The sequence below is a fragment of the Pygocentrus nattereri genome, chromosome 9 (assembly GCF_015220715.1).
Source record: "Pygocentrus nattereri isolate fPygNat1 chromosome 9, fPygNat1.pri, whole genome shotgun sequence".
Taxonomy (NCBI): Eukaryota; Metazoa; Chordata; class Actinopteri; order Characiformes; family Serrasalmidae; genus Pygocentrus; species Pygocentrus nattereri.
Genome location: NC_051219.1, coordinates 16,773,465 through 16,845,553, shown reverse-complemented (window position 1 = coordinate 16,845,553; position 72,089 = coordinate 16,773,465). Strand labels below are relative to the sequence as shown.

The 72,089-nt window shown below is 39.2% G+C and overlaps 4 protein-coding genes across 7 annotated transcripts in view; 1 reads left to right on the top strand and 3 right to left on the bottom strand.

Annotated features, from left to right (window-relative positions):
* Window positions 1–2,660, bottom strand: part of si:dkey-21c19.3 (sentrin-specific protease 1) — a 15,237-nt gene extending 12,577 nt beyond the window's left edge. The window contains exons 1-4 of the mRNA XM_017694305.2: window positions 1,931–2,660; window positions 932–987; window positions 632–825; window positions 1–47 (exon numbers count right to left, since the gene is read on the bottom strand). The exon at window positions 1–47 is cut by the window's left edge and continues 38 nt beyond it. Of these exons, the coding sequence (XP_017549794.1) occupies window positions 1–47; window positions 632–825; window positions 932–987; window positions 1,931–2,067 (434 nt within the window). The 5' untranslated portion in view covers window positions 2,068–2,660. The remainder of the gene's footprint in view (window positions 48–631; window positions 826–931; window positions 988–1,930) is intronic.
* Window positions 2,661–9,645: 6,985 nt separating this feature from the next.
* Window positions 9,646–22,491, bottom strand: LOC108425572 (protein lifeguard 2-like). 2 transcript variants are annotated; one of them, XM_017694306.2, is made up of 13 exons: window positions 22,249–22,491; window positions 20,932–20,992; window positions 20,634–20,734; window positions 20,476–20,540; window positions 19,600–19,653; window positions 18,615–18,665; window positions 15,867–15,906; window positions 15,655–15,692; window positions 15,533–15,571; window positions 14,313–14,400; window positions 13,385–13,480; window positions 13,238–13,291; window positions 9,646–11,108 (listed from the first exon to the last, which is right to left on the bottom strand). In XM_017694306.2, the coding sequence occupies exons 1-13, from the start codon at window positions 22,258–22,260 to the stop codon at window positions 10,959–10,961; spliced, it is 849 nt and encodes a 282-aa protein (XP_017549795.1). In that variant the 5' UTR covers window positions 22,261–22,491; the 3' UTR covers window positions 9,646–10,958. The 2 variants fall into 2 exon arrangements, with proteins under 2 accessions (XP_017549795.1, XP_017549796.1); XM_017694307.2 differs by lacking the exon at window positions 15,533–15,571.
* A 1,680-nt stretch (window positions 22,492–24,171) lies between these two features.
* Window positions 24,172–27,878, bottom strand: fitm2 (fat storage inducing transmembrane protein 2). Its single transcript, XM_017694176.2, has 2 exons — window positions 27,612–27,878; window positions 24,172–25,504 (listed from the first exon to the last, which is right to left on the bottom strand). Exons 1-2 carry the CDS (start codon window positions 27,788–27,790, stop codon window positions 24,916–24,918), a joined length of 768 nt encoding a protein of 255 aa, XP_017549665.2. The 5' UTR covers window positions 27,791–27,878; the 3' UTR covers window positions 24,172–24,915.
* A 17,575-nt stretch (window positions 27,879–45,453) lies between these two features.
* Window positions 45,454–51,930, top strand: r3hdml (R3H domain containing-like). Of its 3 annotated transcripts, none has more exons than XM_017694177.2 (6): window positions 45,454–45,519; window positions 47,824–48,111; window positions 48,800–48,918; window positions 50,504–50,606; window positions 51,095–51,210; window positions 51,350–51,930. In XM_017694177.2, the coding sequence occupies exons 2-6, from the start codon at window positions 47,845–47,847 to the stop codon at window positions 51,474–51,476; spliced, it is 732 nt and encodes a 243-aa protein (XP_017549666.1). In that variant the 5' UTR covers window positions 45,454–45,519; window positions 47,824–47,844; the 3' UTR covers window positions 51,477–51,930. The 3 variants fall into 3 exon arrangements, with proteins under 3 accessions (XP_017549666.1, XP_037397506.1, XP_037397505.1); XM_037541609.1 differs by having other exon boundaries at window positions 45,465–45,528; XM_037541608.1 differs by having other exon boundaries at window positions 45,510–45,592.
* The last annotated feature ends 20,159 nt before the right edge of the window (window positions 51,931–72,089 follow it).

The window sequence follows — 72,089 nt, the reverse complement described above, 5'->3', positions numbered from 1 at the left end:
GGAGCCACAAATGTGTCCTCAAGAGTTTCAGTTGTTTTTTCAGTAAACTGAAAGCAAAACAAATATACCTGAGGGCCAACAACAATTGTGCAAACTTCTGAAGCACATCTATGTTCTAATCTTCTGCTTTATATGGACATAGTGATTTATTTAGATTTGGGAAATTTTACATATTAAATACATCTTAAATCTCCAGAGCTCTAATTATGCACTAGACAGATATAGCCAACACATATTTTAAATGAAAATCTGAAAAATTGCATGTTCTTATGCAAAATACAGATCATACAGTCCAACTGAGTAATTAATATTACAAAAACCTGGATGGTTATATACTTCCCAAAAGTGAATTATCAACATTTAATTGTCATAAAAATACAATTATATGTGCAAAAACTATGCTGAATCTGACACTGAAGTATTAACTGTAAATTACTTCATTGTACTGACAAGTGACATACTGACCATACATTTTTAAGCTTTGTTGTTACTTATGCTCATTTTCTGACACTACACTGAAATTGCTACACCCTTGGTTAAGGTTAAAAATTTCAGCAGTCCTTTAAAATGTCCTGTGAAAAGGTTACACATTGAATCCATAACTCAATCTCTCCTATTACGAGTGAAATACCTTATTTTCAGTCCATGCAGACCCCGGTGCACTGACTGGAGGTAAAGATGTCCGTTTTGTCCGAGTTGAGCCAGGAGAGGCAGGCAGCATGTTCCTTAATGTCGGACTAACACTGTTGCAAACCCACGACGCAACACTCGAGCCATGGGTCTTCATCCCCTCGGCTGCAGTCTTCATCGAGTCCATAAAATCTCCTAACACACATGAACCATAGGGTTACTGTTTTATACACTGAAATGCAGTCAAACATTATTTTCACTGCCCCATATAACAAAGATGAATAGCATCAAAGTGTCTTACCCATCCTATACCTCTTCACTGCTCTGTCTTCTTCAATGCCATCCACATCCTCCAGACTGTCAAGATGAGAAGACATGTGATGCATAACATATTAGTTACCTGATAACCAAAACTTATATTTTGATGATATATTTTGGACAGTGACACACTTATAAGGCACACTCAAGCAGAGAACACATACGTTTAAATGGGAGTGTCACTGTTTTTCTGTATTCCTGAACAATGTAATTGAGATGTAAACAAACTCATTTCGAGTGCCTGGTCTGAAATGGTGCATTGTAGTGAAACTTACAAAATGATGGTGATGGGAAGCCAGAGTATGGCATCTACAACACAATTATAGCAATTCTGCTTACAATCCAAAATGACCAGTGAACCCTACAGGTCATCTCTTATTTCTATATGTTATGCTGACAGTAAAATAGTGATGGACCTGAAAAATATGTAATTAAAGATGCGTTTTAATCTGTCCAAAAGCTGATCTTAAAACAACATAAAACAACAACAGGCATCAGTAACAATATTGTTTCCGTAACACTTTAATGTAACAGCTTACTAATGTAATAACTGTGAGGGAGCTTTCAGAGACACTAACTTGGCCAGCTAAGTTAAATACTTCAGAGGTCTGGTTCATATCACACTGCTGTGACCACTTCTAGTTTTGTAAGCAAACTAAGTTTCTCTAGAGCAGAGCATTTCACATCAAACCACTCTGACTCTGTTTAACTACGTCTTAGCGGGTGAGCTATGCAGTTTTTTTTCCAAATCGATGGAATTCCCCTTTCAAGAAGTGATTTCTTTTTGCCGCGCGCTTCTACCGGCTTCTGTTACCACAGCTAACTTACCGTCAGCAGCTCGCGCTTTAATATCATGCACTAAAAATACTCCTAAACGCACTTATATCCTCAGTATTTCTCATTTTAAATTTAGACCAGCCAGAATAAAACATGCAAGGTTAGCTTACATAAACTGTTGTTAATCGTCTTCTGATAAACTCACCAGTCTATGGGTCTTTTTCTCTGCGGAGAACCGTCCTGCTGAGCTCTGTCGGTACCGAGGTGATCCCCGCCGGGCGGTACTCCGTTGCGAAGGTTCGCTATTCCAGTTCCGAGCCATTGGTACAGTTTGTTAAACATTTTAGCTAAAAGGAAACGGGACCCGGACCACGCAGCTTAAATTATTCTTTGCCGTGGTTCTTATTAATTCGCCTGACAGTGCAGAGTCCCCGCTCAGCTCGCTCTCACCCGTCATTCACATACTAGCAGGCAGCTCGGATCTCCGCAGTCGAGTCTCCACCGCCAGCTGAGGCTTTGTTAGCCGGTCAGAGTGAGCCGCATTTTCAGGTTAATTACTGTTCACCGTGACCCGGTTAGCGGAGCGGAGCGCAGCCGCCGTTAGCTACCACGCTAGCTAAGTTAGCCAGCTAGCTAGCACGCGATGCTAGCAGCGGCTAGAAGAGGCAAGGAGCGCAGTCTCAACGGCCGTTAAACAGAACGAGGCTCCCACGCGCACCGGTACCAGCGGTTATTTTTTAACAGGACCCGAGATTCTATGGTACCGTTATTAAAGGTTTGAGTGGAAAACCAGAGTGTGTGAAACTTGCTCCCTCGACAGCCTTCTCCCGCTTCTTCCTCATTTAAAACCGCGACATGGCCGAAGCTCGGGTGCCTCCGTGAAGCGCTCTCATTGGCTGCGCAGCGGTGACGCACGGGGCCCGCGTGCAGTGTTCTGGAAGGCGAGTGGAGGGAGAACGAGCCTCGTTTCAACGAGGTCGGAGCCACGAGCTGTTCGAATCAGCTTTGCCGAATCGGTTCTAATGAACTGTCCTGCTCAATGAATCGAAAGCCGGATTCAACGATTCACTGGTCCGCGTTCCTGCGTTTTGGTTTTGCCCCTTTCTGGATGTGTTGGCATGGACTGCCATCGCTCCACACAGCTAGCAGATCAGGCAAAATCAAAAAAGAGCTAATAAGAAATAAAGTTTCATTCAACTCGTCGGACGCAGCCTTCATCTCCATCTCCATTGTCATTGAATTAGTACAATGTGACATAGTGTACATATTAAATGTTGTGATTTTATTCAATTAAATTGTGGATGATTATTAGAATTTTGTTAGAGGTCTTCAACCTGTGGCGCGAACGTTTTAACGAGTGGATGCTTCAAAAATGTTTGATTCAGCTATGAATCGGTTCAACAGAGAGATTCATTCACGAGTCAGACCGTTGTTTGTGTGTTTTAAATGGCTGCGTCCGAATCCTTACACGAGCCTTCCTTTCCTGTCTTCGGGCCTTGATTTGCACTGATCTGTACACTATGGCCTCACTGTGTACTGGCAAAGCTGACTAGCTTGTGGTTCCACATGGCTAACAGATCAGGCAAAATCAAACCGGCAGACACGAAAGGAGGTTTTATCCATGAATTAAGAAACAGCTAATGTTTATTGAATATGAGAGACAGCAGAGAGTCCGGGGCCGCGTCCAAAACAACACATTAATAATAGTTTATTTTGACTGTTTTGATTTATTCTTATTTATTATTAATTGTTTTAGTTCATCGTAGATACTGTTTTATTAATAATATATACTTTTACTACCAGAAATGTATGTTTACTCTGTTAAGTCCCTTGTTTTTCTGTAATGATCAGCTCTATTGTAAATAAGGATCACCCTCTCATAACATTATTTCAATGAAATATACCACTTTGAGTCATTTAAGAATTTGCTGCAAACATACATCACATTACGTTTCATTACGTGCAATTCAGGACACACACAGACGGAAAACCGAAACCGATAGAAAAAGTTCTTTGATACATAATGTTCTGCAAAGGACGACGACGCGTTTTGGAGGATCCACTAGCAATCTAAAGTTTCTAAAGTAGACCAGACACTGCCCGTAAAGGCGTAAACCTCAGCAGGATCTAACCTGAGACGGACTGGAGCCTATTCATACACCCCAGTCCTGATCTTACTTCTCCTGGTTTAAGTGGAGCCAGGTCCAGTTTAAGGGTAGCCTGACCGCTTCACATATTCTCCCATTAAATCAAAAACATGACTCAGAACGCCAGAGGGTGCCCCCGTCCCAAACGAATGGGAGTGAAGAATCGGGAGAGCTAAATTGCTAAAAACGAAAAGTTAAAATAGTTTCTAACCATTTCGCCAGGAACGTCCTTTAATCTGAGAAAATAGAAGGATATATTTGACTAAAAAGCAAAGAAAATATACCTGTCTGTGTCCATTGGTTAGCATTATCTTTGCACCTTATTCTCACCACCTCATGTCCAGAAATGAGTGCTGTGTCGGTGCTGCACTGTCCTGTCTGTTCACTGTGTCTAATGTCTGTTTAATTGATCGTATTTATTGTGTTGTTTCCTCCTATTTTTTTGTTTGCACACTATGTCTGCACGTTTTCACTCTGTACTTATTTGTTCCTTGGTGCGCCGTGCTGTTTCTGGCGGAATGTAATTTCACTCCACTGTGTACTCGTGCATAGATGGAATGACAATAAAAGCCGCTTGACTTTCTTGACTTGACTTGATTACTGCTACTGCGTGCTGATTGGTTTGCATTACTGCTACTGCGTGCTGATTGGTTGGCATTACTGCTACTGCGTGCTGATTGGTTGGCATTACTGCTACTGCGTGCTGATTGGTTGGCATTACTGCTACTGAGTGTTGATTGGTTGGCATTACTGCTACTGAGTGCTGATTGGTTGGCATTACTGCTACTGAGTGTTGATTGGTTGGCATTACTGCTACTACGTGCTGATTGGTTGGCATTACTGCTACTGAGTGCTGATTGGTTGGCATTACTGCTACTGAGTGTTGATTGGTTGGCATTACTGCTACTGAGTGGTGATTGGTTGGCATTACTGCTACTGCGTGCTGATTGGTTGGCATTACTGCTACTGAGTGCTGATTGGTTGGCATTACTGCTACTGAGTGCTGATAGGTTGGCATTACTGCTACTGAGTGTTGATTGGTTGGCATTACTGCTACTACGTGCTGATTGGTTGGCATTACTGCTACTGAGTGCTGATTGGTTGGCATTACTGCTACTGAGTGGTGATTGGTTGGCATTACTGCTACTGCGTGCTGATTGGTTGGCATTACTGCTACTGAGTGCTGATTGGTTGGCATTACTGCTACTGAGTGTTGATTGGTTGGCATTACTGCTACTGCGTGCTGATTGGTTGGCATTACTGCTACTGCGTGCTGATTGGTTGGCATTACTGCTACTGCGTGCTGATTGGTTGGCATTACTGCTACTGAGTGCTGATTGGTTGGCATTACTGCTACTGAGTGTTGATTGGTTGGCATTACTGCTACTGAGTGTTGATTGGTTGGCATTACTGCTACTGGGTGCTGATTGCTGATAGAAGGGGTCCGCGGTCACTGACGTCATGAACATACACGAGACACCGTTAAAAGTTCTATAACAGGAGTTCACAACACTCAAAAACTGCTGTGTTCAGGAAAAGATTTTGTCAGATGATATCGTGTATAAAATCTGAATTTTGGTGCAGAGCAGCAGCTTGAAAATAGCTTGGAAAGTGACTGCTGGATGACATGTTTAACTGGCTGCATTTCAGTCCTCATTTCAGGCTCGTCCCATTGACAACAAGAAATTCGTGCATGAGGACGGCTTTTTGGAATTCGCTCTATTAAAACACAGTATATGTGAGCACAGAGACCAGGAAAGAAGCAACCACATATAAAGGGCTCACATCATCTGACACTAAGGGGAATGCAAATACGACATGATGGCGTCACAAATATGTTAATTAACGCATGATATCATCTAGCCACCCTTCATAACTTCCCATTGAAAGTAGTTCATAACACTGAATAAGAAGGAACTAAATTGCCGTTAAGAAACAACAGCATTGGAAGTGGGTTTTGTGTGTGGTTTGCCTTTGCAAACGAGCAACGCTGGAGGGAATGTAACCTGGCGCTTCCCCTAAACAAAAGCTTAGGCTTCCATCCATAAACCACCAGTAACGCCCCTGCAACAAACACAATAGCAGACAGGAGTACATTTATAGACATGATTGATTTTTTTATATTAGGAAAACTGTCTCGGTCATTTAAAGGCTAAGTGAAATCTTGAAGCCACTGTGGATTGAACCAGTATATGAGCTAATTCTACAGCAGTTCAGTGTTAGATGAGGGGTGGTCTTCTATACAAGGTAAATTATTTTCTTTTCCATGAATGATGTGGAAACATGTTGGCTTGTTGAGGTAACAATGAGAACAGCAACTTCAGCTGTCATTGTTAGCCTAGCTACGTCAGACTACTGTGTTTTACTGTACGGCTAGCGAAATAAAATCATTTACAGTAGTAAGATAGTAGTATGTAGGGACTGACGTGCCAGTTTATTAGCCACTTCAAACACTGTAGGCCGAGCGCAGAGATGTAACTATAGTACCGTTGAATAACCGCGTGAATTCTTTTCTGCATCAACTTTTAACATCTACAGTTCCACATGTGGGACAATAACCCTGCAAGAATCTCACATCAGCTTATGACAGCCTCAACTATTTTTGTTACATTGGGTTGGCTAGCGTCACGCTGACCGATGGGGGAGAGGGAGGGCAATGAATATGTGAACGGAAAGGCAGGGGGAGTTCGGAAGGGCCAGTAGTCTACTGAGTTGTTTGGAAAAGACAAAGTAAAAGATTCTTCTTGTAAGTAGAAAACAGCAGTGGAGTAAAATACATGGTAATAAGTAACAGGTACATAATAATGTCAAACAGTTGCGTTTCTTTATTAAAGTCTTTAAAACAAGTCCTATTGTCCCTTTGTTATTTTAAGAGGCACTCCATAATGAAAACGTGAGAACTGTTCACAGCTCCTAGGTCCAAGTCCAGGGGGTGATGAAATGCACACAGCTGAATGAACCCATAGCAATAGACAAATGTAGCAGCGGCTCTAGTTATTAATAAAATAAAGCCAATCCACACTACCAGACAGTGATTAAATGCCCATAACTTGAGTTACACAGCACTTAAATAATGTAGGAAGAAATGACCAGTTGTGTGGGAGGTTGTGATCCCCCCACGACTGTTCCAGCGTCATACACTTTAGGTCTGCACACACTGTTTCTAGCTGCTGTGGTTCCACAGTGCACCAGCAAATAAAACACTAATTAGTTGCTCACTCAACCCCTTATATATTATATTTTTATATTATATAAGTTTATATTACAGTAATTAAATAATTGCAGAAAATCTGATTTTGTCAGTAAACCACTCACTTTTGTCTTATTCTCTGGGCTTAAAGCAGATGTCTGATTATTGCCTGACTCATGTAGACCTGGAGTTTTCCCATTTTCTGATTACCCAAGTGGCAGTAATAAGATTTCTGCTTTAACCACACAGAATATGACATGGCGTAAACTCAAATGACATGCTGTGGCTCTCCTTTTATTAAAAATGAAGTCACTTTACCAGAAAATGCAAATATACATCACCTTTAAGATGAAGTATAGTCAAATTCTTACTTTCGTCAAACATCTAGGTGTCTTAGTCAAACATCTACGTGTTAGTTTTTTGTTTGTTTGTTTACATTTGTGATAAACGCTGCATTCTGTTTCCAGAAAGGCAGTCTCTTTTCGCACACAAGAAAACCGAAAGAAATCAGAATAAAGGTATTCACATCTTGAAAACCCCAATTACTGAGCTAAAAATACAGCCGTTTACTGGATTTCTTAATCTGATCTAAGAAATCGGACTATGCCGTATACGTGACCACTTGAACAATCAGCTAACTGCCGAAATCCGATAATGATCAGATTATTAAGTGCATGTAAATGCGCTAACAACAGACAACCAGTACTTAGCATGTATTAGGGGGGTCCAGGGGGCATGGAAACCCCATGAATTTTTTTTTAATGGCCCTAAAATGTCTGTTTGACATGTTAGAATAGCAACAGCCAGAAAATTTATGAAACAAATAGCTATTTGGTCAAATAGACACAAGTGTCTTTTTGTATGCCTTTGTTTGTATTAAGCGCAGGGCTAGCATTACTTAAATACTATATCCATCCACTAACAACAGACACAGATCAAGCAAATGTACTGCAGTTAAGCAACGCTCTCTCCTCTCTCTTAGATACAGTGGGGCAAAAAACTATTTAGTCAGCCACTGATTGTGCAAGTTCTCCAACTTAGAAATATGAGAGGGGTCTGTAATTTTCATCATAGCTACACTTCAACTATGAGAGACAATATGAGGAAAAAAATCCAGGAAATCACATTGTAGGATTTTTAAAGAATTTATTTGTAAATTATGGTGGAAAATAAGTTTTTGGTCAATAACAAAAGTTCAACTCAATACTTTGTAACATAACCTTTGTTGGCAATGACAGAGGTCAAACGTTTTCTGTAAGTCTTCACCAGGTTTGCACACACTGTAGCTGATATTTTGGCCCATTCCTCCTGCAGATCTCCTCTAGAGCAGTGATGTTTTGGGGCTGTCGCTGGGCAACACAGACTTTCTACTCCCTCCACAAATTTTCTATGGGGTTGAGGTCTGGAGACTGGCTAGGCCACTCCTTCGTTGCCCGAGCGGTGTGTTTGGGATCATTGTCATGCTGGAAGACCCAGCCACGTTCCAACTTCAATGCTCTTACTGATGGAAGGAGGTTTTGGCTTAAAATCTCATGATACATGGCCCCGTTCATTCTTCCCTTAACACGGATCAGTCGTCCTGTCCCCTTTGCAGAAAAACAGCTCCAAAGCCTGATGTTTCCACCCCCATGCTTCACAGTAGGTATGGTGTTCTTGGGATGCAACTCAGCATTCTTCTTCCTCCAAACAAGGCGAGTTTATTTTTTACCAAAAAGTTATATTTTGGTTTCATCTGACCACAAGATATCATCCGTATGCTCTCTGGCAAACTTCAGACGGGCCTGGACATGTACTGGCTTAAGCAGGGGGACACGCCTGGCACTGCAGGATTTGAGTCCCTCTCAGCGTAGCGTGTTACTGATGGTAGCCTTTGTTACTCTGGTCCCAGCTCTCTGCAGGTCATTCATCAGGTCCATCCGTGTAGTTCTGGGATTTTTGCCCACCGTTCTTATGATCATTTTGACCCCACGGGATGAGATCTAGCGTGGGGCCCCAGATCGAGGGAGATTATCAATGGTCTTGTATGTCTTCCATTTTCTTACAATTGCTCCCACAGTTGATTTATTCACACCAACCTGCTTGCCTATTGTAGATAGACTCTTCCCAGCCTGGTGCAGGGCTACAATTTTCTTCCTGGTGTCCTTTGACAGCTCTTTGGTCTTGGCCATGGTTGAGTTTGGAGTCTGAATGTTTGAGGCTGTGGACAGGTGTCTTTTATACAGATAACGAGGTCAAACAGGTGCCATTAATACAGGTAACGAGTGGAAGACAGAAGAGCTTCTTAAAGAAGAAGTTACAGGTCTGTGAGAGCCAGAGATCTTGCTTGTTTATGGGTGACCAAATACTTATTTCCCACCATAATTTACAAATAAATTCTTTAAAAATCCTTTCCTGGATTTTTTTTCACTCATTTTGTCTCTCATAGTTGAAGTGTACCTATGATGAAAATTACAGACCTCTCTCATCTTTCTGAGTAGGAGAACTTGCACAATCAGTGGCTGACTAAATACTTTTTTGCCCCACTGTAAGCTGCAAGATCTCAAATATATTATTCAAACACACAGATTATAGATCAATTCAGTCTCAGTTGGTGCAATCAGAAAGAGTGTGATTTAATAAGCTAGGTGACAGAATTTCCTGATCACAGTGACAAATATATTCTCAGTAGCTTCTTACTGTTTCACGTTGTACACTTTATTTCTTACCTGTTTATTTTAGTGAACTTTTAGCCCAAATCCCACCTTCAGCTTCTGCGGTTGCTGACCAATGTTAATCTGCAGAGTGAGTTAAATCAGAGACCCTCCCCCCAGGTCTGATATGACTGCCTAAACACTTACAATCTCTGATAGGATTGGCCGAGCCAGGGGTCCCACTTTTCACATTACATTAATAAATATCTAATAGTACAGCAGAGGCAGTGCTGCATTACAGCAGCAGCAGTGCCTAAAACTGGACTAAAGCCCCCCTAAAACTGGACTAGCAGCGCCCATGATTTGTTGTATAGCCCAGCTGGATAGATGAATGTCAAAGTAAAGTTACATCAATTCTCAAAACAAAAAATTGATTCACTATTCACTAGTCACTATTCAGAATGTAAACAGTACCTGAGGTCTTTTCCATGTCAGCTAGCTAAATTCTTTTCACAGGATAACGTCTTCTGTTCCAGCCTAAACGCAGCATGTTTGGCCACACTGCTACACAAGCAAACATCAACCTTTTATGCAAGTTTAGTAGTATGTACACTGTGTGCATGCAAACTTCTGCGCATGCAAGTCCAAGCTTTATGACAGCATGAGCTATTTTTGTTGCAGAGAGAGTCTACTTAACATAACAGAATTGGAGGTCAGTGTTCTCCTCCAAGTGCATAGAGCTGTCCTAAGATGATGCTAGACCTCTGAACAGAGTTTCTATAGTTTCTTCACATGTCATGTCAACATGCACACAAGATGCAAGATCAAACATGAGAACTGGGCAGAGAATTCAGTTTTAAAACATGCCAGTGATGAATTTCCCCTAGTGGAGCTTTTTGCTTTTCTGTTGATATATTAGACAGAGAAATATAAAGTGTCAAGCACTCAGATGCTCAGTTTCACTGCTAACATCATACATCAGAAGAGTGCTTCCGTTTCATAGCCATTATTAAAGCAGCACTGTGTACTGCGCCACATTGTGTCTTTTATTTAAAACAACAATAAACTGTTGCATCTTTCCAAGATGCAATCCTAGTTGCTCTTGAATACAGATGTGGCACAGCAGAGCAGAAGAAAGGCTTGGTGCAGGACACACAAGACAAGCTGGGCCATGCTGTAGAGGACAGAATTGCTCAGACTGGTGAGGACTGGAGATAGAAAGATGAAGGCTGCAGCTCATGTGAAGAGTTGGCAGAAAGCTTATGGTCAAGCACTGTCCTGCCTTCTACACAGAAGGATAAAGGTGAAGATGTGTGCTATGTCCAGATAGATGTTGAGAGCTGCAAAGATGTACTCTTCTGGGCTTATGGTGTAACGCTTTTTCCCCATCATTCGCTGTGTGTCGAAAGCCAGAAACTTGGAAGGAAACAAGAAAGCCATTAGCAATAGCTAAAGGTGACAGCATACTTTTACTAGTCACTTTGTTAGAGTCTCTTTGAGAGTCTACTTTACTAGTGCACATTGCTAGTATACGTCAAGAAACTGTATGCTTTAAACACTCCAGTGATTTCTTTATATGCTAGGCACAATGCCCTGCCTTTACATTCAGTGAAAAGAAATTCTTTACACTAGAGCTTTCTAAATCTACTCTTGTCCATGTACCACAACCTGTTATGCACTATTAGCTCATAGCTGCTGGGTACATAAATGTTGCTACATCGACCTGCTGGACCAAATTAAATATCCTTCCTGGCCAACACTGACCCACGAGTCACACTTTTCTTTGCTCTAGCATTTTGCAGTCATGAATTTGGTATAATTGGAGAAATAGGAAGCGGTCAGGTTCCCCATAAACTGGCTCTGTGTGGACCTCATAAAGTGGCCACATACAGTGGGGCAAAAAAGTATTTAGTCAGTCGCTGATTGTGCAAGTTCTCCTACTTAGAAAGACGAGAGAGGTCTGTAATTATCATCATAGGTACACTTCAACTATGAGAGACAAAATGATAAAAAAAAAAAAATCCAGGAAACCACAGTGTAGGATTTTTAAAGAATTTATTTGTAAATTATGGTTGAAAATAAGTATTTGGTCACCCACAAACAAGCAAGATCTCTGGCTCTCACAGACCTGTAACTTCTTCTTTAAGAAGCTCTTCTGTCTTCCACTCGTTACCTGTATTAATGGCACCTGTTTGACCTCGTTATCTGTATAAAAGACACCTGTCCACAGCCTCAAACATTCAGACTCCAAACTCAACCATGGCCAAGACCAAAGAGCTGTTGAAGGACACCAGGAAGAAAATTGTAGCCCTGCACCAGGCTGGAAGAGTGAATCTACAATAGGTAAGCAGGATGGTGTGAATAAAACAACTGTGGGAGCAATTGTAGGAAAATGGAAGACCATTGATAATCTCCCTCGATCTGGGATCCACACAAGATCTCATCCTGTGGGGTCAAAATGATCATGAGAACGGTGAACAAAAATCCCAGAACTACACGGAGGGACCTGATGAATGACCTGCAGAGAGCTGGGACCAAAATAACAAAGGCTAACCTCAGTAACACACCACGCCGAGAGGGACTCAAATCCTGCAGTGCCAGGCGTGTCCCCCTGCTTAAGCCAGTACATGTCCAGGCTCGTCTGAAGTTTGCCAGAGAGCATATGAATGATCCAGAAGAGGATTGGGAGAATATCATGTGGTCAGATGAAACCAAACTAGAAGTTTTTGGTAAAAAATAAACTCGCCTTTTTTGGAGGAAGAAGAATGCTGAGTTGCATCCCAAGAACACCATACCTACTATGAAGCATGGGGGTGGAAACATCAGGCTTTGGGGCTGTTTTTCTGCAAAGGGGACAGGACGACTGATCCGTGTTAAGGGAAGAATGAATGGGGCCATGTATCATGAGATTTTAAGCCAAAACCTCCTTCCATTAGTGAGAGCATTGAAGATGGAACGTGGCTGGGTCTTCCAGCAAGACAATGATCCCAAACACACCGCTCGGGCAACGAAGGAGTGGCCTAGCCAGTCTCCAGACCTCAACCCCATAGAAAATTTGTGGAGGGAGTTGAAAGTCCGTGTTGCCCAGCGACAGCCCCAAAACATCATTGCTCTAGAGGAGATCTGCAGGAGGAATGGGCCAAAATACCAGCTACAGTGTGTGCAAACCTGGCGAAGACTTACAGAAAACGTTTGACCTCTGTCATTGCCAACAAAGGTTATGTTACAAAGTATTGAGTTGAACTTTTGTTATTGACCAAAAACTTATTTTCCACCATAATTTACAAATAAATTCTTTAAAAATCCTACAATGTGATTTCCTGGATTTTTTTCCTCATATTGTCTCTCATAGTTGAAGTGTAGCTATGATGAAAATTACAGACCTCTCTCATCTTTCTAAGTAGGAGAACTTGCACAATCAGTGGAAAAAACTAAAAATAGTTTTTTGCCCCACTGTATTAACAAGGTAGGTCTTGCCAATAAAGTGGACAGTGACTGTCACAGCTTTGAATAGGCCATCATTACATTTCATGCTAGAGCCTCACCATGCAAAACAGTATTGCTCCCAACCCGGCAAACACAACTTGCATCCAAGGAACCTGCAAGCCAAGCAAAACACAGTTAAGATGCAGCCTGAATATATCAAACAATATAACCAAGATGTTCTTTTATAAAAGGAGGTGAAAAATTACTCGTCCAGGAAGCAGGAGTATTGCCAATAGGAGTCCCCAGAAAGACAAAGCAGTACAGGAGATACACAACATGCCCCAGACTGAGGTCAGGTCAATCTGTCAAAGAAAATACTGACTATAAACAGACTTGTATGTCAGGTTAATACAATTCATAGGCAATATTTTAATTTTGCTTCTTTGGTTTAGAGCTGCCCTGCGATGGACTGGCGACCTGTCCGGGGTGTATCCTGTCTTCCGCCCGATGACCGCTGGGATAGGCTCCAGCACCTTCCCCGCAACCCTGAGGGAGAAGCGGCTTCGAAAATGGATGGATAGATGGATGGTTTAGAGCTGGTGCTGGAAGGCTAACGTCGTTAACAAACTCTGGAAGTCTATAGTCTTCCAAATCGTTTCTATAAATATAATAAAGTTCTTTCAACCAGCTCAAACCACATCCAGGTCTTAATTCCAGTCGCGCAGACAAGTTCATGTGGTTTAGAACACAGTTTGACTTACTATGAACTGAAGTACCTAGCCATGCAGTCTGCCTTCACAAACATTTCGAGCATAGTGCTGTAATAGGATGCCAGTCAGTACGCAAAATTAGGAACCGCATAGGAAGCGCTTAGGAACCACAGCAAACCAATAAAATCTTTCATACTAACTTGAAGTTAAGTTACATTTAATAGACATTTACTTGAATTATACTTAAAGAAAGACTGAGCATTTACAAAGCATCTACAGTGGACCATTTTAATAATGCTCAACTTCATGTCAAGTTAATAGATAATTAATTGAATGTTACTCAAAGATATACTGAGCATTTACAAAGCATCTACAGTGGACCATCCAAATAATGTTACCGAGTGTAGTTATTAGGTTCCAATTAGAGTCAAAGTCAGGATGCAAAACAGGAAAGATCTCATACTCCCTTTGGTCTCATACTCACCTTGGTCTGGAAGCTGAAGATTGTGATGGAAAGACAGATAAAAGCTGTAATACCCAAACAGATCATTACAGACATGGTTTTGAAGTAACTGTGGAAGGAAGAGAAAAAAAAATGTGCACATCATCATGATAATCATCATCATCATCAAGGCAAACAGCCTTTGGTGAATAATTAGCATGCTTCAGTACACACACACACACACACACACACACACACAAAGTAAAGCAACTTGCCTTCAGGTGGAATTCAATTGATACTTATGACTTTCTACGTAATAAAATTAGTAAGATGTAAACAAAAAAGAGTTGTTCACAGTAGTCGTGATTTGAACCAGATGTCTGAGTTTAAAGCCTCTAAAAGTTCGCCTCACAAAAAGTTTTAACACAAAAATTTATGAATATGTTGCCTGATGCCTGAGACGGTTTTAGCACATGATTTTTTTTAAACATGCAAGCTGAAAAGGTATACTCAGAAGACGAGGCTACTAACAATTGTAAGAGGTCTGTTACACCACCAAAACTATCCCCATCCAGATGAACAACACTTAAAGCTTTTGTCCATGAGAGAGGAGAAAATCAAGCTCCACTCCTGCTTCTGATCTGCTTCAAATCCACAGGGGTTTCTGTCCATCCTTCCACTGTGAGAAGGCAACTCAACACGATGAGTTTGAAATGATGTGCAGTCAAGAAGCTGTTACTGAGAAAAAGAGAGAGACCACCAGAACATCGAAAGTGGACACCTGAGAAATGAAAAAAAGTTTTCTGGACCAAATTTATAATTGGAAAACATCCCTGCAGATTTCTTTGAAAAACCTCCAAAAAAATTATATTACATGTAGGTGTTGAAGTTTTTCTGTAATTGTCTGTTAAATATATGCTATCTGCTTTTTCCCCTCCTGACACCAAAAGATAGGTTGTACTTTATGGGTGCTTTAACTGGAAATTTAATAAATGAAGGGTGCTCTCTCATTTTTGCACAGTGAATAAAATTTGCATTGCAGAAATTTGGCATATACAATGTTGGCATTGTAGACATCACAGCCACAGATTTCACCACTTTAAACTACTGAATGATGACTTTGTTTACACCTCAACTATTGAATTAAACACATTAAGAGGAAATCATTTCCAAGGCAAAGTAATGGTAATGAAGTAAGTCACATGGCAATGCCTAAAGTCTTAGCCATGCTGTTAGGGAGCACATTGAACACACTGAATTACCTGAACACAAAATCCAACAAGCAGGCCACAGTCATAGTTCTGTAGTTGCATGCAAAGATGGACACAAACAGAGAGTTAGAAGAACTTGTAACATGACACATGCAATCTGCTGGATAATGTACCTGGACATGAGTCCGGTCATAAAAGCAAGAGCCAGAGTCTGGAAATGGGAGAAAATAACACTGAATGTATGGGAAATGGGTTTTCATTGCCCCCTCTACAGACTTCCTGTGGAGCAACGTACAGTCTAATGAAATGGCATTTTGTAATGTTTGTAATGTTACATTTTAATTAAGCACATAGTGAAATGATTTAAAGTTGTTTCAGCACTCACAAAGATCGCCAGCAGAATCACGTTCCATGGAAACGTGCGTCTATGGTGAAGAATTCAAAGTGAAAATGAACAGAAATATTCATTAGTGCAGTAAAACAATTTGTTGTATGCAATATTGCATAAAGGGCCTGATACTCATACAGGAACAAAAGTAAAGGTACTTTTCTGGAAAATGACTTAAGCAAAATAAGTCATCAGAGAAAGGCTGAAGTACACATTTTAAAGTAACGAATGAAAAAAGTAGGGACATTATGTGAAATGCTAATGAAAACAGAAAGCTGTAAGTAGGAAATCCAGTTTGACCTGCATTCAATTGAAAACACTACATGTTTACCTTAAGAACTTCACTGTTTTTTTGTAAATATACCCCATAAGCTGTGCAACCATACGGGTCCTTCATTATTGTGTTTTGCATGTTTTCAATGTGAGACGGGTCTGGACTGCAGGCAGGTCTGTCTAGAACCTCTCTACTTACACAGCCATGCTGTTTTAACACAGAATGTGGCTGGGTGTTGTCATGGTGAAATATGCATGGATGTCATTGAATAAGATGTCATCTAGAAGGCAGAATATGTTACTCAAAATGTTTTCAGTGTTAATGGTGCCTTCAGAGATGTACAACTTATCCACCAATATCCCCCCGATACCATGAAAGACCCTGGCATTTAAACTTTATGCTGGTAACAATCTGGACAGTCCTGTGATGCAAAGAACACAACATTCATTATTTTCATAAACAATCTGAAAGGTTGATTCATTAGACAACAATACACATTTCCACTGTGCATCAGTCAATTTCAGATGAGCTCAAGCCCAGAGAAGTTGTAAGCGTTTCTGGATGTTGCTGTCCTATGACTTCCACTGTGCATAATACATTCTTAACTTGCATTTGTGGATACACTGAAGGGCAGTGGTTATTGACCACAGTTTGTCAAAGTATTCCCAAACCCATGCGGTGATATCCATTGTAGAAGCATGTCAGTTTTTAAAGTAGTACCGTCTGAGAGGTTGAAGATCACGGGTATTCAGTTGTGGTTTTCTGCTTGGACTTTTATACACAGAGATTTATCTGGATTCCCTGAATCTTTTTATGATATTACACTCTGCAGAGTAAAGTTGTTTTAAAACTGTTGAATTTTTTGCAGATGGATTTTTGCAAAGTGGCAAGCTTCGACCCATCCTTGCTTATAAAGGACTCTGCCTTTCCTGGATGCTTCTTTTATTGTGTGCATTTTATTGAGTGCATCACATGTTCAGGTTTTATTAACATTTCACAACCTTCCTAGTCTCAAATTGCCTTCATCCCAACATTTTTGGGATGTGCTGCAGGCATCAGTATCAGAGTGAGCTGTTTACAAAAAACAATTGGCTTGATAATGTAAATCATCACATACTTTTTACATACCTTTTTGTTAAAATACAGGTCAAGATTTACAAATCATAGGTTTCTGCTTTTATCTGCTTTTTTCTGAAACTGTGTTTGCATGTAAATATAAAAAGTACAAATAAACTGCATAATCAGGAAAAAGCTGTTTTTACATAAAGTCTTATGGAAATTCGAAAGTCACTGTAGTAAAATAAATATGTTTTTACAAAAACATCCACACAGCACGCACAAGCTGGTCATCACCATGGTAACCTAGTTGAGTGGGCAGAATGTCTAGCTGACTCATTTGTTTTGCGGTAGCAAAAGTAAAGTGCCTATATACGTTTTGTTATTGTGCCATTAAGACTGATATATGAGTTTTGTGCTGACTGCCCTGCATTATGCACATTTCTCTTTAAAATGTGAAATAAAAATGACCAAAACATTTATACTTGAAATGAAACACTTATTTAAAGTTAGAATTATACTATTAAAATCTACTTAAGCACAGTAAGTTTTTCTACATTGTGAGCAATTGCTCCATCAGTGCACTAAGACTACCAATAAAAGTACCAAGCAGCCTCATTTTATTCAACTCAAAGACTTTGACTGAAACAAGGCCAAGTAAAATAATTCTACAAAATACTCCTCCATTAAAAATACACATTACTAAAATACATTTAACATTAATTGACACCTACTTAAAAGAAAACTCTAATCGCTTTCAATTGTAATTTGTAAATTTGTCTGTATTGTATAGTTGATTATTATGGACAATAATTTCCCTGTACTGAGAAAAGAACAGAAAACCTGAAACACGTTTACAGTTTTGTGCAAAAGTTTGGGTGTCACTGGTCAAATGGCGTGTTGCTGATTTAAAATAAGTTACACATCCTCTACAGAGAACACACCCCTGCACATTTTAATGTGCCGATGTGCAGCACAGTTTGATAATTCCCCCACTCAAATACCCACGGCAGTAAACCTGGCAGTTAACACATGGGTTGAATCAGGAATGTTTGAGCAGGAAAATCACAAAACTGCACTGGACGCTGGTCTTCCAAGCCCAGATTTGTGCACCCTCGTTGGAGAGGGTGTGTAAATCTATTTCCAGTTTGAAAATCAACAAAACTTCTAATTTGACTGGGATTCTTCAGAAGCAAGTGGGCAGATGGGTCAACAGTTTTTCCATTCTTTTACTAAAAGCAGCCGCCACCACGCCAGTGGCCCCAGTATGATTAAGGAACCCATACCTAGGGCTCCTCCAATCCACTCGCCCAGTCTGACACCCATTACATTAAGTGACTGACATCTACAGTCAAACATACAGTATCTATATTGACACAGCTGCATATTTGTGCATGTTACTGCACACAGCTCACCTCGGTCTAGAGAAGATGTAGAGCGTCATGTATGTTACTATGAACAGCACACTGTGTGGTAAAAAAAAAAAAGAGACATATTTCAGTAAATGGTTTCAGCATTTTACATGGATTCAGCACACAATCAAAACCAGGTACTGACACTATGAATGAAGGAAGCACTAAACTGATTCTGTAATTTTTTAAACGTATTTTTTCTCCATTTTACTGTGCGTCATCTGCAATTTATGTTTCATTTAATTATTGTTCTGAATTGTATTCATTCATGCAGTTTTTGTTATTTCAGTTTCTTATCATTTCACCCAATGACCATTTATTTCTTTTTCTTAAATTTCTTAATTTCACATTGTTAGTTTTTGGTCTTGTGCTTTCTAAATATACTTGACCTGACTTAAAGGAATTGTTCAGTTAATAACGCTAATGTTGCTAACATTGAATGGAAGCAAAAACCATCATTTATTATTATGAAAGTGAGATCATGCTAATTCATTGATAGCAACAAGAGCATATTTGGTTGAGCTAGTCCTTAAAGGTTTGTGACAAAACAGCAATAGGATGAAATGCATGTGATAAAATGCATAAATGTGGATTACAGATAAACTAACCATGACAAATAACTATATACATATATATATATATATATATATATATACACCTTGTATCTCCAAAATGGCAACTTTACAGGAGATGGGAAAAAACAAGTTTACTTTAAATTTAATTTTTTTTTTCCCAGTTTTTTTCCCCCGAGTAAGCCCAATTAATGTAAGACATTTTGGGTCAGTTCTTTTAGTCCATTCATCATGAAATTTACATACAATGTAAAGGGTATCAGGTCATTTCAAATTATGTAAAAAATGAAAAACATCAAAGATGTAGACACGAGGTTTTCTTCCGACAGCAGAGACATATATATATATACACACACACATAACCCCAATTCCAATGAAGTTGGGACTTTGTGTAAAACACACCCACAGTTACTTACTAGGCTGCCCAATACCAGCCAGGGTTGGACTGAACATACTCCTTTACTGGATCACTGAGAGAGAGAGAGAGAGAGAGAGAGAGAGAGAGAGAGAGATTAAGGCGTGTGGTACAATTGATTTTACCACCTTTAAAGGAGAGAATCAGTCAATAATGTTGCTAATAATGAATGAAAGTGAGGTTAGCATTATGCAAATGACTTCATGCTAACTGGAGTCTTTTTCTATTCCATTCTTTGGTAGCAACATTAGCATGTTTGGCTAAACTTTTCCTTTAAGGCATGCTTTGTCAGCTTGTGTGGCAAATAAAACAGTGATTAACTGCAACAGTATAAAATAAACCAGTATTGAATCAGTAATTATATTTAATTACAATAAACATTTGTTCTGTTGGGAAGAGTGTGGCACATTATTAATATTATTATAATAACATTATTATTTGAGCACTATGTATGTTTTGGGGATTTGGAGACCTCTCTGGTGGAAATGTGTAATTGAATAAATGAACGCTTTGTAATGTGGGTTGTGCTTTGGAGCCCTCCCCTGAGCAGTCGGATAATTGTGAGTGCTTTGAAAGAGAACGCGGTCAAAACGTGGTGAAGGTTATGTCTCCTGAGGAGGTGATCATCATATCTTCATCAGTATAATGGTGATTTTGCATTTCAGACCTAAACATTGAGCCAGATCTTCTTTATGTGTGATGTTATTACCTGAAGATGTAGGACAGGGTACACAAAACTCTAAAAACTGAGAATCGAGTTACTTTTGCAGTCTTCAGAGTCAATGTTGGAGAATATCTGCATTTGCAGATGAGGTCACTAAAGGAATATGAGATAATGACCAAAGGCATGTTTCACTTGAACTCCTAAGCCACTCACCACAAAGTGAAGAGAGTGACGATGGCAAGAATGCTGGAGAGCTGCAGTGAAAGGATGGCATACACCTGCACATACACATTACCATCAGTGAAGAACAGAGGATCACTGTTAACATTAACCAGCAGAAACCTACACGTGGAGCTGTACTTCTTAAATACCTTTCGAATGAAAATCCGCCTGATGTTCTGGTCGTCCCAGCAGAACTCTGTTAGCGTGTCTCCATCACCAGGATAACTGCCACTGTGACTGGGGCTTCCAGCTTAAAAACATCACAATCAATGAGCTTGCTAAGCCTTTTTTTGTTTGGGTTTTTATTCTTTGCCTGCATTTCCTTTCTTTTATAATCTCTATATTATATTTAATACAGCCAATTATAAAGAGAATTGCTTTCAGTAGTCAAGAATTTATTGCAACTGCAGTTACCCCACAAGAAGGAGAAATTCTCCATACAGTTACCTGCAGTGGCCTCCTCATAGCTTGGAGGGGCCAAGTTGTTTAACTTGATTGTTGCCGAAACCTGCAAACACATGATAATAAACGTGGACAGTAATGTGTATTAATACTTATGAATTTGCACACCATCACCTTTAGCACTCCTCTCCATCATTACCTACATTATGTTAACTTGGTTACTTTTGGGCTGCTTTTTGATTCTGAAAGGCCCCATTACTTTCAGTACTACTTCACATTCCTCAAGGTCAGACCATGTAGTCTCCAGCAACTCTGTGCGAAATTAAGCCATGATGAAACAGTTCTGATGTGACTATGCGGCTTGTGCTGCTTTAGGCCTTACCGTTTTATATGTACAGCCTTAGCAAGGAAGGGTAATTTAATGGAACCTGATGAAGAAACATGATGCAGCACGTTTGTGTAGGTGAGAAGGAATGATTGTAGGTACTTAATGGATGAGGTGTGAAGAGATAAGGAGGGCTATATTGTCATTGCTACAAGACAATCCATCAGTTTGAGGTGTGCTAATGTACCCTAAACATTGAAATTATTTAATATTTAAATAAAATATGCAATTTTATTACCAGATGCTTCAAGTGTTGCAAAAGAACATGGTAACATGCATCAAGTTTGAAAGCTAAAGTTTTGTATGTTTGTGAATCAATGTGCTCAGGATTGTAATGTCATGTGTTATTAAGGCTGTACTGCCTGGCGGGCCAGCCGTTGTGAGTTTACGTCACTGACTGAGCGATGACCATTACTGAAACATGCATGTGCAAACGTTGCCTGAGACAAGCAGCAGGTGGTGCTCTACACCATGAAATGTCGCTCTCTCACCAATAAGGTTAGCAAACTATGGAAAAAATAAAACGTAACAAAGGATGCAATAACACTGTGGTGACACTGTATTTGAGCTTGAGCTGCATTAGACCTGCTCCACAGTAGCCCAATCAATTTGGTCTCACTTGGAAGCGCCCCTGGTGTTTCACAAATGTGGAAGACATTATTGAGTGGCAATTCTCTCTACAAATTCTCTGGTAAATCATCAGATAATTTGTACAGGAGATTGCCACTCAGTAATGTGTTCTGGGTTCATCACTCTAAAGTGCTCTCCCGAGTAAGCCCAATTTTGGACTCCGTCATCATAACAACACCCTGCTGGTCTCCCCGCAGTAAAATGAAACTGAAGAAAGCAGAACAGCCCATTAGAGAATCAAGACATTACACAATTATTTGGACCAGTTCCATCACTTAAATGAAACAGATACTGCTACTGACCAGCAGACGTAAGCATAAGTGTGTCAAGAGTCTTTAGAAGCTTACCTTGTCGGACATGACTGTCCTGTGCTGGTTTCTGGTCTATTTACCTAAGCAGAATATTTCTCCTGAGGAGGTTCAATGTACTTATGTATTCTTTCAAGTCCTCACCACAGCTGCCTCTATCTGCTCAGATTAAAACCCATTCACAGCCGTAATAATGTAATCCTCCTGCAGAACATCTCAATGAATCAGATTGAACCCTCTTGCCCTCTAAAAGGCAAATTCTAGCAACATCCAGCAGCAGGGGCTGGGCTGGATTGGGCTAGACCAAACCTTGCAGAAAGAAGGGGTGACTGATGCATCGTTTGTCCAGAGAAATCAGGAACTATTATGCAGGAACGCCAGAAAGGTATGTACATTTTGCAAAATCATACATGATATTTCTGCATCTAGACTTTGTCTCTAGAAAAGCACCAGACGTTTTCAGCACCTCTTTCTTTATTATCTTTAACAAATGTAAAGCTTAGCAAACTGATCAAACAGTCAGAAAACTGGTGGACTGAATGTTAATTACAATATTCTTGACAGATTAACTTTGACATCACAAATTAGACTAAAATAAAAAAACTCTAACAGTTAGATTGTCAGACATTGATGTACAACATACTACATACATCACAGGCTTTCAATTGCTAAAGTATTTGATATCAGAGAAATGTTAGTGTTCTGAAGTAACCAAACATTATGGCATTTGTTTGTTCGGATCCACTTAAGTCATCTTTTAGAACATCCTGCATTTGAGAATACCTAGATGAGGCAGGCCAGCACCGCTTTAAAAAAGCATCACTAAATATGAGGCCAAATCCAGTATGGGTTTTTAAATACTTTGGTAGATACCTATGACAGGTCCCAAGTTGGTCAAACTCTCAATCATACTCAATATATTTCTGTATATATTACACATAAAAACTTCATGTACCTTAATTAAAAGCTGTTTTGAGGCAGAGACTGCAGATAAACAGAATTCAATACTATTACATCCAGAAACAGAACACCTGAAAAACAGGTCAGGACAGATAATGCTGCTTAAAAGTATGACATACAAAACGCCAGAACTTTGGAGCTCACATTAGAGATAAACCTGTAAAGAATTTATTAATCTGACTTGATTTTGGTTGAGCACAAGCTTCTGGTATAATGGCAATGGTTTGTACAAGTTTTCAGTCACCCGGGTCAATGAGCTGTCTAGAGGGTGACTAGACTGGTGGAGTATTCATGAAGCCATTTTGCCACTCATCTCTCCTTAGGAATGTTTTGGGAAATGAAGCAGTGAAAGGCCTTCAACATTACACCACAAGTCCAGGCCATTTGACTTATTTCTACTATTACTACAGCGCAAAATAGATATCTTGGCAAGAGAAAGCGTCTCAAGTGTAGGTACTATGAGGCATTGCATCTAATATTTCTCCTTGTTGCGTTGTAAGAATATTATTAGATTATTTAGCCCTTTTCTAGATGTTTGTATGAAGTGATTTAATCACTAATCAATTTTTTATGGCCAATTCTGATTTCTTTACATCAAGTCACAAAAAACAGATTAAACACACTAGCACCTTTGTAGAACTGCTTTTTAAAGCCAGTAAACACATCAGGGCTGAATGAGGAAACTTGTTAATAGAAAAACAGATTGCGAGACAAACATAATTACTTTCATGCATCTTAACGCAGAGGACGGCATGTTTTCAGGACATTTAAAACGGCCAACTTGATTGACAATTCGGATGGAGGCTATCCATTATTATAGATGATTATCAATCAGCTTGATTCCAATTCAGAAATCTCCCTCTTATTCATATTTATGAATGAACTAAACTGCTACATCAAAAGCAAGAGGCAGCTGTCTTTTAGCACAAAAAGCACATGCTACAACATTTTGGTATAGTTGCAAAATGGTAAAATTGCAATATAGATCATCCAAAATTCAGGTAAATAACTGGCCAATTGTTGATTTTTTTTTTTTTTTTTTTTACAAAAAACTGCCAATGGCAATCTTGGCAGATCTAATTTTGCTTGAAGGAAATAACATCATTTGCTATTACAATAAAACTTTTACTTGATAAAATGTCTATAATAAATCTAAATATCTAGAAAAACCTGAAAAACCTTACAACATTCTTGTAGTAATCTTAAACTGAGAAATATTGAATATATTGCCTATAATCTGGAGCTTTCAACTTGCCAAGACAATATTTTTTGCAGTATAGACAATGGCACTGGTTTAAAATGACATTCAGCCAAAAATGACTGAGTAATACCAACAACTGAAAAAGCAAAAATACACAAAAACAACAACCTTATAAGTAAATAACTATGCAATATGCTGAAGTTCAACACACCATCTGTGTACAATTAAAGTGGCACATTGCGCAAAGGCAGATTTCACTACCCTGTCTGAAGCCACTAACGTTTAGAAGGCAACAATAAGGATTAGATAATGTGGCCGCTTGAGACATGCATGCCACGTAGCATTTCTCTCACATCACAGAGTCAATTTTGGAACACCAGCTGCCCATTACCTCTGAGAGACAAGCACACGAAGATCCCCATTACAAATGACCTTTAAAAAGGACAGAAAACACACACCAATTGGACCTAGTCAATGTTTTGTGAGCTAATTTAGTGTCAGTCTGTTCCAAGGCTGCAATGTTTCAAGCTAGTGTGAAGTTCAGTCTAGTCGTGTTGTTTGTGTTCACTCTGGAACGGAGGTAGTCCCGGGGAGTACGGCTTCAGATACCAAACCTTGTACGTCGCATACCATCCCAAAACCGCAAAGAAGGTCCCCAGAATTTTATGAATGGTGTCATGGAAGTAGACAGAGGTACTAGCAAACATCCATATCCAAATGACCACAATGACATTGAGTGCAACATAGAGAACATCGAGAACAACAGTTCTCGTCTGGTTGTGTTGCACTATGTGGAGCATGGGGACCATCTCTTCAACAATGAGGAGTGTAGAGTAAGCTAGGATGAATGAGTGTCCCGATATATCAAAGCCATCCCAGACAAAACCGGATTTTCTGCAATCAGCTTTTGTGCTGAACTCTTCATGGATGACTTGCATGGAGTCATAGCACTTCCCTGTAATGTCTTCGATGTAGAAAAATGCCTCGGTGCAGACGTACCAAATGGCTGTTGCCACCAGGAGAGATGTGAGCCGTCTTAACACAAAGATGAGGTTTCTGTTGTAGGAGTTGGAGAGAAACAGAAATGGCAGCAGCAAAACCAGGTTCCAGCCCCAGGAGACCTTCACGAAATAGCTAAGGGGAAAAAGGAATTTTTTTAAAAAGTCAGTAAAAATCAAAAGATAAGCCTCAGTATAAACCCCTGGCCTAGGCTTAGCTTAGCTAGTTAGCTTCTCTAGACTGTAGATTTTTGCATCTGTGCAAGTCATAAAACTAGTTTTTTTTTTTTTTGTGGCATTAGCAAGATTTCAACTGGCGATCTCCCAATGACAGATCAAAACTTTAGACAGTTGTACGACTGAGGAATCAAACAGGAATCACTTTATTGTTAATCACATGGCAACAACAAACTGAACAAAAACCTAGTTTAAAACAGCGAAAACATGTCAAATATATGCAAACCTAGCCTTCTGCACGAGAACAAATGTTACAGCATACAGAAATGTATCTGAAAAAAGAAGAGAAAAAAGGCTACAACATTTATATCACTTGAAGTGGAACTAATTTTTCAAAAATTGTACATAATTAAATTACTGAGATGTAAACAAAGACATCCAGAGTGGTCTGATGCGAAATGCTCTATTCTAGAGAAACTTGCAGTGTCACAATTATTTACAGCAGTGGTTACAGGAACCAGATGTATGAAATGTTTAATGCCTCCTCAAACTACCTCAAAGAAGACTACTACATGAAACGGTTATAAACAAAACATGAAATGGTGTACAACAGTTTTGAGACAGCTTTCGGCCTGAATGTACTCTGTAATACACTCATGATAGAGCAGCAAGTTACATCAATATTACTAAGCAAAACAGTACACAGCGAAAAACTATCAAAGTGGAATTCCACCAATTATTCAAAAATTCTGTATAATTCAGTAGTTGAGATATAAACAGTCAGAGTGGTTAGATGTGAAATGGTTTATTTGCAGAGAAACCTGCAGAATCAGATTTCTTTACAGTGGTGCTGACAGGAATCAGAAGTCCTCATATCTACAATGCAAACATACATTTTTTACTATCCAAAACCACCAGTAACCCCACGTGATTCCTGTCACCACCACTGTGAACAACTTTAAACCTGCTTCTCTAGAATGAAGCATTTCACAACAAACCACTCTGAATGATTTCCTTAACCATTTAATTACGCAGAAATTTCGAGAAATAGGTGGAGTCCCCCTTTAAGACATATTTTGAAATATTCCGTGCGTTGCTGGCATTAGCCAAGTAACATGGCAACCAGTCTGCGCTGTTTTTATTGTTAAATTATTCAGTCAGATTTCAGAGATTAAGCCACCACTGATGCTTAATACACGGCCCCTGTTGATATGACGACCGTTACAATGAATGGCGTAGTTAAAGGATTCGACTCCATAAAGATTCACAATTTTGGTCACAAAACCGTTTTAGCGAACTGACCGTTTCTCTATAGCTAACGTTAACTGTGTCAACCCCTACGCCTCCTTAGCCAAGCCCCCCTTACAGGGAGCCGGGTAACTTTTACTGGGGAATATGCAAGATATAATTTACGAGAAAGATTATGAGAATAATAAAAGTATCCGCTGCTAACACAGGCGCTAACGCTGACTGGACAAAACTCAAACCGATAAACTTGGGCACTTTCTGACTCCTGAGAGGCTTTGCTTTCTAAAAACCGCACTGAAATAAGCTATTAAAATACTTTAGTATTCTCCAAACGGAAAATAAATAAGACACCTTAAATGTTACTACTACAACAACAACAAAAATATAAATATATGCCTGGTGACCTCTCAAAAGACGAAAGGAGGACTTGACTTAACTAACCTAGCTAAGCTAGCTAGTCGAGGCTGAAACTGATTTCATATTCGAACTTTCCGGTCCACCTTAAATGTTGCAGCAATTCATTCACTCTGAAGCCCGAACTCAGCAATCCAGACACCAGAATGTGAGTGCCGCACAATTTAAGGTGGAACGGAGAAATTAAAAAAAGAAACAACTTTAGCTTTCGTGCTGGCGCCGGTGCTCTGTCGCTCTGTCTATAAGGTGCCCGCTACGGTTAGCGAGCGTTAGATTGACCTGTCAGCTCGAACCAGTGGAGGTAACTATATATGATATGGTGAACATTTTATGAAGTAGGTTAGCTGCCCATTAACTCTACATCTCTTTAAACAGAGACAATACAGCTAGATGTTCGTACTTACAGGTTGAAGATATTTCTACTGCTGCTGAAGTATGTCTTTGGGACCACGTCCAGCTCTTTCAGTACTGAACCTGTAAGTGAAAGACCGAAGAAAAAAAACGGCATATATCGGCGGATAAGAGTGACGTTTGGTATCCAAAAAGATGCCAGTTTATTCACGGCGCCACTTAACGCAGCCATGTTGTCCCCGTACGAGAGGATTAATCTAGAGCTCAGAGAGGCAGACAGAGTATGAATGACCCTTTTCCTGGTTCGTCACAGAAGGAGGAGTGAACTAAACCGATCGGACCAGCCGGTTTAAGGGGCAGTCCGGTCGCTTCTTATTTCTCCCATCACATCAAAAACATGAGCCAGAGGGCGCCCGCGAGCGAGTCCTCAGTGAACGGGGGTGTATGGAGCTAAACAGCTAAAAAGGAAAAGTTAAAAGAGTTCCTATCCACCTCGTCAGGAACGTCCTTTAATTTTAGAAAGTATAAGGATGTACTTCATCACTAAAAGCGCAATAAAAACTGTACCTCAACTGTATATTTCTATTTTTCTTCAGCAAACAGGTTTTAAGCCATAGGACGAATGCATTGCTGCTACTTAGTGCTGTAGCATGCCAGTGACACAGCTACTGAGTGCTGATTGGTTGACGTTACAGCTACTGAGTGCTGATTGGTTGGTGAGTGGAGCATCTCTGGCTGATTGAAACGGTTCACTGATATTATTAATGTACATCAGGTACAGTTATTCAAAAGTGCTCAAAAATATAACAGCACTGTTAAAATGTTTTATGCTGTTCTGTCTTCAGGAAATTACTGTAACCTTCTATGTAAAATGTTTAAGCATTTGCAAACCATGCCTTTTCTCAGTGCTTCATATTAACCCATTCATTTTGGACTTGCTTGGGAGCGCCCTCTAGTGTCCGACAAACCTGGAAGTCCCTACTTAGTGGCAGTTCTCCTCAGTACACTTTCTCTGACCACACTAGCATGACTATGAACCGCAGAGCCTTGGAATTTGGCCACCTGTTTGTAATGCAGGTCAGCTTTATCAAATGATTCAGTACGCTGACAGTGTTGTCATCATTTCAAGCCTAAATTGACATTTTCCCAATGGAGACGTACAGAGAAAAACACTCTTAATTTCAAATTCGTGCCAAGCTCTACACATGTGCAGTACAGTTTCTCACTGTTCCACCGAGACCTTGACAACCAGATAAACAAATCAGATGCTGAAAACAGTCAATTAAACAAACCCGGTGAGAATGAATCATGTTAATCATACAGCTTAAAATAGAACCCACGATCAAGCCACCCAGTGAACGTTTAGAAAAGTATTAGCTGACTTGTGTGCTTGAAATCTCATGCCATGTTGTCTGTGCACTGCTGCGTGTCATCCTGAAAAGTCCCCAAATCTTCAAAACTTGCATAGTTCAGCTTTAATACCTAGAGTTCACAGATGCCATTCATTTGATCTCAGAATATGTCAACGAAGAATGGATGCACAAAGGAGACTGACCGCTCTAGGACCAACATTATTATTTGGCCAAAGCATAATTGACAGTAACCACAAACCAATGTTCAAATGTAGCATTAGCATTTATTTTTGATGATCTGATTCCATTTTTTAATGAGTACAGGGCTTGCCTGGCTTGTCTTGATTGGCTTTGTGTAATTGTAAAATATGAAATTCTGAGATTACAGGCAATTGTCGTTGTCCTCAACATTGCATCTGTTACTCTGGCCTAAAACTAATACATAATATGCTATTGTTGTGTTACGCAGTGTATATACTCAGCCTCATCATATTGACAGAAATCGCAATTTTATATCATTTGCTTTCATCAGTGTTCTACATTAACATGCATTAAACAAACATATTTATGGAACTATAGGGAATCCCTGTGGCAGCAACCAGTCCTGACCATTAGCATTGCCTCTGACCTTTACACTAACAAATACAGGCAAGCCAGCATTGCTGACAATTCATTTGAAAGCTAAAGAAGTGAAGTAATGAATACGAGGTGAATGCTAGTCAGTCCTAGTGTACTGGATAACACTCGTGAGCCAGCTTTAGGTGTTTTACTCTTCAGCCAGAGCCAGGGCTGACATAAGGTATCAAAGTTTAGCTTTTAGCTTGTTTTCCTCCTCTTGTGATGTGTGACTTCCGTCATTTGAGTAACGTATTCTATCTGCTAAAATGATAATGTGAAGAAAGTAGAAAACGTATAGTTTAAAATTATACGGCTGTGATAAGATGTGCTACCAGTGAGTTTCCTTGCAGTAATGTTAGCTCTCTTTGTTCCTGTGTTCACCAGGTGGATAAAAATATTTCAAAACAGCTCATCCATAAAAAACAATCCCAGTGGTAGTTTTTTTTTTTTTTTTTAAAAAACCTGCCTCCTTCAAGAAACATTATCGCAAGGGGGTTTTCTACAGAACTCTGCTGGTGACATCCTGTATAAATAAAAATAACTCATTACGGCTCATAGTTAAGACGTGACCACAGCTTAATAAGGCATGATTTAGTTCCTATGCCTTACTAAGTCATGGCCACTCATGCGTTAATACAGCGTGGTCATGCATTATTTTTATTTATACGGTGATGTCACCAGCAGGGCTCTGTAGTTTTCCTAATCTTTAAACCAGGATATCTTGCTCTGGAGACTACTGCAGCACTGCTTGTAGGCTGCAAGCAGGCATATTTACAACAGATGTTGTATATATGTTTACAATGGATACATTTAAAAAATAAAAATTATAAAAGTGTCCTTCTAACACTATATGTACAGTGCAATTATGTCCAGTAGGTGGCAGTACAATACATACAAGGCCTCACATTGGAAAAGGCACTCTTGGCCCAGTAGAGGGAAGTGTGAGAGTAAAATGTTAAGTTGAAGGTCAACCTTCTAACGCAGCGGACGTTTCACTGTTGTCCTAGGTTATGTTTACAAGTAATACAGTAATAGACCATTGTGATTCAGGTCAGTTTTATTAATGTAACTGTTTTACAAAAGACATTGTCAGAGAGCAGCTTCATAGAATTCTAGGTCCAACCCTGTAATACGCCAGATGTAAAATAACCTAAATGCATGAGCCAAGACTCAAAAGGGGAGCTCATTTTCCTCTGGGCTGTCCTGGATAGTAACACAAGTTTAAAAGTAAGGTTAACAGAGACACTCAGAACACAAGCTCTGTACGATATGCCAAAGACTAGACATACACACTTGTATGAAAAGCTTGGACACCACATTTGACTGCAAGGTTTAACAAAGCCAACTCTAGAACGATTAGAGACAGGACAGATGTCTTTGATAGGTCATCACTAACAATATAACAAAAAGAAGATATAAAAAGATGAGATTATGCTATGAATTGAGATGGTTGTGTTGACATGTTTTAAAATGTGCTCCACTGACTAATCTTAGATGGATGGTTTATGTCATTATAACCTATTAATCATCCTTCTTATTTGAGAAAAAGATGTATTTGAGTTTTTCATGATATCTGCTTTTTATTTTAATTTGTAAACATGACACGTTTTGTAAACTGTTTCTTCTTTTTTATTTTTTTCTAACATTATCATTTATCATTACAACACCATGGCATGCCACATTGATGTACATAGTTCTGTAATGTTTGCTGTATAATGCAGATATAATAAATAAAAATTATTGGTCACAAAAGAGGCAAAATGCCATACAACAACACAGGAAGATTAAGCTGACACAGGATGTGGTGCACCACTCTACTGTGCAGCATTGTGTGCACAAACATAATCTGCTTGGAAGAGTCATCAATAAGAAAACTTACTATTGGCCTCGTCACAAAAGTCAACGTTTGAATTATTTAAAACAACATTTAGGTAAGCCGTAATGGAAAGTGCTGTGGAACATTAAACTCTTTGGCTACGATTACCTATGGCATGTTTGGAGAAAGAAAGGGAGCAGCATTTGATGAAAAGAACACCTTGCCAACTGTTGAACATTGAGCTCAATCCATCTCTGTCTGGAGTGGTGTGAGAGCCAATGGCACAGCAAACAGTGCTGAGGTTGAAACTGAAGCTGACCCAAAACACCATGAAAGGTGCAAGTTGAAACTTTTGGAAAGGACCTCATACTCCCCTAACTTGAACATCATTGAAGATCTGTGGGTAGATCTTAAACATGAATATGACAGAACTAGAAGTGTTCTGCAGGGAAGAGAGGGTGAAAGTTCTCAAACACTTATCCAGCTCCTATGTGTCGGTAAATGGACGGATGAAGCAATGTGTGAAAGAATGGACGAACAAACAATGTTGTATGGATAAACAAATGAACAGGTGACAGGCAGCTACAGACAGGTGGACTAGCTCTCTAGCTTTTGGTTTTGCTTGGTTAGCTGTAGCTCACTAAGTTTCACTAACTCTGAAACTGTTTAGTGTGGGCGGGGCAAGAGATGACAGCCTTGTGATTGGTTACAGAAACATTACCCAAGATTTGGACCACCTAGTTTACATTTATTGCATTTGGCGAACACTCTTATCCAGAGCAACTTACAATTTGATTATTTTATACAGGTATGCAAAAGGTAGTGTTAGGAGTCTTGCCCAAGGAAGGGGACTGAACTCCAGTCTACAGCACAGAAGGCAGAGGTGTTACCAACTACACTATACTAACCAGGTTATGTCAAGAGAAGAGAAATATGGCTCAATACAGCAGACATTTATTTGACTTTAGGAAAGTATTCATTAGACACATTTTCTACATGTATATTTTGGCTCCAGAGGTACAAGATTATCTTTAATAGGAATGCAAATGAGTTCATGTCATGGTTTTATTTTTAGAAACTTTGAATCCATCTGCTCTATGTTGAAATTCTCTATTATAATACTGTAAATTGTAGCCTTGTAGTATTTTATATGTAATTTAGTGTTATATATTTATTGTTTTTGCTCATGTGGCGATCCACATATTCTATTAAACCTGGTAGGAAAGTTTTTGAATTCTCATCCCCACTGCACATGTGGGCAATTGCTCCACACACACCTTGCTCTTGTTGTACTCTTTTTTAGGCACGTCTCTCATTTGGCCTTGTGGAATCTTCATTTTGCTTTCCAACATTGTGCCAGACTATGTGGTGCGTAGGAGTGTGAAATGCTGGAGTTTTAAAAAAGACTGCCATGGATTTTAATATTATCTGGCGGCGGGTATATTATGAAGGTGAAGAAGGTGCATTTGGATCTTTTTTGTAATCACACTCAATCTAGTTTAATTTGTCTTGCTTGGACACTTGGAATTAAGCCTGTTGAAGGAAATTGCAGGAAAAAATCTAGCTGTTTGGCTCAATGAGGTGTTTCAGAATATTTAAAGAATTGTAAAACCCTCTTGACGCATGAAACCCTTTGCATGCCTGAAACACAGTGTGTAATTTCACAAGGAAGAAAATAAAAATCTTTGCCCAGATATACAGAGTTCCTGTATAAATTGCAGCACACATTTCAGGTTCTCTCATTAACTGTCCATTGCTTGTCATTGGGGTAGTACAATGCAGTCTTTGTTGAGCCCTGTCCATGTTTGTGTTCTATTTTCTTCCACACCTGATGCTGGTAAATCAGCATTCTACTGCACTGCAGTGCTTTATTAGCACACATTCAGAACTTAATTCAAATCACTAAGGGCCTATTATTGTTTTGAATCATTACAGTAACAATAAAAGACAACTGATATTTGATGTATATTCCTATTTGTACATTTCCTTGTTTAGAAAGGTAGTTTTGACACTAGCAAAATAAAAATCGGACTTTCAGCTCTTTTTTGATCATGTTACTTTCTTATTAAAATAAATGCATCATCACACTAAGACATCATGTTATTACAGTAGAAGAGAGATCAAAAGGCAGAAGGTAGATGTTAAAGGGTTAGCTAGGGTTAACCACTAACAATTTTCATAGCTATGCCTGCAAAATGCAGTTGTACATTTCCATTCCTTATAGAAATCAAGACTCTGTTGACAAACTTAACAGCTGTGTGTCAGATATTTCTCAGTGGATGTAACAAAATAATCTAAAAAAAAATACAAAGAAAAAACAGAAATACTGCTTGAAATTCAGAGAAAGCTGAAAGTCTGAAACCAGGATGTAATCTTATTACGTTTGTCCTTTTTATTTGTTCTGTCCTTGCATTATATAATCTTAAATGAATACTTAGATTTGTTTATTTTTGTCTTTATTTTTCAGCTACAATAGAAGAAAATCAAGGTCAACTTTAATTTATTTTATTATTAATAAACTTTGCCACCTATCTTTGCTACCTACCTGAAAAAAAAAAAAAAATATATATATATAGCTAATAACTAAGATTATTGTTATATTTAAATAATTAAAACAGCTAACTGAACACAAACGGTCTCCTGACATTGATATGCTAACAACTGCAATCCTTAACCAATGTTTTAATGTTTCTCTTCTGGTTGGTTTTCTTATTACACTGTAAATAAACTGTATTAAATTTACAAGTTCACACAGAACCATAGGGCCTTACAATAGATGTGGTCTTTACTGCACAAATCTATTCAAAGTGTAATAGTTTTGTGATTTGTCCTGTTGCCAAATTACATCTTTCTGAAAAAGCCCAGATGACCACTGATGAACTTCTCCTAGCTCAGATTTCTGCTGCAATCTGTGTTTAGCTAATTCAGATTGTAATTCTTTCCCCTTATTTATTTTACCCTTTCCAAATTCAACAGATGGAAGCCCGGGCCTCAGGAGCTGAGAACCTGTAGACACTACAAAGTAACAGTGTGCTTTTGTACTCAAGTGTCTAGACAGCATGATGTCATAGCAGAGGAAGGTAGATGGTTTCTGGCTTGAGGTCGTTCCTCCAGGCCTGACTCAGTTCAGCCTGGCCTGCAGTAAAGACCTGTGCAGATTTATGAGACTGAATCTTCCTCTGACCATTCCAGACTGTAAACCAGACTGCCTCATGAAGCACATTTCACTGATCCTGTATGTCTAAGGAAAACATGAAGATTTGAATTGCCAGTAGGAAATTAAAAGCTCTTCATGGAGGCCATGTAACGCAGATTTACATTTAATGCTACAATATTAAGTACATTATGTTTGTACATGGAAATATGCTGGCATTCAAAAGTTTAGAATCAGTTGTCATTTGAATAAATTTTTTTTATATACAGCTTACAATCTTATTCTTTAAACCATGTTTGGAGTCACTGTAAAATATTTGATATATGTGATCGCACATATCAATTGAATTAAAGGGGAATTCCATCAGTCTTTCACAATCTCTGCATTATTAAATGGTAAAGATGTAAACAAAGTCATTCAGAGTGGTTTGATGTGAACTCCATTCAGTATTGTTCACTGTAGTGGTGACAGGAACCAGACATTCAAAATATTTAATGCCTCTAAAAGGTGATTCACAAAAAGTTATGACATGAAATGACTATAGTGCATTGTCTGATGCCTGAGACATTGTTTTATGATAGCTTTGAGATCAGTATTTGGCCAAAAACATATATTTTTTAATCTATTCATGGCACAGAGGTACACTATATAGCCAAACACATGTAGCCTCCTGATTATCACAGCCATATGAGCTTATTGGACATCCCATTCCAAAACTGCACATTTATGTGGAGTTGTCAACCCCCTTTGCAGCTAAAACAGCCTGCAGCCTGCTCTTTGCATTTTTTGGAGCGTATCTGTGGGAATTCGTGCCCATTCAGTCAAAAGGGCATTTGTGAGTCCAGGCACTGATGTTAGAAGAGAAAGGCCATAATTGATGTTCCAGTTCATCCCAATGGTGTTCTGTGGAGCTGAAGTCAGGGCTCTGTGTGCAGGACACTGGAGTTCATCCACACCAAACTCGTCAAACCATGTCTTTATGGGCCTTGCTTTACACACAGAGGCACAGTCATGCTGGAACAAGAAAGGGCCTTCTCTAAACTTGGAAGTATGTAACTGGCTAAAATGTCTATGTAGCATTAACATTTCCCTTTACTAAAAAATAAGGGGCCAAATCCCTATAAACCAGCTCAAGATCATTATCCCTCCTCCACCAAACTTATATTAAATGTGCTATACCTGCAGAGGCCTGATTTTATGTTTTTTCTCTTAATGTCATATACATTAAAATGTGCATATAGATTTTGTTCTCTATAGATTATTAATATCTTAACTGAGAAAATCAACAAAAGCATGTGCCAAGAATGCTTTGCATATGACTGTATATGAGGGGCCCAATAGAGATTTGAGAGGGCCTGAACTACTTAGCTTGGTGGAAGAATTGTTTATTGTGATTACTAAGGAAAGTAATATTTATTGAACATCCACAAATAAAATGCCTAAAAATATGCTTTAATCATACCTTTCTCATTTAAAGAAAGTGTTATTTAATAAAAACGATAATGCACCACCAATTTTTGTATCTTTGTTTCTTTTTACTTTTACTTATTTTTTATAACATTGTAACTTTGTAACTCTTTGATTGTACAGCTGCCACATGTATGAAATGTGCTCTATGAAAAAGTTGAAAGTGCATTATTATGGTAATGCATATACTGTCCTGGCATATTATTTTATTATAATCTTGTAAACATTTGTTCCAAACTTTTGAATGGTAATATACAATAGCAAGCTTGTTTTTGTTTGGTTGGACCTCCAGGTTGAGTGCTGAATCAGTAAGACTCCCGCACAATTCTTCTGATTCCAGGAAAGGCTTGTTCAGATGTTCAGAAGGAGCCAATTGTCAGTGCCAAAAAAAACAAAAACTCTCCATCATGACAAGCAGCTACATCACTCTGCAAATTTGTTCTTGGGTCGCCAAAACAAAGTTTGGCCCACTGACATGAGAAACGGGTCACCGCACAGCAGCAGTGGACAGCAGGAGCCGCAAAGCAGGGCCCAGGGACTCCTGGATTTATGCTTAGTAACATGCTTCATGCGGAGACCAAGAGATGCAGCCCCTCCCCAGCCTCTTTTCCTCTTCTTTTGCAGCCAAGGGGATAATCGCCCAGCTGTGAACTTTTTCACCACCCACTCTTTCTCTCTTCACCATCCGTACTTGCACAATATTCTTTCTTTGTGAATGTCAAATGAGAGAAGGCAAGCAGATGCAATCAAGGTAATTGCTACAGAGTAAGGCTGCAGAATATATTTGCTAATTGTTACAGCAATGTTGGCCTGTACTGATATTTTATGTAGCAGTCATATGCAAAGCTTTCTGCTAAAATTAAATGTTTTGTCCTCCTCTGCAGTGAGCAAACTTAGAAATATTTGCTGTGTTTTCTGAAAATTTCTATTTGTTGCATTTAACATACTGGAAAAAACAAAGCATTTAATATATCGCTGTTGTCAGAACAAACCTCGCATTTCCAAAATGGTAATTTTACAGGAGAAGAAAAAAATCTACTTTACTTTTAATGTTAGTTAATGGAACCATATTTTGTCCAAGTATTTTGCAGCTGTTTCTTTTGGTCCACTCATCATGAAATTTGCACACAATTAATTAGGTCAAAAACTGAAAATGTGGCCGACCACTTCATGGCTGAGTTGCTGTCTTTCCCAATCGCTTCCACTTTGTTATAATCCCACTGACTGTGGAATATTTAGTAGTGAGTTAATTTCCCGCCTGGACTTGCTGCACAGGTGGCATCCTGTCATGGTACCATGCTGGAATTCACTGAGCTCCTGAGAGCAACCCATTCTTTCACTAATGTTTGTAGAAGCAGTCTGCAGGCCTAGGTGCTTGGTTTTATACACCTGTGGCCATGGAAGTGATTGGAACACCTGAATTGACTGGAACACCTGGTGACTGAATACTTTTGGCAATATAGTGTATATCTCAATCGCTGTGGTCTAATTTCTCAGACATGTGCCAATGATGAATCACCTTTTAAAATTCCTTTTAGTCTAGGCTTAGACTTGTAAAGGGAAAGGAAATGTGAAGGGAAACTGAACCTAAATGTAGCAGTGCACTTACTATACTTGTATGTTGTACACACTGTCCAGCTCTACTACAGAGGCTTAGCTTTAGCTGGCCTTATTTTCAAACCCACAGTTTCTTTTGGTCCACTCATCATGAAATTTGCACACGATTAATTAGGTCAAAAACTGAAAATCGACAAAAACGGAGATGCAAGGTTTTGTTCCAACAAAAGTGATCAAATGTGCCATAAGTTTTCCACAAGCCATATATTCCTGTTCAATTAAAAGCAAATAGACAGTAACTTTCAGCAGTTTTCAGCAATTCAGCAAATAGACAGTACAGTAACTTTGCATTAAAATGTGCAGAAGTGTGTTCACTTATTTTCACTTCAATAAAAAAAAAAAAAAAAAAAAAAAAAAAATATATATATATATATATATATATATATACATACATACATATATATTTGACCAGGGGCGCACAAGCTAACATCTGTATGCAAATGAGCCCTCTAACCAATCACAATATTCCCGATGGCCAATCACAGATTTACGGATGAAGTATTTCTGCTGCGATCAATCAAGGTATTAACATAATCCAACAAAGCCATATTACAATGTTGTATTAATGATTCACCAAATTGTAAGACTGATATCTGATATCTGGGTAGCAATTATGATATCTGGTATCAGTGCTCTGTTAAGGCACTTATGCTTAATAATACCAAAGTACATGCATAGAAATATACAGTAGAGGCTACATACCATTGTGGAAACCAGGGAAGGATGTAGTTATTCAATGTTTTAGGCAGACTACTGGAATGAGACCCCCTGGATGCAAGTTCACTACAAAAAATATTGTTGGTGAATGAAATCATCTTAAATATATATAGGATTATTGTAAGAATATTAAAAGATTGTTTAACTTATTTCTAGACATGAGTAGATAATTTGGTTCAGAGTAATGTAGAATTAACGAGCAGTGAGATGACTTTTTTCCCTAATTTAGATTATTGTTTAATTGCCTTGCTCATACCAGTATGTCCAACGCAGGTGTGTCATCATCTTGGCCCTGCATAGGAATAACTGAAAATAGCCACTGCAGTTGCAAGTAGCAACTATTTTAAAAATGTATATATTTGGGTATAGGTCATATATCATCAACTTGTACAGTATATCTAATCTGTATGTTCAGAGACTAGGGCCCTAGTCTCATGGCTCAAGACTGCCCCTGGTAGATATCCACGTGTTTATACTGACCATACATGACTTAGCATGTATTCACACCAAGATAGTACTATTAATAATAATACTAGTAATGTAGTATTGGATTAATGTTATCTTGAGTTTTTAAACACCTCAGTGTCACAGCTGGACTGAGAATAGTTCCAACAAGCAAAAATAAACAGTCAATAGAGTCCTGTGGGCAGCGTCCTGTGACCACTGATGAAAGACCAGAGGATGACCAACACAAACTGTGCAGCAGCAGATGAACTACTGTCTCTGACTTTACATCTACAAGGTGGACAAACAAGGTAGGAGTGTCTAATATAGTTGACAGTGAGTGAACACAGTGTTTAACAACTTTTAGCAACACTGCTGTGTCTGATCCACTCGCACCAGCACTAAACACACTAACACACCACCACCACCACGTCACTGCAAAGTTCTTGTGCCATTAGTTTTAGATAACAAGCTATTTTTTAGATAACAACGCTTTGCACCACAGAATCCAACGCTTTGCATTGCGCTTGATGATGTAGCTGCTCGGTCATGGAAACCCATTCCATGAAGCTCTCTACGCTGTTCTTGAGCTGATCTGAAGGCCACATGAAGTTTGAAGGTCTGTAGTGATTGACTCTGCAGAAAATTGCCGACCTCTGTGCACTATACGCCTCAGCATCCGCTGACCCAGCTCTGTCATTTTACGTGGCCGACCACTTCATGGCTGAGTTGTTGTTTTTCCCAATCGCTTCCACTTTGTTATAATTCCGCTGACTGTGGAATATTTAGTAGTGAGTTAATTTCCCGCCTGGACTTGCTGCACAGGTGGCATCCTATCATGGTACCATGCTGGAATTCACTGAGCTCCTGAGAGCGACCCATTCTTTCACTAATGTTTGTAGAAGCAGTCTGCAGGCCTAGGTGCTTGGTTTTATACACCTGTGGCCATGGAAGTGATTGGAACACCTGAATTGACTGGAACACCTGGTGACTGAATACTTTTGGCAATATAGTGTATATCTCAATTGCTGTGGTCTAATTTCTCAGACATGTGCCAATGATGAATCACCTTTTAAATTCCTTTTAGTCTAGGCTTAGACTTAATGTGAAGGGAAACTGAACCTAAATGTAGCAGTGCACTTACTATACTTGTATGTTGTACACACTGTCCAGCTCTACTACAGAGGCTTAGCTTTAGCTGGCCTTATTTTCAAGCCCACTGATACAGGCTTCTACTCCACAACATCAGTCTGGCTGCACCAAGAAATTCATTTGATATTGCCGCTCAACATTCTTCTGCATGTGATGATGTGTGATGACAGAACTATTAAGTATGTGGCAGAACTGACATGGATATGCCTGTTGCTAAATATAAGTACTACACTACACAAGGCTTCTTTGTAGTCTTCAGCGTAGGGGCTTGTTGTGCATATCTGTCATGCTAATACATAAAACTGTCCTGTATCCCCAGGAAACAGTGTTTACCAATGTAACTATGATAGATATTACAGCAAAACATTTGCTCAAGCATGGAGGTATCATAACGGAAATACCCATCTAGATGTGTCCGTGTCTGTATATCCGTCTGAAATATGAACTGTTAAAACTCCAAACCAGAAATGATTCCATATTGAAGGTTATCTGTTGCACTTTTGTGGCAAACAAGCCTTGCTGAGTAGAAAGGAAGCAATCTAAACAGATGTGACCAGACCTCAGGGTGAACTTTGACCCTTGAGACTAGAGGCTCTTGGTTGACCCTGAGAACTGCTAACTTCAGAGGTTTCTTTGAGAAAACACAGCCCGAATGGTCGACACTAAATCACAACCTGACAGGGTGCTACTAGCTGCAAAACCCTTGTGGTAAAATCCTGTAGAATGAGTTAGCCTAGGCAGTTACGTTTTGAGAGCACAGTGATTTCCAGTAAATGGCATGGCATGTCCTTGTGTTTACAGGGTCAAGATTCCACCAGAACAGGAGACAGATCTGAGGAAAACTGCCTATCCTCTTAAATGGCTGCTTGTTGCTGGTAGATGGTCATTACAAGGTTTCCTGACTGTTAACTTTGAATAGGTCTTAGTTTCTGGCACCATTTCACTTCTCTAGCATTGCATACCAAAACGCTATGAGCTTTAGCTTGAACACATTTGTCTGGTTGCACAAAACTTAAGTTTTCCCTTAAGACTGGCCTTAAGTATTTCCTAAAGTTAAATGCATGCAGAAAAAAAAGCATTAAATGGCACTTAAGGGCTTCCTGAAGTGAAATTACCATTCATCTAATATTTCAGTACTCAGGTATTAAACTACACTATAGAAGTTTTGAGAATTTGAATGCAATGCGTGGAAGAAAAATTTTAATGTCGGTTGTGCGTTGGGCTGCTTTTGGAGTGAATTAATTACTGTGGTCATCATATCTTCATCAGTATAATGCAGACCTTCTTTTCGACCTCACACTTCTGACTTTTATTACTTCAGGCTTTCATCAGTGTATACATATATATATATATATATATATATATATATATATATATATATATATATATATATATATACATATATATATATATATATATGGCATAATCATGCATGTTTAAATGTACCAAAAAGAGTCATCATTTATTTTTATATGGCCATTTTCCAATAGCCTATTTTTGTCACTATGCTCTTAAGACTGATCTATGTGAATGTCATTTGTCCTGATTGCCTGACCGCTTAACAAGCAACATTTCACACACCAAAAGCTGAAATATACGGAGACTCAGATCAAAATCCTCAAGGAATAACTAAACTTCATCTAAATGTTGAGATTGTCTGAACACTGCAGTGATACATTTACTGCCTAACAGCCAAAAACAGCGCAAGATTTAACCCCACCCACCACACACACATCTTCAACTCCACTCACTATGCTACAGACTGTGTGCAGTAACAACACTCCTTATCACTTTAATCTTAGTAGGCGGGGCTAAACTGCTGTAGGCTAAAGTGGTGCTCACATCAAATGCTGTTCCTAGTGGTGACATCAAAACTATACATTTAAAATGGTCTGTTTATGCATCATAGTTGTCATATGTGGACTGTATGGACTGGGGAGTGAACAGTGTGTTTTAAATTGTTTTTTAAATTAAACTTTTATTTTAAAAGCAAGAAGAATTATTTTCTATGATATGGGCCATTTAATAGGCAAATATTTTCCTAATTATTCAATTATTTTTAAAAAAGGTTTAATGGGTGATCCATTGGAAGATATTAATAAAAAATGTTTTCTCCAGATTATTCTCCACATCAAAGCTTTAATAACAGTATAATTAATTAACCTCATTATGTTTCTCTGTTGAGCAGCAGGCTAATGCTCATAAAAGTACTCTCAGTACTATTCCATTTCTGGACTGGGATGCTCACATTGACCTCATACAGTAATGCTGTGCCAGGCTCTAGAGTGTACCTTGGCACTGGCAAGAGTCTAGAAAGTGGCTGTGTTGCACATGGCACAATTCCCTTAATCCTCCCAGGAACACTAGACAGCTGCTGCACTGACTTAACACTACATGACTTAAAAAATGGCCTGTCTTATATCTTTCCTTTATTTTAGGCCCGACATGCACTTATTGAACCTTTTTATTGCGTTTAAGTCAAAAGTGGTTGTGACAGGAAACATTGAGAACAAGATCAAGTGTCCAAACAGATGTGCTACAGGTGGTTAAGTGATAAAAGTGCATATGGGACCAATATACTGTGTCACATCCATGTCTTTATAATAACTTAAACAGATCGGTACTCTCTTCTCTATTACTCAAACTATAATGGGCTTAGTTTACCTTTGGAAAAAGTATTCTCATTAGTTTACCTCCATGTTACTTTCACACTTCTGTACCATATAAACAGAAAACCCAACACTGCTTTCAGTACTTTATTTAGAAAGACATAGCCAGTCAAAAATCCTGGCACTATCCTTTAAAATGGACACAGCCAGCTATACTGATTAAAGTTCTGAACAGCTAATGCTATTTGAAAACCGAGGAACTAGCCAGTAGAAACAATCAAATCCAGCTGCTTTGAAATAAAATCTTTAAAAAATGTAAAGCTTACAGAACTGTTTCTGAATGAAAATCACACAAGGATTTTATCTATCAGTTTCATATTAGCCCAATTTGTTTACTTGTCGTGTTTAGCACTTCCTGCACTTCTGCTGCTCACATTCACAAAGAATGTCATGCAGTCAGCTGTTGGACAGTCTATTTATAGACAGACAGACAGGTATGGATAGTCTATGTATAGAGGAAACATGTCTTAAATGCATTGGGTGTAATTAATTGTGCTCTGTTAGAGACGTATGAGTAACACAAGTAACAATATTATTATAAAGTCAGTAACTATAACTTAAACATGTGTTTAAACTGTAATGCCTTGCACTTCTTCATTAAAGATAAATGATTAACATGCCAGTACTGTTATCTTCAAAAAGTCTGCATTTACAGTGATCTTTCAGAGGTCGAAGTTGCCCTGCAAGCCTGTTTAAGGTCCAATATATGGATTTCAATTAACTTGATTTTAGACTTTTTCTGCAGGCCCCCTCATGACCATTCACTAGCAGATCAGAAATTGACTTTTTTCCAATTTTTGCCCAAATTTAGTCATGTTTAATTTCACCCACTAGCCAAGTCTTCCTCAAAGTCACAATACCACCAATGCTAGGAAACTGACATCTAGCACATGTTTCCTCCCAGTCAGAGCACCACTGCATCCTTTCTAACACAACATTGATGAACAGCTCAAAACCTTTGATGGAAAGTGCTAACTGCTGATTCTGTTACATTAGCTAACAGACGGTTACATTAGCGTTGCACTGAGTGATGGGGGAGAGGGAGGACCATCCCATACCCACCTAAGAAAGCAAGGCCAGTTATGCTTTCTTGGCCTACTGGCCACAGTTGGCAGTGGAATCATCAGGGCTCTAACTCACAATCTCCTGATGATCTGACTAATGCTTAGGTCTCAGATATTTTGTATAACTATCAATTTCCCTATAAATTTACTAGAACACTGTCGGCTCTGTGTGTGACATGTGACTCTGTGTTGAGCTGCTAGTGAGCATTGATGATTGAAAGGGGAGGAATGTACAACACAGAGGAGTGTACAACACGACTGCAGCTTTATTGATATCAAAAATCATGTACAGCTGCCACAATATAAAAAAAGGACAAACACAATAAAAACACATAAATGTTGACTTGCTTGCTTACCTGTGATGACACATACCATCCCTTCTGGTTTTCTGAATTATACACATTTCCATCCAAATTTTTTATAAAAGAAAAAGTGGCATAATTCAACTGACGGAACTCCCAAAACAAAAGATACATTTTTTTGGCTACTGTGGTGATGGAGTGGCAAGATACCAGTGGCCATTACTGCCAAAATAACCACTTTATGGAATGTGATGCTTCTTAAAGAGATATTATTGGGTTAACTAAGGTGAAATCTCAAGGGAACGTGATGGAACCCAAGTTAAACCATGAGCTGTAATCCCTGGGCAAGGCTGAAATAAGTATGATTCAAAGAAATGGGTCTTGAACAGATGCAGAGGTGATATACAATATACAACAACCAAAAGAGCCTGAGGACATCCTGAGGCATTAACTCAAGCCCCTCGTTGGAGCTACCTGTGCACATGCCTGTTCCCACCTACAAACTCGCTTACAAATAACTAACTATGCATTTTAGTGAAACATACCTGTGAATGTGACCTTATTTTCAAGTGCTCAAATGCAAACTGCCGATTTACTAAGCTCCGGGATGATTCAGTATATTGTAAGCCAAATTAATGTCTTCATAGCCTAAGCAGATTTGTAAGTCTACTAGTAGAGTTGGAGAGTCTGATAGAGCTGCACTAGTGAAACTGCAGTGCATAATCCAAATGAATAAATGTGCTGGTTTATGGAACCCGATTATCAACTTTTTACGCATAGTGCATACATACTTCAAAAAGATGGTTCTTTGAGGATTCTTTAGTAATGAAAACGGTTCTATATAGAGCTGTAAACACACAAAGACCCCTTTGCATGATTAAAGGGTACTTAGCATCGTGAAAGGGCTCCTCAGTCTGATGGAGATTGTGTTGTTTATGGTTCTGTATAGAACATTTTTGAAAAAGGGCTTTATATAGCACTAAAATGGTTCTTCTATTGTAACAAGCTTGTATCATAACTGTAGCACAATCCTTTTCAAAGAGGTTCTATATAGAACCCTATACAACACAATCTATATCAATTTGAGGAACTCTTTCACAATGCAAAGTACCCTTCAATCATGCAAAGTGTTTGTCTATGTGGTTACAGTTCTATATAGAACCATTTTCTTTTCTAAAGAACCCCTGAATAACCCATGTTTCTATGAGTGCAGAGGTCCAACAGTGCAGAAAAATGTCTGCTGCCTCCTTTCCAAATTGTTAAATTCTTACATTCCCATTGATTACTTTTGTTTGGAAGAACATGTCCATTTGTGGGTTTGGCCCAGGATGGAGAGCGTGTGCTGAAAAAGCAAAGAAAACTCCCATCAAATTGTTTCACAAATCCAGAGACTGTCCCTCTGGGGGCAGAAAGAGCGGACTGGGTTCTTCTTCTTCTTCTTTGTTGACGTCAGATGGCCTCAGTGACTTCAAGCCCACTTAAAGTGCCCTGCTGCAAGTGTCAAAGGGTGTTGTTTGCGAAGGCCGGCGTTTAAGTGGAGATCCTTGCAGGCGTTCCCTTCCACCACAGTGCTGGAATCCCTGCTGAAGGTATGCGAAGTAAGGAACACTCTAACTTAGGACTCTCTCTTTCTCTCAAGGGATTGCGGGGCTTCATTCAGAGGTATATTCCAGTATTCATCTTCTCTAGGGAATGCACTCTGGAAGTACAGATGTCTTGCTACTCTTGATCAGCACAGTAATAAAGAGAAAGACTGGTAAAATACTGGAGATGTGGGCTAAATATGCTAAATATTGCAAATGCTGATATTGTTTTCTTGACAGGAAAAGGGTTCATCAGCTATTTTTTGATTAACATCTTAAAATGCAAGCTTTTTATTCATTTTAAGAATTCAAAAAATAACATGAATTATTTCATTCTATGAAGCTGTGTTACACTGTATTATGCTATTATGAGTGTTATGAATTGAAGTGTGGGCCCACATACAGACCTTTTCTGAAGTGAAAGTGCATTTATTGAAGCAAAAGTGATTTTTATATGTCTTTATGCTGCACAGTGACTGGCTGTTTGCTATCTTTTTGAGTTTTGCTCAGTGCTCAGTGCCAGAGCAGGAATTAATCACTGTACCATAATGCTGCTGTACATCTGTCTACTGCTGTAGGGTAGTGGGTGCCAAATCCTGTGCTGTTACAGCAGAGCGAACTCAAAAATATGCAGGGCCTCCAGGTACTCCAGGATCAAGACTGGTGAAAAACCGGACTAAAAAAAAAAAACCAAAACAATATATCAGCTTTCCTTTTACAATATCTTTAGAATTTTTACAAAAAACTTGCGTTTTCATCTTTATATCATAGAGACTACATTGTCCACTTTAAAGGAACATCATAACCAAACGTGCTAAGATGGCTAACAGTGAGCTAGAAGCTAAAAGCAACACTGTATTTGCACAATGCTAACTGGAAGCTATTGAGTTAGAAACATTCCTGGCAATATTAGTCTTTTCAACTGATGCATATTCCTGAGAGAAAGAGAATAACCTATATAACAGTATATAACATATACTAACATGGCTAGCAATGATTGCTAACTGGTTAGCATTCAACTTCATTCAATTTGCCTTTTGGATTGGTGCCAAATCCTGAAAGGAACAGCTTAACCAGAAATGACTACAGAGTCTGTTTTAGAAAGACACCCAACATGCTAACGTGGCTAACAATGATTGGAATTTAAACTACCAGTTAGTAGGACTCTATTACAGTTACTGTTACAGTTACAGTTAATTACTAACATGGCTAGCAATGACTAGAAGGTAGCAGCCACTAGTTAGCATGGCTCTTTTTGGACAATACTAATTGTCCGTTATTCAGTAGCAGTCATTGCTAGCAATATTAGATTTTTTGAGTGATGGATGTTCCGGAAAGGTAGAGCTAAGTATAACCAAATATACTAACACGGAAGCAGCCACCTGCTAACTGATGGGGGTTTAATGACATTAAAGTACCTTTTTCTTTTGGTTCCTGAAATGAAGATGTTAACCAGACATGGCTAACAATGAAAGCTAGCCACCAGTTAGCATGACTCAGTGCATGCTAATTGATGGCTTTTTGGTTAACCCGTAGTTCTGTAACCTAGTTTGCATTGAAGTGCCTGTAGTTACTGAATAATAAGCCGAATTATGTAATAAGCCTGTCATTTAAAGTGTTTAAATGAATTCCAAGCAATGTTAGCTTTTTCAAATGAAGGCTACTTCTAAAAAGAAGAGCTTAACCAAACACTCAAATGGCTAACACTCACTGGAATCTGGCTGCCACTAAGTAGCATGACTTTCTTATACTAATTTATGGGTGTTCAATTACACCAGAGACATTATAAAGGAGGAGACAGGTCACTGGTCAAAATATGAATAGGAAAGCAGTGTAGAGTATTTTGGTCTCTCCTCATTTAAAGATAAAGGAGTCTGGTCTTGCATGGATGGAAATAAATGCAAACTGACTCAATTAGCTTTTTGATTAGAGGCTATTCCTGAAAGGAAGGGTTTAACCAGGCAATTCTGACTCAATTTGCCTCATGACATTCAGTTACATTCATACCTGGCAACATTAGCTTTTTGATTGATGGCTATTGATGAAAGGAAGAGTTAACCAACCACAATAACATGGCTAAGAATAATTGGAAGCATTTGCATAATGCTAATTAGCATTTGGAAAAGGCTGAATTTAAATTTAGTTGATTAGTTGAATTTACTCCTAGCAGTATTAGGTTTTTGATTGGTATTACTCCTGAAAGGACCAATAAGCATGAGTCTATTTGAATTATGTTTAACTGTGACTATTCGCATTGATTGTTTGGAATGTTGGTCTTTTTGACCAAACTATTCCTTTAACATCATATAGGCACTTTTCCAGAGCTGTGCCATGCGTGTGGGCTACACTCATCTGTTCTTGGCTGCCATCTTGTGGGCAACTCCGTGCTCCACCGCAGCCGTGGCTCCCTCTGACTCTGCTGAGCTCACCCTCCTCAGCTCCGCAGGCCTGGAGCCAGAGTTAAACCTGAGGAACAGCAGCGTGCCCCGCAGCCGGAGGAAGCGCTACATTTCCACCAAAGATATGACAGCATTGCTGGATTACCACAATCGAGTGCGTTCCCAGGTCTTCCCACCCGCAGCCAACATGGAATATATGGTAATGTTACCTCCTTTCAGTCACCATACATTGCACATATGGAAAACTGTACTGTAGATGATTCTGCAGTGACTGAGAGAGGAGAAAATCAGTGAATAAAGATCATAAAAATGATATCCAGAATTCCTCTTATTTTTAATGTGGTGATAACATCTCGATACTCATAACATGACAAAAATGTTGTGAATATGTAATTAAAAAGTTGTTTTATATTTACAATAATTAGATTTGTTATTTGACATTAAATAATGGTTCCAAAAACATTACAGATAACCTCAATACCTCAAGTTAATTCACACAATTTAGATTTACACACTGTTTACTAGACACCATGGGGTGTTTTTAGATGTTTTATTCAATACTTCTAGTACTGCGTCATTTTTTTTACAGTGGTGCTGATCCCATCCTAATGACTTCAATCATTTAGACATGCAATTTTGAAATTTAACCTAGACTAAAGTGAATTATAACACTGATGTCATGTCACTCTGTAATGACACCATACAACAGCAGTTATATATAACTCAAATGCTGGAGGACTTCAGTGCTGCCCAAAAGTAGAGTAGGAGTACCAGTTAATTATACATTTAGCCAGTGTTCTTTGACCTAAAAGCTACAAGTATATATTCAGGGTGATCTTCTTTATTAAAAAAAAAGGTCTTTGCTACTTGTCCCTCTCTTTGGACAGGTGTGGGATGAGAGGCTCGCTAAATCCGCTGAGTCCTGGGCCTCTCAGTGCATATGGGACCACGGGCCTCCCCATGTGATGAAGTACATGGGCCAGAACCTGTCCATCAGCTCCGGAAGGTATTAAAGATCTTAGAGAAATGTCTAGTTCTTAAAAACTTGAATGTATTGTTCTATATGTAGCTTAGTAGCACATTATGTGTAGGCTCTTTAAACTTTAAAAAGGTTCTTCACACTCCTAAAAATCATTTATTTAAATAGCTCTTTAAATGGTCACTGAAAGCACTTTTCAGTGTTTACTTTTAGATTTACAATTGGTTCTTCTACTGCAGGGGTTTCCAGCCCTGATCCTGGACATTTTAAAGTTTGTCCAGCTCCCAACACACCCAATCCAAATAATCTGCTAATTAACAAGGCCTTCCTGAGTTGAAGTGGGTGTGTTTAGCAAGAAAACACCAAAAATGCACAGGGCAGGGGGGTCCACTTGGACCAGGACTGGGAACCACTGTTCTATGGCCTCGCTTAATCATTTTTATGTCTAATGCAAGTACTTCATGGATACAATAACTTCCATGGCACTCTTCTAGAAATGAAAAAGTCTTTATTGTCTATTTGCTGTGTAAAGTCTATGAATTTGCCAAATGGCATCATGCATATGCCCAAATGCAGTGGGGAGGCTTTTAAATCTTTAGTCCATGGCCAAAAAAAAATAAAGCCTTCTTTAGTTTTTACAAGAATGGCATGCTAATTCTTCTTGTATAATTTTATATGTTATTTTTTGTGCTTTGTAGCTTGGCACTTGGCCCTTACCATTGCACCACATATGCATAATGTACAGTACTGTGCAAAAGTAAGAGACCACCATTCTTGAATTAATATTTCAGGAGATATTTCTGAGGAGAGTAACTATAAAATAATTCACTTGCATGGGAAAAGGAAAGTCAGGAATCAAGTGGAGAAAGCCTACATTTCCAAAACTGGAGTTCAAACAATGATTCAAAGTTGTAGACCAAATGGAACTCCTAACAACCATGCAAGACCTGGCAGACCACCAACACTGTTACCATCAGATAAACAGTACTTGAAGCTTTGATCTTTGAGAGAGAAGAGAAAATCAAGCTCCATTCTGGCTTCAGATCTGAAAAAAATCAGCAGGTGTTTCTGTCCATCCTTCCACTGTGAAAAGACAACTCAACACTATGAGTCTGAAATGATGTGTGGCTGTTAAGAGCTAGTTACTGAGAAAAGGAAAAAGGAAAGTAGCTGCTGGTGTTTTGAGACCACCACCATGCCAGTCCAGAACGGAACTTCATTGAATGTGTTTAGGATTACTTCAATCATGAGAAGCTGAAATGTAAGCAACTTCTAAGACTCAACTTTGCAGGTGTGTAAAAATATTCCTGCTTTCTTTAAAAAATTGAAAGCAAGTCTCTCAGAAAAGAATGGAAGCTGTAATGAAGGCAAAGCTCTAAAAAATCTAAAACTATAAAAAATGATATATTTAGTTGTTGATTCCTTGGTGTAGTTTTTCGATAAATTTATATTTCTACTTTTTTCCTCATACTGAAAAATGAACTTGTTCTTAATGGCTGTTTTGACTAAAATCTCAACAAATTAAGGGTGGTCTCTGCCTTTTTCATGTCTGCTGTTCTCTCCATTACACATCATATTTTGTCTAAATGGGGTGGTGTCTTCCTTCTCGCAGGTACAGGTCAGTTATTGAGCTGGTGAGGTCATGGCATGAGGAGAGGTATTCTTTCTCCTACCCCAACAGATGTACCGGCTCCGTCTGTTCCCACTACACACAGGTATGGCTCTTACAGGCCTAAAGCAGAACTGAAACTGCGCAAGCTGACATACAGCTTTAGCTGAATCATTTTGACAAGAGTTTACTGCTTCCTGTGCATAGAATCATATGCAAAAGTTTGAACCTCCCTGACAAATTACATGTTCTTTTGATTTTTCAAGTGAAAATAAGTTACGTCCTCTACAGGGAACAAAGTTAAATATGGCTTTTTTTTCTTTTTTGCAAAGTTTTACAGATGCTGTCATGAATATTTACATGTGTAACGCTGTTTTTTTTTTCAAAATAAACCCAATTCATCATGATTGTAATACATTATTTTGAAATGAACTATTGCAAAGAAACAAAGACAACTTGCTTATTTGCATTCAAATATGTTGAATGGCTAGATGTCCCCAAATTTTTGACCGGCACTGTGCTTTACGGTGCCGTTTAATTAAAAGTTGGAGTGCTGTATGTTAACCCATGGCTGATGTTAATCATGGGTTACAGATGGTGTGGGCTAGCACCAATAGGATTGGATGTGCCATCAACAGGTGTTCAAACATGTACGTGTTCGGGAGTACATGGAAACAGGCCACCTTGCTGGTCTGCAACTACTCCATCAAGTAAGACCTAATCATATACCTTCTAAAATGTAACCAAATACAAGTCCAAGTTAACTTTTCTGCATAATTTACAGATCGTACCAGTTTTAGTGTCAAAGTGCTAGCAGTCCTGGTGTAAATGTGCTCTTATATCTTGCAGGGGTAACTGGGTGGGAGAAGCACCATATAAGACAGGAAAGCCATGCTCTGCGTGTCCTTCTGTTTACGGAGGATCGTGCAACAAGAATCAGTGCTCCACATCCAAACCCAGAAAGAAGTGGTTTTAGTAGTGATTAAGTAAAGAAGTGGTTTTAGTAGTGATTAAGTAAAGGCCGAGGTGGTTCAGTCATGGATAAATTATGACTGAAAAAAAGGAACTTCATAGCACAATCTTTGATGTAGTACCACTATAAAGTCAGTTAGGCAGTTGTTTGCTGTGTAAAATGTTGTGTTGTTTTTGTTCTTGTTACAGATTTTATTCTGAATCTGAACTAACAGGCCTGGTGCATTTCACTGCCTGTCGAAACCGAACACTGTCAACCATTAACACCTTCTTTAACTGTTCTAGTCTCAGTCTGAAACAGTCAGTCGTCTCACTCTTTATTGTTTCTTGTCCTTTCCCTGCACTGTTTGCACTGTTATGTATGTTTGCCTTAAGAGTGGCATTGTGGTTAGGTTCATGTTGAGAGTTAAGCACTTTTATGGTTTGTGTACACCCAATAAATTTTCTTTAGATTCAGATTTGTGTCCTGTGGTATCCGAGTTACTATCTTCTTGAAATGTATACTGGACTCTTGTCACATAAGGAGCATAACTTAAAATAACTTTAAATAGCAATAGCACAATGGGTGTCAATGGCCCAATCCCATTTTACCCCTCGCCCCTACTTCTCAGTCCTACTCCTCTGTTTTGTGCATTCCCGTCTAGAGGTAGGGTGTCCCAGTTCTTGTTGAGAGGGGTAGGGCGAAGTGTTAGGGCTACATGGTCCTTCAAATGGAGGTTTCTCAGAAAAAAAGAAAACCAAAGAAAGTGACCAAAGAAACAATTTAAGTAATTTTTTTAGCTAAAATTTACAATAACCATTGTATTGTCTTATTGTATTATGGTCCTTTTCTTCATAACAAGCATAAAAAATCGTTGGTAGTTCGCTGATGTCTCGGTAGCTAGCTAGCTAAATTTCCTGTTCCACTTTAAATGGTGCAGCAGTTACTTTCTGGCGCCTGGTGGAACAGAAAAATTCTATATCTTACTTCAGCTTCATATCACTGGAGATTTAGGGGAGGGCGATAATAAGTAATCATTGTATCTCTTTGAAGGCACTTGAATACCCTGGACTTTACTAAAGTCCAGCAGTGAGGTTGCTGCTCCTCTGCTACCACTGGCAGGGTTGCTTACAGAGCACCCCCATTTGAGGGTTGTCTCATTTCATAGGGAAGATTTCAACCACTACCCATTGTATCTCCATTCCAAGAGGCAAGATGACTCTCAAAAACAAGGGGTAGGGTTAAAAATAAGAAATGAGATTGGGCCAATATTTGCATATGACTAGATCCTGTTGTCCCTTTAAAATTAGAGAGGAAAAAGCGCTCAACAGAATTTCTGATTGCAAATAATTAAGTGCTAATTGGAAATTTGTGACCTGAAAAAGCAACTAGCATCATGATCAGTTAGACTACTTAAAAAGAGTAACTAAAAACCACCATCATATTACACATCTTAATAAATGTATTACAGCCTGATTACAAAGACTTCATCTTTTGTAATCTGATTATATAATCCAGATTATGTGCTATATGTTACCAGCCTGCACTGCTAATGCTGCTTTTTATGATGCAACTGAAATCATGATGAAGTTAGAATTTGGGTCTGATCCCAGACTGATCCCAGGCCTGCTTTTGGGAACAGAATGAAAGCAGCTTTTTATCACCTCCATAATGTTTTCCATTCACCTGGCATGGCCACTTCTGCTGTAAACCAACAGCAAAATGGCTTATAAAGCCATAAAGTGCAAAGCAAAGCAGACCCGTTGTCTACTAAGCTGTACAGTGAATACACTGGTGCTTTCACAGCAGTGTTATACTGCACTATGGTGATTACACATACAATGGACATCCTTAGATGCTTCATTAGATGACTTAAGCCATGCATACATTGTTGCTGTAATATTCAAACCTCTTTTACACCATTGGACACCAGCTACCCTTTACATCGTGTGAAAATCCACGAATGGACCAATAGCAATAGTTTTATATAAACTATCTTGGAATCTTGGAATGAAACCTCACTACAATAAAGGGGAACTTAATCAATTGTAATCATCATCTTTCATCTACTCCTGGTAGAGGGATACAAGAAGGGTGTTCTAAGGCAAAATAGTCCCCAAAGAAACCTTATTTTTTCACCATTATCTTATCATCATTAACATTACATTTTGAGGACACATGTAGGTTTACCAGTGGTTTGGGATAATGGTAAATAAAATAATTTAAAAATAGTGTTAAAAAAAAAGTCTTGTAGACTTCAGAAGCTTCGGTTCCTTTAAGCACCACTATAAATACATTTGAGTCAGTAAGTTTCTCAACTAATAAACCACCTTTACTTGGTTAAATTAATGGCATATTAAGACTCCAGAAAGCCATAGTAGGTGGTAAGAACGGCGAGATATTTACTAGAATTTGTATTGGAGTAACGTTAATGTTACTCAGCCTGGCCATTATGTTTAATACTGAGAAGATGGAGAAAATGTTCAGTGATATTCAGGCCGACAATTCAGTAAAATGGGACCATTTTTCTTTTATCTGCTACTCTGAATAACAAGTGGCTGAACAGGAGCTCGTTGCTGAGGACCTGTGACTGTGAAGACAGAGATCACTAAGCTAGCTACTCTAGCTGATGTTAGCTTGCTCCAGAAACAATGAAAATCTATCTCCCTGACAGTAAACATGTCGGCACATAGTCTGCTGAGGAGAAAATAAGACAAGAAGTCTTTATTAGCATCCAACATGGCATTGATTAGCTCTTTTAGCTCATTAGCTTATGTGAAGAAGAACTCGCCCAACACGATAAAACCTACCGATGCTGTTTTTAAGTAAAAAAACATGTTCCTCAGCATGCTACTAATTTTGTGAAACTGCTTAGAAGATAAGTTTACTGTTCTACTTTATTTTTGGCCAAAGTTTATTTGGCCATTTATTCTTATAAATACCTTATATTCTTATAAATATGTCAAAATTAGCCAGAATTCACATCCCTAAAATTGACAGAATTCACATCCCTAAAATTGACAGAATTCACATCCCTAAAATTGACACAGATGAAGGCAGTTTTATAGTCTTTTATATAAACAAACAAATGCTAGTAGTATTTTACATCAGGCTTGCTTATTTCACCTTTTATCTTTCAGCTGAAAAACTACTGAGCCCCTAAAGTGCCATTGTGGAAAAATGCGTTCCCATGCAATGTTTTGAATGCCTTCACAATCCTTTTGCATTCTCTTGCAATAGTTTTGCACTCTCTCGCAAACAGCTTGCATTCCCTTGCAGTAGTTTTGCATTCCACAGCAAGTTCACTCGCAAAATCCTTTCCTTTTGCCAGAGAATGCACAGTAACTGAGAGGGAACACAGAATTATCATTGAGAAAGCAAAATTATTGCAAGGTAACAAAATCATTGCAAGAATAAGCAAAGTTATTGTGAGGGCAAAACCCCTGTGAGAAAATACAATCATTGTGAGAGAACACAACTGTTGTGAGGGGAACATTTTGAATGTGAAGGGACACTTTGCTCTTTAGGGGCTCTGTAAAAAACAGCACATTTGGACAGAGGTAATAAACCACAAACATATAAACATGACCAATTATGCTGCTTTAAGCATTAAATTAATGTGAGTTGAGCATAAATAAAATTGAACTTGACTGAACTTGATTTGGCTGCAACTCATTCTGTACAGAATACCAGCTCTTTGTACTGCATCTGCTACCTGATGCTATACAATGCTACGCTACTCTGCACTGTGCTACATCCAGAGTTCAGTGGCCTAAAGAATAACAGTTAAAGGGGAATTCCACCAATATTTTTAAATCTCAGCACAGTTTAATCATTGAAATAATAACAAAGACAAAGTGGTTTGATGTGAAGAAGTGGTGATAGGAACCAGGAGTTGCAATGTCGTTTATCTGTTTCTCATAGCCATTTATGTTTCTCACATGCAAAAAAATATTGTTTTTTATGTATTTTGAAATATATATTTTGGGCCAAAAGCTTATTTCAGACATCAGACATCATAGGTGTAACCATTTTGTGTAGATGTCTGAGGGAAGCTGTTTCTCTAGTAGAGTGCAATTCATGTCAGAACAGTCAGAATGACTTCATTTACTTTTCATCCATTTCAATATGCAGACATTTGGGAAAGAAAATCTTCCTGTAAAGTTACCATTCTAATTTTCATCGGGCAAGCAGCTATAATCTTAGACTGTGTATATTAAAAGTTAGCATTCTTAACAAAAGCTAGTTAATAGGGGAAGAACATTTAATATGGCGCCTTCATTAATCACTCTCACAGTGACAGCGTGTGAGAAAATGTGTGTGAAGTGGAGCTTCGTGACAGCTAATTTCCCATGAGGACACTCAGAAAAGTGAAAACCACAGCACTGTTGTGTAATTCAATGCCTTTAGCTGAGTCCATCATTTTATAGCCATGAGAACAGCTGCTGGAACCTCATGCAGGACAGCTACTGTATCATTTTACACACCTTCAACTGCTGTGGATTTCATCAATTCTAACAGTTAGATTTTGTCATATTTCTTCAGAAAAATTCATTATTATTATATGATTCAAATATACCACAGTATCCAAAGTTATTTAAGCTTGCATTATTCAAGTTCTTGAGCACATTCGTCCTGGTTACTGCTATTTCCTGCAAACAGAAAGTCTTTTGAATCTCACATTGCTTATTTTATTTGACTGCTTTGCCTTTTCACTTAAAATTAAATCGAGGTTACCCGTACTCTGAACATGTAGTAACTACTATAAGTACTATGAACATTAAAGCATAAATTACATTTCCTGATCTGTTTAAGCCATTAACCAGTTCATGTAGTTCAAGCCATACATATTCTAAACTTGGAAAACAAGAAAATACCTTACCTACCTAAAATACCTAGTGTCTCGATGGCATTTCTAATCATATGTAAGTGCTAAGCTAATGCTTAAACTTAACTTAAAATACATTCAGTGTGGTATTTTTGAAGCTGGTAGCAGCTATTACCATACCTTTTACCTTGTATGTAACAGTTTTACAGTGCCTACCCTTTTGAAATACATTTACAACTGTCTGCAGAAGTTTAATTAATGAATAAAAAATAAATAAAAAGAAAATTCAATTAAAATAAAAAAACTCAGAAACACTGTTCTAAATGAGCATTTCATGTTCTTGCGCCGTTGTGGTGTGGACAATCATTCTGGTGGGCCCTTCATATCCAACTTTGGGTTTGTTTCGTTTGTCCTCACAACTGGATTTCATGGGCAGGGTAATTTGAAAGCATTTATTCGGCAGTGGTGCTGTTTAATGTTTCCACTTTGGACCAGTAAATAGTAAATAAAATAGGAAAATAGTAAAAAAAAAGAAAATTTGTGAAATTTTTCACTTTCTGACCTGACATCTTGCCCTGTTGTCTCTGCTCTGAGCTGCATTGCTGGTTCATGTTCAAACTTTAATCACATTTGCCACATATGTTCTCAGTTATGTCCTCTGAAAGGATGACCCCTACTCTAACTTTGAGATTTTTGAGTTTATTTTGTTAGAGGGCAGCATTGAAGATGTTAAATAAGTTCTATTGGCTAACCCATCTGTAGAATGTATAATTACAGCCAGACTTGGGCAAAATACTCAAACTAGTGATGGCTGATCACTGAAGTCACTGTCCTAAATGTATCAAGTAATGTATTCTGTTGTAATGCACAAAAAGTAGCATATTTAGAATACATATACATTAATACAACCCCAATTCCAGTGAAGATGGGACATTGTGTAAAACGTAAATAAAAGCAGAATATGATGATTTGCAAATCCTTTTCAACCTATATTCAATTGAATACACTACAAAGGCAAGATATTTAATGTTCAAATGGATAAACTTTATTGTTTTTGGCAAATATTCACTCATTTGAATTTGATGCCTGCAACATATTCCAAAGAAGTTGGGACAGGGGCATGTTTACCACTGTGTTACATCACCTTTCCTTTAACAACACTCAATAAGCGTTTGGGAACTGGGGACACTAATTGTTGAAGCTTTGTAGGTGGAATTCTTTCCCATTCTTGCTTGATGTATAACTTCAGTTGCTCAACAGTCCGGGGTCTCTGTTATCGTATTTTGCGTTTCATAATGCGCCACACATTTTCAATGGGAGACAGGTCTGGACTGCAGGCAGGCCAGTCTAGTACCCGCACTCTTTTACTACGAAGCCACGCTGTTGTAACACGTGCAGAATGTGGCTTGGCATTGTCTTGCTGAAATAAGCAGGACGTCCCTGAAAAAGACGTTGCTTGGATGGCAGCATATGTTGCTCCAAAACCTGTATGTACCTTTCAGCATTAATGGTGCCTTCACAGATGTGCAAGTTACCCAGGCCATGGGCACTAACACACCCCCACACCATCAGAGATGCTGGCTTTTGAACTTTGTGCTGATAACAATCCGGACAGTCCTTTTCCTCTTTGGCCCGGAGGACATGACGTCCATGATGTCGAAAAACAATTTGAAATGTGGACTCGTCAGACCACAGGACACTTTTCCACTTTGTGTCAGTCCATCTCAGATGAGCTCGGGCCCAGAGAAGCCGGCAGCGTTTCTGGGTGTTGTGGATATATGGCTTTCACTTTGCATGGCAGTTTTAACTTGCACTTGTAGATGGAGCGACGAACTGTGTCCACTGACAGTGGTTTTCTGAAGTGTTCCTGAGCCCATGTGGGAATATCCCTTACAGAATGATGTCAGTTTATAATGCGGTACTGCCTGAGGGGTCAAAGGTCACGGGCATTCAATGTTGGTTTTCTGCCTTGCCGCTTACTTGCAGAGATTTCTCCAGATTCCCTGAATCTTTTGATGATATTATGGATTGTAGATGATGAAATCCCTAAATTCCTTGCAATTGCACGTTTAGAAACGTTGTTCTTAAACTGTTGGTCTATTTGCTCACTCAGTTGTTCACAAAGTGGTGAACCTCGCCCCATCCTTGCTTATGAACGACTGAGGCTTTCAGGGATGCTCCCTTTATACCCAATCATGGCACTCACCTGTTTTCAATTAACCTGCTCACCTGTGGAATGTTCCAAACAGGTGTTTTTTGAGCATTCCTCAACTTTCCCAGTCTTTTGTTGCCCCTGTCCCAACTTCTTTGGAAAGTGTTGCAGGTATCAAATTCAAAATGAGATAATATTTGACAAAAACAATAAAGTTTATCCGTTTCAACTTTAAATATCTTGTCTTTGTAGTGTATTCAATTGAATATAGGTTGAAAAGGATTTGCAAATCATCGTCTTCCGTTTTTATTTATATTATACACAACGTCCCAACTTCATTGGGGTTGGAATTAGGGTTGTAATTCACACTGTTCCTCATTGTTACTGGGCAGCAGTTTTCTTCATGCAATTCTTCTGTTAACATGTTTAATGAAAGTCATTTAAATAAATACAAAAGCCACTACAAAATTGGCTCTCATGACAGTCCACTGCCCCGTAACAATCCCACTTTCATGACTTGAGTCAACAATTCATCATATTCCAATCTAAAAATCTTGATAATTTAATTATGAAGTGGGTAGCTCTGTGATTTTCAGTCAACATGTATGTAACATGCCATAAAATGCACGAACAAGTTCAGTTCAACTCTGATGCCAAGCTTACCATTCATGAACATGTGCACTACTGAGGAGATTGGTCAGTTCAATCATCCCTCAAAGGAGTTCAGTAACACTAAGATTAAAGACTGACTCATAACATTGATTTATCAGTTTACTCAGGCTTTAGCAGGAAGTTCAGTGTTTGTAAAGAAACAGTATTGAGTAGGCCTTTGCTGGTTTTAAAACAGTTAATGAACAAGAATTGATGGTATTTGTTTTGAAGATGGTATATAGGTAAATATTCTAAAACTATTCTCTTAAAATTGTAAAAAAATAACTGTATTCTGAATACACAATATACCTTGGACTTAATACAAATACTTCATTTCTGTATTCTGAATACTTGTACTCTGTTACATCCCAACCCTGATTATAGCTCTATGAACATAAATCAAAATATTTTCAAAACACAAAATATCAAGAATTGAATCCAATCTTTACCTCAGAATTGAATGTCGTCTCAAACCAGTAGATCTGTTCTGTTACACTACATAAGAGTTCTCTACTCGTTTATCTATGTAACAATTGAAATGTGAACAGGTAACATTTGTTTATCCATCCTGTATGAGCCATATGGTACATCTAATCTCTGATATTAAATGCCAGGGTTCTTCTACCTGACAGCACATCAACAACAGGGAGAGAGAACAATAGTTGTAGTCAATGTCTATCACTCCCACACAGCTCTGCATTTCTTCTGTTTTCCTCCTGCCTAACTGAATCAATCTTCCTCTTTTCCTACTTGTCCGTTCTCAGAATTTCTCAGATGTAGACTTTTGAAAAATGGGGTAAAATTATAACTAATCGCTTATTTGAGTTTCTATCATCCAGTTGCTATGGCTACAGCTGTCATATAGATTGGTCTCTCTATATGAGCTTGGTTACTGTTTAACCTCCCCCACCCACATTTGCCCAGATTAGGAAAATCAATAAGATAACAGGAGTACCGGCCTTACCCAGCGCCAGCAGCACCTTCACAGCGAAACGCAGCAGGCTGTACCAAAACTTTTACATCTATATCTCAAACTTTTTCATGTACGGAGAAAAGGACACCAGCAATTAGCTTTGGGGAACACGGAGAACGGCATGGTCAATGTTAACACTGAGGTCAGCACCAGCATGGAGCTTCCGTATGGTGAGTAGACACTCTCTGTCTCTTTGTCCTTTTCTTAACAGCTTGTGGAAAGTGGCTGTTGCAGTTGTGAAAGGGCCCAGATGTTTACCTGCTGCTTTCAGGTGGTTGGTGTTTGGGTGAAGGTGTTGACACGTTGATCCTTGGGGATTTTTTGGCTGAAATGAAAGCTCCAGCTGGCGCTTGTGAGAGCTTTTAGTTTAGGCTGTAGTTCTGGAGGTGTGGCAAAGCCATGATAGCTGGTAAACAGGGCCTACTTACAGCAGCAGGTGAAGGATGCCGACTCCACTGCCTGAAACTTCCTCTTTTGCGTGAGGAACTGGAATAATTCTCTTCAGATGACTATGAAAAATATTTATGCAAAGTGAATCTTTGAGGAATAAATCCTAGTCTGAAATTATTTATCTTCCATACACAATGGCACCATACAATGTTACTGTAAGACCAAAATGAAGAAACCTAGCAACTTAACTGACCGCAAAACTGTTTTGAGATGTTTCATATTTGCTAGCTGGAGCCTCATTAGCTAACCTTATACTGTGATCTACAATAAACTAGGTGATCTACAAATATTAATAATCTTCCAGTTCCAAATTAGAAGCTTATATACATTAAATTCAGTCATAAACCTACAATTTAAAAAGCATCTTTGCTCTAATTGAGTGATTCATAAAAGGAAATTTCACCAGTTTTCATTCGGAGTGGTTTGATGTGAAATGTTCCATTCTAGAGAAACTTGCCGAGCCAGAATTGTTCACAGTGGTGGTGACAGGAACCAGGTGTCTGCCTCTTAAAACTACCTCCCAAAATATTAAATATGTCGATGCCTGATACCTAGTTTTCAGATAGTTTTGAGATCAGGTTTTAAATCAGATATTTTTAAAGATACATTCTTGGCAGAGAGAAACACACATGTTTTAGCCATTTTCAACATTACTCTTATAATTGTCAGAAGGCATGTAGGCCATTGGTTATTTTAGATAGCAAATAGAATGGCTACATAGTCATATGTAGAAAAGAGTGCCTCTATAGAGAACACATTTCTGCGTTTTTAAATACATAATTACTATTTATTTGCTGATTTTAACCAATTTGAGGTTGGGGGGGGGGCATTGGATTGGGGGAGACATAAAATATAGTCTGTGCAAATATTATGGCACTTTTTATAATTTTATAATATGTAAAACACAATAAATAGAAATGTCTAAGACTTATGAGGACGTGATAATTTGTTTTGTGGATTTTCTAAATGAAAAATGAGTAATCTGATTAGGGGTATTCCAACTTTTGTAAACAACTATTTGCATTGCAGACATTGTAATCCCTGGTTCCCATCACCACTGTAAAGAAATCTGAGTCAGTAACTTTCTCTACAATGCACCATTTCACCTCAGACCACTCTGAATGACCTTGTTTACATCTCATAGCTTAAATTAAAGAGAATTTTGAAAAAGCATTAAAAATCCCCTTTAGTGCTAAACTAGCTAAACATTTGGTATAAGTGAAACCTTTTTGACAGCAGCTAGAAAAAGAGAAAAATAAAATATTGTTTTCTGTGCCCCTGATTGTGTAAATCAGACCTTCTCTCTGCAAACTGGATGCTTCTCATAACTTCTTTTATGAGATGTTACTGTACATTACTTACTTACTGTACATTACTTAGTGTACATGCTTAGCTGGGTGGACGTTGGGTGATAACTAACGTTTACGTTTTGACTGAATGCTCTTAGGCAGCCACAGAGCTTAAGCCTCTTTCTGGCCTAGATCAACTCAGAGTCGAGGCATTGTGCTGTGCGCTTCTTTCGCAAACAAAGAATGCTTCAAATCACTGTCGGGCCAGTTCCCGCTGTGAAAATTTCACCAGCTTTCAGAATAACACCATAAAACAGGACATGCAGGACAAGTCTCAACAGAACACACTGGCTCCCTTTAACAGCGGCCTAAAGGAATGCCCATTTATCATAATGTGATTTCTTTTGTCATTCAAGCATGTTGGAGTGTCTTGAAAAGTGACCTACTGTTGAAGCCACACTATTTTTTTTGTTCTGCTAACCTATGGTGGAACCTTTGTATATTTCATGCAACTACATGATCCAGACCTTTGTGTAGTTTGTTATCGTAAAAAAGGACCTACAGTATCCTTTGTCCTTTACTGCCGATTCCTATCATTTAATCCCCTCATTTGCTTCAATAATGTGACGTCAATTATTGCATTAATTTAAAAGGAATATGCGCTAACAAAGCCAAAAATTTGAACATCTTTTATTTTGTTTGCATAGCAGTGCATCCAACAATAAGGCGACATCATGGTTCTATATAGTTGCAAACAGAAAGCTCCAATTCCACATGATACATTTCACTGCCCATTTTATTGTAGTCCCACCACATTGGCAGCAAACATTAATGGGAAATTCTGTTTATTTAGAAAAAAAACTATTATGCATAGGAAGATTGTTTAATTGTAAATGATATCATTCTTCTAAAAAAAAACATAACCAGATGCCTGAGATATTGTTTTTTAATAGTTTTGAGACAATGCTTTTGCCTGAAACATGTTTTAAAACACACGCATAGTGGAGATGTACATGCAGGGAGTAAGCACAACAATTCCCCATATATATATATATATAAAATCTAGGTAGGGAAGTTTCTCTTCAATGAATCGTTTTACATCAAACCACCCTGAATGACTTTTCACATCTCGACCACTGAATTACGCAGAAATGTTGTAACATAGGTGCAATTTCCCCTTAATGAGTCAAATGAGACAAAAACAAATACATTAGATAAGATAGAGTTCAACAGCCTCAAAAAGACAGCCACCATGCAGGTCTCCCACTTCCATGAGAGGTTTGCCGCGAGGACCAGCTTGAACTAATTGCCCAGCCGTTACAACCTGGACAAATAGCTGCCCTGCAAAGTTAGCAGGACTGCTCGGCAAAAGTAAACACAACAAGAGCAATCGAACAGCTCTGAAGCGAGGAGTTGTGTTTGCCCTGAAAAGCTGAATGACTCTGTGGAGGAGGTCCAGCAGTTGAGACCATTGCCTCAAAGGACCTATTCGTGACAGGGCCAGAAGAATCCAGTGAGCAGAATAAACAAGCAGCTCATCCCTCCACCAACACGGATATAAAGTGTAAGGAATGCTGCTAAAGGTGGATCATAAACAATGCCTCTCTTCTAGGCTTTGGGAATATTTGTTTCTGATCAATAGTATCACAGAAATAAAGCTGGCTGTCTCTGTCCTTTTAAATAAAAGGAGAGTTCTTTTCCCACTGGCCTTGGAACCAGTGGATAGAAGGCTCAGACAGTTTTCACAGAAATTGACCTGCCTTTTTTGAGTTGAGATGCCCTGAATGATTCAGTGCTGCTTGTGATCAGTGTGGGATGTTTATAACTCAGTTGATGTCCACGTCGAACAGATTTTCTCATGTGTGATAGTAACCTTCCAATATTTTATTCAAGCATCTTATTAGATCCAAAAACCCCATATGACGGAGACCATCAGGATTCAGTTTCCCTCGCCTGGATTAGGGTTACTGGGGCCTCACCCTGGAGCCAGGCCTGGGGGAAGGGCTCCTCGGCGAGCGCCTGGTGGCCGGGCCTTTACCCATGGGTCCCGGCTGGGCTCAGGCCGAATCAGCTACATGGGACCACTCTCCCATGGACCCACCACCTGTGGGAGAGGTGGTTATGGGGGTCCGGTACAATGTAGATCAGGTGGTGGCTGAAGGCGGGGACCTTGGTGTCCCAATCCTCGGCTACTGAAACTAGCTCTTGGAACATGGAACATGACCTCTCTGGCAGGGAAAGAGCCTGAGCTAGTGTATGAGGCTGAGAGATACCAACTAGATATAGTTGGGCTCACCTTAACACATGGCAGGGGCTCTGGAACAGACTCTCTCAAGAGGTGTTGGACTTTATTCCGTTCTGGAGTTGTGTAGGGTGAGAGGCGTCAGGCAGGAGTGGGCTTACTCATAGCTCCCCAGCTCAGCGCCTGTATGTTGGGGTTTTCTCCGGCAGACGAGAGGGTTGTTTCCCTGCGCCTTCGGGTCGGGCTTATGCACCGAACGGCAGTTTGGAGTACCCGGCCTTCTTGGAGACCCTGCAGGGGGTACTGGAAAGGGTCTCCTTTGTCTTGCTGGGTGACTTAAACGCTCACATGGGCAATGACAGTGAGACCTGGAAGGGCATGATTGTGAGGAACAGCCTTTCTGATCTGAATCCGAGTGGTTTGTTATTGGAGTTCTGTGCTCACCACAGTCTGTCCATAAACACCATGTTCGAACACAAAGGTGTGCATAAGTACACATGTCATCAGGACACCTTAGGCCGCAGTTCATTGATTGACTTGCGACCATGCGTTTTGAACACCCGGGTGAAGAGAGGAGCAGAGCTGTCAACCGATCACCACCTAGTGCTGAGTTGGATCAGATGGCAGGTGAAAATACCAGACAGACCTGGCAGACCCAAACGTGTTGTGAGGGTTTGTTGGGAATGTCTGGCAGAGGAAACTACCAGAAAGATCTTCAACTCCCACATCCAACAAAGCTTCGACCGCATACCGAGGGAGGCTGGTGACATCGAGTCCAAGTGGGCCCTGTTCTGTGCCTCCATTGTCGATGCAGCGGATTGGAGCTGTGGCCACAAGGTTGTAGGTGCCTGTCATGGCAGCAATCCCTGAACCCGTTGGTGGACACCTCGGGTAAAGGAAGCCGTCAAGCTGAAGAAAGAGTCCTATCAGGCCTGGTTGGCTTGTGGGACTCTGGAGGCAAAAGATGAGTACGGAAGGGCCAAGCGGGTCGTGGCTTTGGCAGTTGCTGAGGCAAAAACTCGGGTGTGGGAGGAGTTTGGTGAGGCCATGGAGAAAAACTATCGACAGGCACCAAGAAGGTTCTGGCAAACCGTTGGGCACCTCAGGAGAGGAAAGCGATACCCGACTAACACTGTATACAGTGGGGCTGGGGGGCTGCCGACTTCGACAGGGGACATCATTGGATGGTGGAAGGAATACTTCATGGATCTTCTCAATCCCACCAACGATCCTTCCCTAGAGGAGGCAGAGCTTGGAGATCCGAACGAGGGTCCGTCCATCACTCAGGCTGAGGTAGCCAAGGTGGTTGGAAAACTCCTTGTCCTACTCTCAACTGCAGCTTCCCCTCATGAACCTCTCTTGAAACCCCCCTACTAAGCCACAATTCCCTGGGTCATAAATTCTATTGGGAGGGGGTTCCACCCTGAAGTGGTGCTCAAAATATGTTTTTAGTTGAAAATATATGAGGCTGAAAGATTTTTTTTTTACATTATAATTCTCATTGGTATGGAAATTCAAAATATCTGCACCCCTATCACCATCTTAAAGGTAGCTTCATTTGTTTTGGTGGAAGTTAGCTAAAGCTAACTCTTTTGAAACTCATGAGTCTAACAGTACAGCCCCTCACTGTCTATGCTAGAACCCATAAATGCTGGTTCTACCTGAGATGGAATTGTCACAAGTAGTGCCCTGAGTGAGCACTGACACAGCTAGTATTAGCTAACAACAGAGCTGGCTAGTTAGCTACACACTTCAAAAATATGGTTCCTCAAGGGTTCTTTAGTCAGGGCAGTGTGTCTTTATGTAACCATGAGTTACATATAGAAACATTTCATGCTTAAATAGTTCTTTGCATCATGAAATGGTTCTTCAGAACAGTTCTGCTCTCATGCTAAGCTAAAATTCTATTATTCAACTGGGTTAACTGTAGAAGAGTTGTGTGGTTTGGCTACCTGATAAAGGAAACAGAGTGACTTTACTCGTTCAAAAGTGTAGTGCTCGGAGGATTAGACAGAAATGTATTACACCTTGTCACTGTAGATCATGTGAAACTAGAGTAAGTTAGTGAAGTTGTTTTCTTTGTGAGCTGTGTAATCCTCTAATTTCTGGCAGACACTTTTGCGAGGGGGCAGTATGCAGCATGGATTGCTGAACCTATATATTATTTAATATGTCCACTGTTTGTCCTTTTTTAGGAGACTTTCTAAAAGTTTCTCAAAGAAATCAAAAGGGATAATTTTCCACACAAGTTCAGTCAGTGAAGTTGGCTGCATTTTCTGCACTCGTTTTCTGACCAATTATGTACAATTAGGACTTATCAGTCCATAAAGCCTTGTTCCACATCTAAGAGGTCTAATTTTTGTGTTTTAGTGCAATTTTTTTCTTCTTTTTTGTCACTTTCTCAGCAATGGGTTCTTGAAAATGGAATAAATGACACTCTCTGACTTTTGCTCAGTAATGTATCTACCCCCCCCACGACCCTGACAGAGAAGCGGCTTGGAAAATGGATGGATGGATGGATGGATGGATGGATGTATCAGTCCCTATTAAGCCTTTTATTAGGCCCTAATTAAGATGGCCATACACTTCTTTCACATCATAACTACATAAATTACTTGTTAGTTAGTTAATTACATAGTAGTTACTGAATAATAAGTTCTAAGCTTAATAACTAAATAATAAGCCTGCAGTTTAAAATGTTAAACTACAGTCATAATACTTTACTGAATACTACTTTACATTTTCTTTTCTAAGATCTCGACCTTCACCAATATTCCCATATCTTAGCTTTGCCGTAGAAATTAGCAAGTTTGTGTAATTGTATTTGTTGGACTCAATAAGCTGAGGACTCAACTCAAAGCCTGTTTATTTGGGCATGTTTGTTGGGATGCAGAACTAAACATAGCAGAGCTAAATATACAGTGTCAATGTTAAGTGTTTAGTAAGCATATGTAAATAATCTTCAGTGTTAGCTAATGAGTTCAGAATGTACAGTCACTGTCCAGGCTAGCTGGGTGTGGCAGAGCGCTGGGCTGCTAGAGAAGAGTGGTTTTCCACTCCTGTGTGTCCTTGTAATTCTAATTTCGAAAGTAAAAACAAACGTTTTAAGTTTATCAGCTTGCTAAATATTGCTTACATATTTATTGCTTACATATACACAGACTATATACACACACTAACACACCACCACCACGTCAGTGTCACTGCTGTGTTTAGAATGATCTACCACCCAAATAATGTCTGCTCTGTGGTGGTCCTGTGGGGGTCCTGACCATAGAAGAACAAGGTATAAGGGGGCCAACAAAGTATGCAGAAAAACAGATCGACAGTCTGTAATTGTAGAACTACGAAATGCACCTAAATGGTAAGTGGACTCTATAAAATGGACAAGGAGTGTAGATACAAGGAATTGGACATAATGAAGTGGCTGGTCTCTGTATGCTTTTTCAGGCTTAGCAGTGTCATACATGGATCCCAGATGGCTCTGTACTGGACCTGTAATACATTATCTAGCTGTAGAAGCCATTATTATGTGCAATGCACTTCATTTTACAAGGAGTAGGGAGCCATTTGAGGTTTGAAAAATGCAAAGTTCCATTTCTGTACAGCAGCCTTGGTGCTCTGCACTGTTCATCTCCACAGACTACATCAAGGATATCATGGTTAATGCATATGTCAGGTATTTGTACTTGTCCATTCATCAAAAGTGTCTCAAGCACAGCAGCTTTGCTGGGCTTTTTGGGCTTTTTAAACACTCAGTACACATACGTGCCTCCTTTTTTTACAAACATCTACCATGTTAGCACACTGTTCAAGTGTACATAGACTGTTCATTCTTTTCCACAAAGAGTTTTTTTAGTGTTTCTATAGAAAAATAACAGTCCAGTCCTCAAGGCCCTTCAGACAGTCCACATTTCCCTATTATCCCTATCTGTTGCTAGATGGCATGGAACCAAAAATGTGGACCATCTGGGGCACCTTAGGACCACTTTTGATTCACTAAAGAACCATGACTTGCGTAGGAGTGCTGATCTAGGATCAGATTGCTGTCTTATTTACTCTGACCGTGGTTCTTCTACTTGGCGAAGCCTAATGAACACGTGTCCATGTTTAAGAAAGATTTGTGAGTGTAAAGAACCTTTAGATATTTAAAGAACTCTCATAAAATGCAAAGTTGCTTTGCATTTACAGAAAAGGTCTTCTAAAGAACCATCCTTTGAAATTGGTTCTTATATGGTATGCATGCAAGGAACCTTTTTTGTGGCAAATTTATGAGCGTAATCTTTTTCATTGCACAATCTGTGTTGGCTTTGCTCTTGCAATTGTTAGTGGTCAGTTTCTTTGGCTGGCAGACTATTCTCAGCTCATTTCAGAGACAGTGAGATGAGTAAAAGTCCCAGCAACACTGCTGAGTCAAATTCACTATATACTGTAGCTTGTATTGTGCCGAAGTCAGACACTATCATTCACTTATTTCATTTCCAGTCAAAATGCAAAGCAAGCAAGCAAAATTTATTTATATAGCGCTTTTTACAACAGGTGTTGTCACAAAGCAGCTTTACAGAACAATCAGCATTACAGAGAGAAGAGAAAAGAAGGGAGAAACTCCGGGTCCGAGCCCCCATGAGCAAGCCAGCGGCGACGGTGGCAAGGAAAAACTCCCTAAAAGAGGAAGAAACCTTGAGAGGAACCAAGACTCAGAAGGGGAACCCATCCTCCTATGGTCGACACCGGACAGCGAACATTATTAGTAAGAAGTATTATAGTAAAGTGGGAAAAGAAAGAGAGAGATCTGAGGGTGAGGACTGCACAGCGCTGTACAGCAAGAAGCTCAGTGGTGGTCAAACCGGTCCAGAAGGCTGGTGAGCAGCGGCACCAATCAAGGCAGTAGAGGCAACAGCATCAGGCGCACAGGATGGGCAGCTGATCAGCTCGGCAGAGAAAGGAGAAGAAAAAAAAAAAACAGAGTTAATACTGTAAAGAGTGGCTGACCACAGATTACAGTAAAACAGAGCGTAGAGTGTAGACTCCAGCAGGTCTAGACCTGACAGGGAAGACTAATCACCAAATGCTTGACTGTACAAATAAGTTTTTAGCCTAGACTTAAAGATTGGGGCTGTGTCTGATTCCCGAACATTGGCAGGAAGATTATTCCAGAGCTGGGGGGCTTTGTATGAGAAAGCTCTCCCCCCTGATGTAGCTTTATTTATTCTAGGTACCAGTAGTAGGCCAGCACCTTGTGATCTAAGTAGTTCATAGTAGGAGAGGAGCTCACTCAGGTACTGAGGGGCGAGCCCGTTTAGAGCTTTATAAGTCAGTAATAGAATTTTATAATCAATGCGAAATTTAACTGGTAACCAGTGCAGGGCTGATAAAACTGGACTAATATGGTCAAACTTCCTAGTTCTTGTGAGGACTCTGGCTGCAGCGTTCTGGACTAGCTGAAGCTTGTTAAGGCTTTTGCTGTGACATCCAGACAGCAGGGCATTACAATAATCTAGCCTTGAAGTGATAAATGCATGAACTAGCTTTGAAAATGGCCTTTAAGTTGATGCTACTAACTTTTCAGTGATAGAAGAAAACACACGAATCAGTCAGTATTGTGCAAAGTTTTAGGCTCCTAAGCACATTGTTAAAAACCATTTATTATGACAATGTGTTTTTGCCAGAATAAATCTTTATAACAGATGCATATGAACATAAACACAGTGAAAAGTAATACGGATATCTGATTTTTATACAAGTAGTTGATATGAGATTGAAGAACGAAGTCTCCAGCCAGAGTACAGTGTTGTTAAATTCAATCACCAGCACATAACGAACATAATCCCTGATTGGCCAAACTAGATATTAGATGATAACTACAAATAATATTAGGCTTCCTTAGGGAGACATTTAGAAATGTTTGCAAAGTTTAATGGACACACTGACATGTAAAACCACTACTTACGGTATTAATATTAGTTGTGTTTATTGTAATAGTGGTATTATTCTGAGTACCATTTTCCATTACCACTGAGAACCATTTTCAGAATTATTCTATATAGAACCATATATAACACATCATCCATCAATTTGAAGCACCATTTTACCATGCAAAGAAAATTTAAGCATGCAGAAGGTTCTCTGAATGTAGACCCCTTATTTTTACTACAGAACCCTTAAATAACCATAATAAATTGAAGAGTGTATTTAATCTCATGTACACTTGTACTTAACATCAGTTTTAACTGGAAGTCAAATAAATAAAGGGTGGTCTTTGCAAAGTACTGCATGTATCGCTGCTGCACTGAGAATCGTACAGCACCTATTTAGTGTCTGGCCCACAGGGTCCCAGGTGGTCAATTGATGGACACAGTAGTGAAGTTCATATGCAGTAACTGTTGGGCCACAGTCAGTAACTCTAAACCTATATTGCAGGTGTTTCTGATAAAATGGCCAACGAGTGTAGGTACAAGGTAACTGTACCTAATAAACTCAGTGTATGTTTGCTGTGGGCTGGTCTGCCTGAATTCTGAAGAGCTGGAGGTGTGTGAGGGAGAATTATACGCTGTGTACAGTTGACACTATTATGCCGTGAACTCAAGACTCCAATCAAATCTCATTGTGACAGGCATTAAGGGATTAGGCTCGCTGTTAGTGAGTGTGTGCGCGTATATGTGTGCTGCGGGGAGGCGGCAGCTTTCACACACGTTCACCCACCTGCACCCTGAGGCCTGGATGGGCAGCTCGCTCCGTGGGGAAGGCCGTGGAGCCTGAAGTCACTGTTGGAGCTCAGGCCGCAGCAGGATGTATGGAGAACATGGCACTGGCCACTTCAGCACCACTCCAGGTACTGATCTGCTGGAAGTCGTTTACATTTACACATTTACGCACAGCACACTGAAGAACACCTGGACTGTTGTGAGTAGGGTATGCCAGCAGAGGCTCCCCATTGTTGTACCATGTTTGTTTACTCCCAGAACAGTGAGGCATTTCTTCTGACCGCTATGGCACGCACTGGCAACAGCTGAGGCTCAACTCTGAGGAAAGAAGTTTAGCTCTGATTTGAGCATTCTTACCATGAGAAAGTCTTCTAAACCGGATAGCCAAGGTGCTCCAAAGTCATGAAGGCTTTATGTTAGCATGGTGTTTCTAAACTAAAAAAGGTCTAAAAACAAGTTGTTATTGTTTTTTATTTCTATTCAGTCAAGTGAAGAAAGACCTTTTCCACACAGCACCTGTTAAGGAGCTTGGAAGGTTGTAATAAATGGTTTTCTCTCCGAACAGAAACATAATGGGGAAACAACTGTTTCCCTCTTTCCCCCCTTGCTTTATTGAATGTATTTGGCTCAATCATATTCACATTTATCTAGACCTTCACTCTACAGCATTCAACTTATGATATTATGACATCAAGTTATGCTATGAGCGACATTGGCTTTTCCCTGTTTTCAATGTGAAGGCTCTGTGGGTAAATCCATTAATGTCCATTTTAGATTTCCTTTGGTTGCTTGAGCTTGAGCACGAATCTAAGGAAAAATTCCAAATCAACCAAACCATATGGCCAAAAATAGTGAGAGTGAATTTGTATCACTTAGTTTATCCTATAAAATGTAGTCTTTTGGTCACATGGGACTGATACCTTGCCTTCGATGTTGATTGTTGATTTTTTCCAATACCTTTATTGAATTACAAACTGAAAGTGGGCATGGCTTATACCAGAATTGAGTGTGAGGTGATGAAAATGGGTATATATACTGACCACAATGGATAGCTGACTACTCAAGAAGCACTGATGCTAATAAAATGTATGCAGAATGTAATTTAGACAACCATTCAGCAGTCTAGGTGCTTACTGCCTCTACCTCCCTAGGTATGTACATTTTTGTATGGCAGAATTTTTTGATATTCTGTAATATTAAAGTAATTCCTCAGTACTATGAAAGTCTTGAATTTCAATACCCGGCCCTACATGAGACTATTGAGTTAACAGAATGGTATGACAAAATTAATTGTGATTGAAACTATGAAAACTATATTAAATCAATTGGATACTGTTGGATGTTCATC

Bases quoted from the DNA above. Each gene is read 5' to 3' on its own strand.
- r3hdml (XM_017694177.2), top strand. From the start codon at position 47,845: ATGCGTGTGGGCTACACTCATCTGTTCTTGGCTGCCATCTTGTGGGCA. The intron at 48,112-48,799 runs GTAATGTTACCT...CTCTTTGGACAG, and splicing joins CAGCCAACATGGAATATATG to GTGTGGGATGAGAGGCTCGC. The intron at 48,919-50,503 runs GTATTAAAGATC...TCCTTCTCGCAG, and splicing joins CTGTCCATCAGCTCCGGAAG to GTACAGGTCAGTTATTGAGC.
- fitm2 (XM_017694176.2), bottom strand. From the start codon at position 27,790: ATGGCTGCGTTAAGTGGCGCCGTGAATAAACTGGCATCTTTTTGGATA. The intron at 25,505-27,611 runs GTAAGTACGAAC...TTTTCCCCTTAG, and splicing joins AGTAGAAATATCTTCAACCT to CTATTTCGTGAAGGTCTCCT.
- LOC108425572 (XM_017694306.2), bottom strand. The intron at 20,541-20,633 runs GTATTTAAGAAG...GTGTATGTGCAG, and splicing joins GGCGGATTTTCATTCGAAAG to GTGTATGCCATCCTTTCACT. The intron at 15,693-15,866 runs GTGAGTGCTGAA...TCCCATTTCCAG, and splicing joins TGATTCTGCTGGCGATCTTT to ACTCTGGCTCTTGCTTTTAT.